The sequence below is a fragment of the Rattus norvegicus genome, chromosome 3 (assembly GCF_036323735.1).
Source record: "Rattus norvegicus strain BN/NHsdMcwi chromosome 3, GRCr8, whole genome shotgun sequence".
Taxonomy (NCBI): domain Eukaryota; kingdom Metazoa; phylum Chordata; class Mammalia; order Rodentia; family Muridae; genus Rattus; species Rattus norvegicus.
The window spans coordinates 167,419,261-167,480,208 of NC_086021.1; the positions used below are offsets into that span (position 1 = coordinate 167,419,261).

At 46.1% G+C, this 60,948-nt stretch overlaps 2 long non-coding RNA genes, 5 other non-coding genes and 2 pseudogenes across 8 annotated transcripts; 3 read left to right on the plus strand and 6 right to left on the minus strand.

Annotated features, from left to right (window-relative positions):
* The window catches only part of Dctn5-ps1 (dynactin subunit 5, pseudogene 1), a 692-nt pseudogene extending 565 nt beyond the window's left edge, over positions 1 to 127 (minus strand).
* Positions 128 to 3,096: 2,969 nt separating this feature from the next.
* Positions 3,097 to 4,095, minus strand: Hnrnpa1-ps15 (heterogeneous nuclear ribonucleoprotein A1, pseudogene 15; annotated as a pseudogene).
* Positions 4,096 to 12,124: 8,029 nt separating this feature from the next.
* Positions 12,125 to 20,170, minus strand: LOC100911534 (uncharacterized). 2 transcript variants are annotated; one of them, XR_005502682.2, is made up of 6 exons: positions 20,020 to 20,170; positions 19,571 to 19,674; positions 19,076 to 19,206; positions 17,784 to 17,923; positions 15,517 to 15,608; positions 12,125 to 14,558 (listed from the first exon to the last, which is right to left on the minus strand). It is a non-coding gene; the product is annotated as an uncharacterized LOC100911534 (long non-coding RNA). The 2 variants fall into 2 exon arrangements; XR_001837336.3 differs by having other exon boundaries at positions 19,535 to 19,674.
* LOC120101987 (small nucleolar RNA SNORA71) lies at positions 14,965 to 15,094 on the minus strand. The gene has a single exon (XR_005503032.1). It is a non-coding gene; the product is annotated as a small nucleolar RNA SNORA71 (small nucleolar RNA).
* On the minus strand, positions 16,847 to 16,972 carry Snora71a (small nucleolar RNA, H/ACA box 71A). The gene has a single exon (XR_005503034.1). It is a non-coding gene; the product is annotated as a small nucleolar RNA SNORA71 (small nucleolar RNA).
* Positions 18,386 to 18,517, minus strand: Snora71c (small nucleolar RNA, H/ACA box 71C). Its single transcript, XR_005503030.1, has one exon. It is a non-coding gene; the product is annotated as a small nucleolar RNA SNORA71 (small nucleolar RNA).
* Positions 20,171 to 32,011: 11,841 nt separating the features above from the next.
* Positions 32,012 to 37,685, plus strand: Snhg11 (small nucleolar RNA host gene 11). Its single transcript, NR_172014.1, has 5 exons — positions 32,012 to 32,257; positions 32,450 to 32,700; positions 33,397 to 33,475; positions 36,785 to 36,859; positions 36,947 to 37,685. It is a non-coding gene; the product is annotated as a small nucleolar RNA host gene 11 (long non-coding RNA).
* Snora71e (small nucleolar RNA, H/ACA box 71E) lies at positions 34,457 to 34,590 on the plus strand. Its single transcript, XR_005503033.1, has one exon. It is a non-coding gene; the product is annotated as a small nucleolar RNA SNORA71 (small nucleolar RNA).
* Positions 35,921 to 36,053, plus strand: Snora60 (small nucleolar RNA, H/ACA box 60). Its single transcript, XR_005503031.1, has one exon. It is a non-coding gene; the product is annotated as a small nucleolar RNA SNORA71 (small nucleolar RNA).
* Positions 37,686 to 60,948: the final 23,263 nt, after the last annotated feature.

The following is a 60,948-nucleotide window of genomic DNA, read 5'->3' on the forward strand; positions in this document are numbered from 1 at the left end:
CACACAGAACAGACTGGGGACTAACTTTGTTTCCAGATGCAGTCTGGATGTACTCGGACTTGTACAGCAGTTCGCCCAACTCCGTGGCTGCCTCCTCTTCTCTGAACCTCAGGATCTTGTCGGTTGCTTCCCATCATTTCTTTATGGGAGAAAAAATTCGAAATATTTCTGTAGCATTGAAACCTTCATTAGTGTGATCTACAGCCTTCTGTTAGACTTCTATAGGGAGTTTAAAAAGTATTAAATAAAAAGCCACTGAGAAGTACTTTTTATTCTTATTTTCTACCTGCCCCTTAAGCAAATCCAAGTGTGTCCGTGATAAAAGGTGATTTCGTGTTCGTAGGAAGCTTTATCTTCAGTGACTGAAGAGCTTCCGGGAACAGCCACTGGGAGCAATCAGCCCCCACTGATAATCGAGTCAAGTGGGAGTTATACTCAACCTCGGGGAACCAAGCCACCCACATGAAGCATCAAAGTCAAGATGGGAAACTGCTTTCTTCTCTCACAAGGAGGAGTCTGAAGAAAGGCAGTCCAAAGAAGAAAGGACCAGGCCAGTGGGACACTAAGTGCCCAGTCTCCTAGCTTGCCTGCCCGCCATCTTGAAAATGGCGGCAGCTTCCGTGACCACGTTCCAAGCAGAAGGAAGAGAAGACGACGAAGTGGAAAGCTAGCCCAAACAATATCCTTTAAGTTTTTTGTTTGTTTTGTTTCCCAGAAGTCCAACCGCGCCCGCCTAGCTAAGGTATGCTTACTCAGCAGCCTGCCTCAGCACAGTCAGATCCCTGTGGTGCACTCCTGCAGGGAACAGCAACCCGCAGGAAAAAGAAACCAGCCTCTTGTTCTAGAAAGCATGTGTGCATGGAGATTTTTTCGGGAAGAATGTGGCTGTTGGAACTACTGCTAGCTCCCAGTGATGCAATAACATTTAGGGGCAAGTTCAAGAGAGATTCTAGCAAGTTCCACCAGCACAGCCCGCAGTGACTCTTCGCCATCCAGTGACCCATAACATGCCACCGTCCCTCCCCCATCCCCAGCAAAGCCTGCTTCTCAGCCTTTGTGAGAAAATACCAGGATCCTGCGATATCTCAGCTGTAACAGAGGGGAGATGGCTCAGTGGCCAAACACGAGAACCTAAGTTCAGATCCCCAGAACCCTCTTTAAGAAACAAGCATGGAGGCGCACGCCTGTGACCCTAGCACACTGACGAGTCAAAGACAGACAGATCCCAGAACAGCAGCCACTCCTCAGGCCATCCTGACGCTCTTCTGAGTGCTTTTCTTCTTTCTAGTCACCGCTCATTATTTCAATCCCCATTATAAGTCAGTCAGTCAGTCATCAGTCTGTCTGTCTGTCTCTCCAGTATCTGAGTTCACTTTGCTTACTACATTAGTCACTCTTCCAATCCCGTTATAAGTAAAAATCACGCTCTCCCTGTCTTTTCTCCTCCCTCCCTTGTGTGTGTGTGTGTGAGAGAGAGAGAGAGAGAGAGAGAGAGAGAGAGAGAGAGAGAGAGAGAGCCACCAGAGCTCTTGAAGCATGAGACAGCAAGGTGGACATTACTGTTCTCATCGGCTCAGGCGACTTTCTGCGGCTGAGATGGCAACTGGCTGTGTGACCCTGGGCAGGTTATGTTCTCTCTGACGCCCTTCTCAGGAACCCTTCTCTGAGTCTCAGCATTAAATGGGCAATGTCTGGGAAACATGCCCAGCAGCTAGCTTGACCTGAGTTCCTAGCAGATGCTAACCGGTGCCCTAGGACTACCCCCTGAGTGGCTTGCTCCATGGAATAGCAGAGAAGGGTCCAACTTTGGAAGCAGATCAGCTCTAGCTTAGGAACCCCAAGTCAGTTCTCAGCCCTGCGAAAATCCTAAGGCACCCACAGAAGTCACTTTGAAGGGACGAAGTAAATTGCCTTTCTAGGGAAGCAACAGGAGGAAATGAGTTGACTGCTTTAGAACCCTGGGCTCCAGGGCAGACTTTCCCTAGGTTGCTTTCCAAACCTGTGGAGATGTGTCAGAAATGTGGGCTGCAGAGTCATCTGCTGGCGGGTGCTTGGAATGTCCCCGCTGAAAGAAAACGGTGGATTTGTGGTCCGTGTTTAGCCTGGAGTTCCCCAGACTGCTTGCAGAGGTTCTGGGGGATGCTTACGGTGCAGGTGTTCCAGGGCTCCTTACCTCTTCCCATCCTGGGACCCTATTTTAAGGTTGTCAACAAAAAACATGCAGAAAAATGTGACCCCTCCCCAGTAGTCAGAAGCTTTATCCCAACACATTTCATAACCTTGAATGAAAAATGTTCAAGTCGCAAGATACATGAGAAAGGCCGAGGACTCAGAGTGACTACGGGGAATGGGACAAATAAAAGCACTGTGTCACCAGGTATTTTCTTTCTTTCTTTTTTTTCAAGAGAATTAAATCATTTATTGAGTACACATGATAATGGATGATACACAAGCTTCATTCCCATCTGTTATTTTATCTGATACCGTTATTCAATTTTGATATTGCATAGGGTGTGCCAACAACCATTTTATAACCAAATTGTGATCTTGCTTGGATGACCCTTCCAATGATGAAACTCATTAAGTTACAACTCATTAAGTTACATAGTAACTGGCAGTTTAGCAACACCAAGGTTTTTGAAGACAATGGCTTCTCCACCCAAGCAACCATAAATAAATTCCGAATGGAATTTGGCACCACCCTGAAGGAATTCTAACTTCACACTGTTGGGGAAGTTTACCAAGATGGCTTCAGAGTAAACTAACTTTACGCAGCACATTAAAAAAAAAAAAGACACATTTATTCAGCGTCATGATCAGAGTTTTACATTTAGCAATCAACAGCATGGGTGACAAAGGTCTACAGTAAAACCCTCCGTTGGAATGCTTTACACTTTCCACAAAACAGAAACTAAAATAACCTGTTGTACAATTAGTCACAGATACAGTCCTGGAGTTTTTGCCCACACACTTGAGTATTGTCTAAAACATGTCTTCTTTGTAGCAGCTAAGCCCTGCCACCACTGTGCTTGGCTGAGTTCACAAATCTGTTGTAACCTGTAGCTTCCCTGTCACTTCTCTGGTTCTCTGTCTCCTGCTAAACTTTGTTTCCTAGCTGTAATTAGAACCTCCTGCCACTGCATTGCTACTGCTGCTGCTGGAACCTCCATAGCCACCTTCGTTTCGTGGTTTAGCAGAGAACTGGCCTCCACCACCATCAGGGCCAGAGCTCCTGCCTCCAAAGTGTCCTCCTTTCATGCGTCCAAAATTTGATGACTGGTTGTTGTAATTGCCAAAATCATTGTAGCTTCTGACACCTCCAAAATTGCTTCCAGCATTGCCAAATCCATTATAGCCCTCCCCACTGCCACCATATCCACCACCACAGCTGCCACCAAAGCCACCACGACCACTGAAGTTCCCTCCTCGACCAAAATTGTCATTGCCACCAAAACCACCTCCACGACCACCACCAAAGTTTCCGGAACCACTTCGACCTCTCTGACTGATGAAGCACTAGCCATCTCTTGTTTCCACAGAGCCTTTCTTACTTCACAGTTGTGGCCATTCACAGTACGGTATTTCTGAATAACAATCTTATCTACAGAGTCAGGGTCATCAAAGGTGACAAAAGCAAAGCCCCTTTTTTTTTCCACTGCCTCTGTCAGTCATAATTTCAATCACTTCAATTTTCCCATACTGCTCAAAATAATCTCGTAGGTGATGTTCTCCAGTGTCTTCTTTAATACCGCCAACAAAGATCTTCTTCACAGTTAAGTGGGCACCTAGTCTCTGAGAATCTTCTCTTGACACAGCTCTCTTAGGTTCCACAACTCTTCCATCCACCTTGTGTGGTCTTGCATTCATGGCAGCATCCACTTCCTCTACAGTGGCTTATGTGACAAACCCAAAGCCTCTGGATCTTTTGGTGTTTGGATCTCTCATTACCACACAGTCGGTGAGTGTTCCCTATTGCTCAAAATGGCTCCTCAGATTCTCGTCAGTTGTTTCGAAGCTCAGCCCTCCAATGCAGAGCTTCTGCAGCTGTTCTGGCTCCTTGGGGGACTCTGACTTAGACATGGCGGCAGGGTGATGAGAGCGTTCAGCGATGCTTTCTCAGTAGCGTCAAAGAGCAGAAAGGAATAAGATAACAAATGTGTCCCACTAGGTATTTTCTTTATATGAAAAGAGACCTTTCATAATAAAACATATTACCTAAACTGACTGTAATATATATATATATGTATATATATAGAGAGAGAGATATTATATCTAGAGAGATAGATAGATAGATAGATAGATAGATAGATAGATAGATAGATAGATAGATAGTAGGATTCTGAACAGGAGAAAAATAAACAGGAGACACCCCCACCACCACAGTCTGTGTAATTTGTAAACATAGGAGGGTGGGAGTAGAATCAGGTCCTGCCCCTCCACACAAGTTGCTACAAATACCCAGGGGCGTCCAAAGGGAGCACCAGGAGGGGAGTCCCCCAAGATGCAAGAATGGGTCTCCAGCCAGGAATGGAAAGTACACCTTCCCCCCACCCACACACACACCCAGTCCCCTCTAAACCAGATATGGAGGTTTCCAAATGGTTCCAAGCAAATAACAATAATTGGTAATGATAGATAAGGCTCCCCCAAAGCCCCCCAGTGCTTCAGGCACCATTAGCTCAGGTAACCTTGGAGGGACCAGATTAAGAGACATGTGAACCAGTTTCTCAAAGCCTATGGTGGCCATAATTATTTTATTATAACTATAAAAATAGCTGATTGTTTTTGGCACTGATTTTTTTTATCTTTTAATTATCTTTTTAAATAGCTTTGTATTTTCAGGAAAAAAAATAGAGTTTAAATAGCTCCTGTATGCCTTTCTCCTAGACGATATCATGAGACAATCTGAACACACAAACATCTGAATAAGGCCTTTTGTGTAGACAATTGGACTAATTTCCTGGTGTCAGTCATCATACGGTGACTAGATAGGAGAATGCCCTTGCTGATCAGAAAGGTGTGCTGAAGTATTAGAGGGTAAAAAGCCAGTGGTCTGTATTTGACTTAGAAATCGTTCAGAGACAAATGCATGTATACTGTATGCATTTCTACATATACTTCTTTTGAGATAGAGACTCATGTAGCCCAGGCTGGCCTCAAATGCCTTATCATCCTGCCTCTGGAATTCCAGGCGGGCACTCCCACACCCAGTTTATGAGATTCTGGGGGTGGGACCAGGGCTTTATGCACATGACACCAGCACACTACCCACTGAGCTACATGTCCATCCTTCCTTAGGCTGTCATGACCCCTGTATAGGAATTTTTTTCTAGTTTTTGTAACTTTTCAAAAAGTCTGAAATTAGACAAGCCGACAAGCTAGCCCCACCCCAAATCAAATAAATGGTGCTTTTAACACCATTCTGGGTCCTGTGGCTCAAGCAATACCAGCTCTCCTTGTGAAGGTGCCAGGCAGGTGCTAATTGCTTTTTTAGGTCTGTGTCTGGAGTCCCTGGCAGCCTGTGGAGGAGGCGCTGTGGTCGCCCTTCATTTGCAGGTGAGAAAACCTTAAGTCCTGTGAGGTAGAGAGTGCCCAAGGTCACCCTCCTAATGAGGGGTGGGATTGGGCCAGGCTGTCCCAAACCAGAGAATAAAACATCCAAGAGGTTGGACCGACGGAAGGACTGGGGTCCTTGCCCATGGCTGTCAGCTGGATCTGCAGTATCTTCCTATGCTCATGGCTCACCATTTGTGACATGCTCTGCTTACTGTCCCCATATGGCTTTCCCTTACTTCCTCTTCTAGGACAGCCTGTCTTTTCTCCAAACCCACCAAGGAGGGACCTTCTCTCTCCTCTACAGTTCCATAGCACAACACCAGCCCCTCTCTTGGGGGTTACCCCACTTTCCGTCTCCTGCTGTAATTCTTTTCCCAAGGGCAGAAGTGTGACTCCGTGGCAGGCTCCAGCTCTGCTTAGATTCCAAACCTGGGTTTTCTGCTACTGGCTGTGTGATCTTGGGTGAGTTACTCCACCTCTCTGAGCACCTCAGAAACAAAGTCACTATTATAACTCAGTTCATTATACAGGACTAGGGAGCAGTCAATACATTGTCTGGCAAGCAACAGTAACTGAAGTCTTAGATTCTGTTCTTGTGTCCCCTCGAATGTCAGTTTTACGTTTTTTCTTGGAGCATGTGTCCAAGTCATATTTCTAGCTTGCTGCAGAATCCAAGCCACAGCTTCCTTTTGGGAAGGAAGGTTCTCGGGAAAAGAGAGTGCTTGGATAACCACTAAACTGGATATAAGACAAAAGGTTTCTGATAATCACTGGGTGTTTGGGTAGTTGATTTCCCTAAAGAGGTTCTAATCCTGTTAAAGTTTATCAGAAAATTGCTTAAGTACTTACCAGGAATACTAAATGGCCTTGTGGTGGTGGTGGTACAGGGCAGTGGTTGTGAGTTGCATTAGAATTTTATCCCTGACCCTAATGGGTATATTCATTCTCTTTCTCTTCCTCTCGCTTCTCTTCTCTTCTCTTCTCTTCTCTTCTCTTCTCTTCTCTTCTCTTCTCTTCTCTTCTCCCCTCCCCTCCCCTCCCCTCCCCCTCCATATCTCTCTCTCTCTCTCTCTCTCTCTCTCTCTCTCTCTCTCTCTCTCTCACAACTGCCACAGTTGGGGCTTGTTGCTTGTTGGCTTTTTATCCCTGACCCTAATGGGTATATTCATTCTCTTTCTTTCCTCCTCCTCCTCCTCTTCCTCCTCCTCCTCCTCCTCTTCCTCCTCCTCCTCCTCCTCCTCCTCCTCCTCCTCCTCCTCCTTCTTCTTCTTCTTCTTCTCTTCTCTCTCTCTCTCTTTAACAACTGCCACAGTTGTGGTTTGTTGCTTGTTAACTTTTTTTTTTTTTTTGGTTCTTTTTTTCGGAGCTGGGGACCGAACCCAGGGCCTTGCGCTTCCTAGGTAAGCGCTCACTTGTTGACTTTTTTAAAAAGATTTACTTATTTTATTTGTATGAGTATACTGTCGCTGTCGTCAGACACACCAGAAGAGAGCATCAGATCTCATTACAGATGGTTGTGAGCCATCATGTGGTTGCTGGGATTTGAACTCAGGACCTCTAGAAGAGCAGTCAGTGTTCTTAACCGCTGAGCCATCTCTCCAGCCCCAGTCTCTCTCTCTCTCTCTTTTTTTATTCATTTATTATATATAAGTACACTGTAGCTATCTTCAGATACACCAGAAGAGTGCATCAGATCTCTTTACAGATGGTTGTGAGCCACCATGTGGTTGCTGGGAATTGAACTCAGGACCTCTAGAAGAGTAGTCGGGTGCTCTTAACTGCTGAGCCACCTCTCCAGCACCAGTTTCTCTCTTCTTAATCACCGCTAGCAAAGCTGACATTCCTTTCTCTACGCTTCATTCTGGCCGGGCTAGAGCTGTGTGGCAGGCCCAGCCTGAAGCAGGTCACATTTATTCCTGTCTCCCACTTCCATTTCGAATGCTCAGTTATAGAGCCAGGCTGTGCAGATCATGCTGGGGGATAGGCCTGTGAGAGAAACACACACCCTCCCCTGTCCCCAGGGACAGAAATACAAGGGTTTCAGAGGGGGACGAGGTCATTCACTCTCCTGTTATGTGGTGGTCAGCTGTGTGCTGTTTGGGTAGATAGAACTTGGTTGAGCTGTCTTTCCGCTACCATAGGATAAGATTCTTGCCAACTTGAGGATAAAACACAGAGGTGGCAGAGGACCAAAGTTGTTACCAAGCACGGACTCTTTTCCTCTGACAACACAGTAAAGGGCTGGATCCAAGTTACTTATAAATGTTTCCTGAGAGATTTGTGGCCATCTTGTCATGGTATGAACAACCAGATGCAGTCGGCAGCTGGACACGTGCTCTTCTGGAAGAAGCAGGCTGCCTGTCCATCAGGAAGGCTACTCCACAGGTAGGAGGAGGGCCGTCTCCAGGTTAGCATGAAGTGAGGTTGGTTCTCAAAGTGTGGTCCCTGAGCAGTGACAAGAACTTACTAGAAATGAGAACTCCTGGGGCTAGACATATGGCTAGGTGGTAAAGAGCACTTACTGCGCTTCCAGAGGACCCAAGTTTGGTTCCCAGCACCCACATCAGGCAGCTCACAACCATCTGTGACTCTATCTCCAGGGATCTGACACTTGTCTTCTGAGTGCAGGTACTTGCACTAATGTGTACGTAGATATACACATACACATAGCCAAACTAAGTCTTCAGAAGGAAGGATTCTTGTCCCCACCCAACACGTACAGATTCAGAACTGACTGGGGCTCAGTGCTCCCGCTTAAACATGCCTTCCAGGGCTTGATGCAAAGTTCACATTCAGGTAGGTTAATCTGTAATACCTGCCCCTTTTCTTCTCTCATTTCCTACCATATTCTTTGCCTCCTGTCTTCTCACACCCTTCCTCCTCCATAAAACATCAATACCTTCTCAGAGACCCCCGAGGTTCAGACTAACTGCCCCAGGTGCGTGTGAGCGAGCGCTTCTGTTGTCAGAGACTTTGTGCCGTTTCCTCTGCCTGGAACATTCTTCCTCCAGAGACATGAGTAAATAGGGCCCTGCCTACTTCAAGCATCTTGAATGGCTTGCTTTCTTGCCTGATGTAAAGGAACTTGCCCCCTCCTGCCCCATCTTTCCTCTGATTCCGTTCCCTTCTTTCTACTTGCAACGGTGTGATACCTTGGCCCATCATCTTCCTCCCAAGACAGAGGCCTTCTGGTCTCTGGTCACTGCCCTGCCTAGAGAGCAGGGAGCCATCTTGATGCCATCCTGTACCAGGACTCCACACACAAAGTAAAGACAGAAGTAAGAACCAGCCACAACAGACCTTTGCTGCCCAGGACCCTAAGGATGCTTGAAACAAAATGTCACTCACTGGAAAAGAACAACAGCTTTGAGAAGAGCCACTATAGCAGCTACCCAAGGAAAAGGTAGCTTCTAGAGGGTGGAGAACTAGGGAACACCCCCCACCCCCACCCCATGGCACACACTGATTCTTTTGATAACTCTTTGTCAAGTGTCAACCATTCACCATGGCCAGTGCCAGATCCTAAGCAGAAGGCAGATCTGATGCTGTTGTCTCTTTTGGCCAGCTCTCCCGTAGACCCTTGGCTCTTTAGCTCCTGGGTCTGCTAACAATCTTGCTGGTCCCCTCTTGCTGTGAACTGAATACCATCACCATCTTCCCAATCTGTATGTTCAATCTTAACCCGAAATGAGAATGTGGGGATAGGAGGATTAGAGGTTAGTTAAGGTTCTGTGAATCAAACTGGTAGAATAGATGTCCATATTGCAAAGGTTCCCAGGAGGCCATTCTCCTCCATCACGTGAAGATACAGTGGGAGGCCTTTTGCACACCCACGAGCCACTGAAGCAGCTGGCACCTTGACCTTGGACATGTCAGCTCCAGAACTGTGAGAAAATTAATTCCATCACCTAAGCCACCAGCATGTAGCATTTTGCTATGGCCATCTCTAGCTAACAGATACTCCTACCTCTGCCCCACCGGTATCCAGTTGTCCTGCCTATTCTACAGGCTGAGGAAGGGGACACTGTAAGAGGTGGCTTCTTACAAAATCTTAAGTGACAAGCAGAGTCTGATTTCCTTCTTCAGAGTTCTAGCTGCATCCCTGCACCTCCCAAGCGAGAAACTGAGCCTTCGTGGCCTTTTGTCTTCTGCTTTCTGCTCTCCAGCTGGGAGACATTCCTTAGCCTCCCAGCACAGAGTTCTGTTCTCCTACTTCCTGTCCTTCGAGACAGGAACAGCAAGCTCTTCTTTTGTGCCCACAGTTATATCCTTCTTCTTCCGGGTCCCAGCTAAGACTTGAACAGTAGACAAAAGCTTCTCCCTGGCGTATCTGAAAAATTGCCTGGGACAGATCATCCAGTCTGTTCCTTAGTATTAGGAACAATAGACAGGCCTGGAGTATCCCACTTTGCTATTTTGTTACATAGCTCTGCCTTTCAAAGTCCAAAACTGACATTTCAGTCTCCTTTGGTGAGAAAGGTACCTAAGGCATATTAGAATAAAGATTACATGGGAAAAGCAAAATATAAAGGCAAATTAAAACTATAATTGTTGGGGGCTGGAGAGATGGCTCAGCGGTTAAGAGCACTGACTGCTCTTCCAGAGGTCCTGAGTTCAAATCCCAGCAACCACATGGTGACTCACAACCATCTGTAATGGAATCTGATGCCCTCTTCTGGTGTGTCTGAAGACAGCTACAGTTTACTCATCTATAATAAATAAATTTAAAAAAAAAGAAAAACTATAATTGTTTATATATGTATATATTGCATTTCATTTTATATACACATAAATATATATATATATATCCATTTCAGCACAAGTAAGTATTGTATTTTACATATTTCTCTGACTCTAGCTTCATTTATCTAACATCACACCTTCATCCTTCCACATTTGCACCAAGAGCTCATCTTCTGCCTCTACCTCTGTAACCCAAGTTGCAGCCACTTGTCATACAGCTGCTGGTCTGTCTCCTAAGCGGCTACTCTGCTTCTGCCACTCTGTTCTTCAAACAGAAATGAAAAAGGATCTCGGAAAACCCATCTGCTGGTGGCGAGACACCTGTGTCCACTGGGCACTGCTGTTCCTGGAACCAGGGTCCGAAGCAATGGCTCTCACCTGTGCCTTCCCTTGCTTGCCTGTGGAGATAAACATGTGACTCAAAAAGGAGGGTAGGGTGGGAATGCTTTCAGTTAGAACAGATTTCAAGTGGTAGCTTTGTTCTAATGTAGAGGGTTGTTCTAAAAATAGAAAAAATAAAAAAATGTGATGTATGCACTTTGCAAAAGGGCTGAATTGCAAGATTTATGGGAGATGGCATTTGACTCGTAAGAGTATGCTCCCTACAATGGTTGTTAAAGTCAGATACTGCTAGGTGCTTTTTTTTTTTAAAAAAAAGATTTATTTTCTATATAAGTACACTTCTATAAAAGATTTATATTCTATATAAGTACACTATAGCTGTCTTCAGACACACCAGAAGAGGGCATCAGACCCTATTACAGATGGTTGTGAGCCACCATGTGGTAGCTGGGAATTGAACTCAGGACCTCTGGAAGAGCAGTCAGTGTTCTTAGCCTCTGAGCAATCTCTCCAGCCCACTAGGTGCTTATCAATCTGTTTCAGACATTAGAACACTGCAAAGGAGACAGTGGGGTCCCAGAGATTGCAAACTAACTTTTAAATTCAGCTTTGGTGATTTTCAATAACAGAAATAAAAAGTTCAAAAGGACTGGGAGAAATTTTTATTATAAACAGTGTAATGAGCCCAATTAATAATTTTAACCCAGGCAGGTAACACCCTACTGCCTTAGAAAAACTCCATCCTGAGGATTCTCAATGGGGCAGTGCCATGCCCACCCTGGAAAAACAAGGTGCCAGAAAAAGACCGCCCTGGGCAGCAGTCTAAGAGGGAGGACTTTGCCTCCCCTGCAGAAGCAAGCTTTCTGAGGGGTTCAGGTTCTACCCTCTGGAGGGAGGAGGGGCATTCATAGCCATATCTCCAGGACTCAAGCCCCAGTCACGAGAATACAGATGAGTACAAAGATGCTTCAAATCATTCTTAGTGTGTCGGTACCTGTGGGGGTGCATTGTGAGGGTGTGTCTCTGTATATTCAATTGTTAATTCTGTACCAGCAGAGAGCCAGATGCATTTGTTCTTCCTCACCTGCCCAAAGCGGATCTAGAATTGTATCTGACTGGCTGCAATAAAAAACTAAATAGCTGGGCAGGAAGTAGAGGGAGGGTCTCTTGGGCAGAGGGAGGGGCTCTGGGAGAAGGAATCAGAGGCAGAAGACTCAGCCTCACAAGCAGTGAGCAGATGGGCCAGAGGTAGATCTGGCTACATGGTGGGACACTGTTGCAGTAAGTATTAAAAAGGACTGAACCTTTTTTATCCCGTGCTAACTAGGGCCACATGGCACTGTGAAGTACATTTATGTCAGTGGCTCCACGCTGCCCCCAAGTACTCTCAGACCCAGGTGGTCTGCAAGCCATCCCTTCCAGCTACCCGGTAAAAACCAAGACTCAACAAACTGCAACCCAATAATCAGATTTATGTGTTAAATTTTCTTTTCTTTTTAAAGGATTGATTTATTATATATAAGTACACTGTAGCTGTCTTCAGACACACCAGAAGAAGGCATCAGATCTCATTACAGATGGTTGTGAGCCACCATGTGGTTGTTGGGATTTGAACTCGCGACCTCTGGAAGAGCAGTCAGTGCTCTTAACCACTGAGCCATCTCTCCAGCCTCCTATATGTTAAATTTTCAATCCTCACTACATTCACACAATAAACTCACAACCAGTTGATAAGGATATAAACTGCCCACCTAGATTTACCTATAGAAATCCATCCCTTAAAATATATATATATACACATATATACATGTATATATAGACATATATATATAGCCTAGGGCCATTCAAGACCACCCGGATCTGGGTCATCCTTCTCAATCTCCATCTTGATTCTCTTCCCTTTGTTCTTCTCCCTTTCCTTCTAAAACTTTGTTCCCGCCTCCCTTCCTTCTCATCCAATGACAGGCCTCGTTTTATGTGTCTACCTTCACCTACATAAGGACATCAGCCTACAGGACATAGTGCCAGAATTAGGTTAGTGTAGTTCGGAGACTCCTCAGCCAAAGGCCTAAGCTTTAAAATATTACTAAGTCTCGTGTCACTTTTACTACTGACAGGTCAGAGACAGTCCCGCTATAGGTACCAATGTTAACTTTCTTCCCAATCAGCAGTGGAGCCAGCTCCATTCCCTTCCTTGATCATTCAAGACTTTTATCAAATAAATTTGTACAGTAACCAATGCTAGTGGGAATGCCCAAAAACTAAATGGAAGTTACTGTCAACCCCAGCCTTGTCTAAGTGTCCACCACAAGGCCCAGTAACATTAGAAGTTAAAATAAAAATTTTACATAAAAATTCAACATTCCTAGACCCTTCTTTAGCTTATTCAGGATGCTTATAAACCATTGCAAAAGCAATGTCACGTGATCAAGACAAATCTTAGCTAATACCTTCTTGGGATGGAAAAGACTACGCCACTCAAATAGAGTAACTCAAATTTTTTCTCTAAAGTAAATTAGCTTTTGTGTTCCTACAACCCCAGAGTATGGGGTTAACTGTCCACACCTATAACCTAACAAGACTTAAACCCTCTTCACGGGGCTGGAGAGATGGCTCAGTGGTTAAGAGCACTGTCTGCTCTTCCAGAGGTCCTGAGTTCAATTCCCAGCAACCACATGGTGGCTCACAACCATCTATAATCGTGTCTGGTGCCCTCTTCTGGCCTGCAGGCGCATACACGCAGGCAGAAAGCTGTATGATGTATATAAATAAAACATTATAAATAAATGTTAAACCCTCTTCACAGGCCTGGAGAGACGGCTTATCACTTAAAGATGAGCTGTTCTTGCAGAGGTCAGTTCAGTACCCAGCATTCATGTCAGGACGCCCAAGCCCATCTCTAACTTCCCGTCCCATGATCGTACGTCTTCTAGTCTGAACTGCAGACCTCCCTACATGGACTCAGTTTAAAAAGCAAAACTTAGAATTCTCAAACAAGAAAAATGTTTAACTTTTAAAATTTTATCATCTACCTGTTTGTGTTCTGGGAATTAAACTCAGCAAGCATGCTTACCCACTAAGCCTTCCACAGTCCTTCATGTCTTAAATAAAAAGTCCTAGTTACAAACCCATCAGTTATCACACCCTTTCTCTTTGCCAGTTTCTCTTTTGCCCTATTGGTATCCAAGCTACTCAAGAGGGTTTCTTCTTCCTCCCACCTGGCATCCCACCCAGTGGGAGCACTTGTGTTCCTTAAGGGCCTGAAGCCAGTCTGCAGAGCATACCCTCATTCCCATGGCAACAACTCCCACCTGTCTACAGCAATCTGTCCTGTCAGCAAGATGCTCTGAATTCTCTCTCAGTCCCTTTGCCCATTCACTTCAGTAGTGAGACTTCACTTCCTAGAACTGACACCCCAGCCTTCCTTACCGACAGACACCTTCCCCAAGTCCTGACCTTGTCTTCAGCAATCTCTCAACTCTCACAACCCTAAATGCCCATAGGCTACCAGCACCAGCCCTCACAGTTCACTTCCAACACCCTGAAGCCCAAGCCTCAGGGGGCATTAAGGACAGGAAAGGCACAAGGAGTGACAGGAACTGGCCTTCCTTTTCCACAGCCAGTCCTGAGTTCATGAATTGACACGGATTTCAAAGCCAGACTGAATTAACCTATGAGGTTCATTGCACAGCCGTTGGGAAAGTAACAGGAAGTTGGCAACAAGTTCTAGCCATTAGTCATTCCAGACACTAGCAGATGGTCACAGGGACAGAAGAGGTGGTGTATGCTGGAGTCTCCCATGCTTGAGGCAATGACTAAGCACAGTAAAAAGCTGTTTCATGATGCTGAAGAGGCAGGGTCTAGTGTCACTTTGTGGTTTTGTTGTCCACTCCTGGCCCTCTGGTGTCCACAATCATCTATAAAATGAGAAAGAGAAAGAACATGAGGCTTTAGATCTCCACCCGTAGCATCACATAGCTTCTGGCACTGTTAGCTAATTGGAAGCTTGTGACAGGTCAGAGCTAGACAGGCTCAAGAGACCAGAGTCCCTGTCAGCCAAGTTATTCTTCTCCTGACTGCATGTGGGAACACGCTAGCCTTCCACCAAACAGGCTTCTGCAGGCCTCTCGTCTGCAGCCATGGAAGGAGAGTATGACTGGGGCTCATGAGATATTTGCAAAACTGATCCAGAATAAAACCCTCAAGGCAGAGGCTGGCTTCTATCTCCCTTACAGAAGCCTCTGAGGACACTGGCCAGCACTCATAGAGGACACTCAGTGAGCCAGGTATCAGCAGCCAAGAGACCAATAGGCTGAGAAGATTTGTTCGAAAGCACCAGGGTTTGGTAAGGACAGGAGACCTTCCAAACACGGGGAAAAGGCTTTCCGTATCCTCTCCCTGCAGTATCAATGACCGGGGCACGGGCAGCCCATAATCACTTTCGAATACAGGGACAGACTGGAAACCACAATGGATAGGTGGACAGCTTAGCAAAGGGCCAAGCTGGGATAAGTGACCAGGAACAGTGACCACATCTACAGCTTCTGACAGAGGCAGCTTCCAATTCTCCAAGCTTCTCCAACACGAGCTGTCATACTACTGCCTGCAGGCATGATCACCCTACACACGCCAAGCGACGGTGTAGTGCTGCTTTAGTGGCCTTTTACTAAGACAATCAATGAAACAGACAAGTTTGGGGGTACTTCTGAGGACTCACTAACCGACACGTCCCTGCCGGCCTGGGTGGGGAAGCAGCCTCTGCTTTTCCTTATGACTGTGGCCTTTGCCGGACCACAGCAGCTCTCTCTCTCTTATGACTGTGGCCTTTGCCGGACCACAGCAGCTCTCTCTCTCGTGAGGCGTCTGGATTCATACCTTCAAGGGCCCTGTTCCAGCCTCTTCTGGAAAGTCAACGACTGTTGAGCACACGACTGTTGAGCACACGTGGCAGAGATCAACTGACAGTCCTGCAGAGACAAGCCACACTCAGGACCCCATAGACAACCAAGACTTCAACAGGAACCAAGACACAAATATCAGTTGGGGGTGGGTGGGACAAAAGGTGGCTGCAACACCTTCTTCCTGGAACCCTCTTTCCTCCTGCTGGGCACTCAAGGCCACACCCTTAGCACACCCCAGCCCCCCACTTCCATTCTCTTCCTTCTGATTGCTCACGTCCTCCACAGGTGAAGGCTATGAGTCTTCATGGGTTTATTTATTTCATTGTAGCTTCTGATAATGGTCGGCTTTTCTGCTTTTGTTAAGTTTTGTGAAGAAGCAGTCTGGATATGAGTGGAGGCTTGAATGAGAATGACCCCGCCCATAGGCTCATATATCTGAATACATGGTCCCTAGTTGATAGAACTGCTTGGGACGATTAGGAAGGGTGGCCTTGTTAGAGGAGGTGTCATGGGGGTGGGGTAGGAGAGCTTTGAGGTTTCAAAAGCTAACTGGGATCAGTTAGCTCTCTGCCTGGTGGTTGTATTAAGATGTGAGCTCTCAGCTACTGCTCCAATATGGCCATGCCTGAAGCCATACTGGCCATGAATAGACTCACCCTCTGAAACTCTTAAGCTCCCAATAAACTCTTCATGGGCACTAGGCACACACATGGTATACACACATGGTACACATACATACATACACACACACGAAATAAAAAATGTCAGACTGCATTTTGGTCTGCAAGCCATGTACTTTTTTTTTTTTTTTTTGGTTCTTTTTTTCGGAGCTGGGGACCGAACCCACAAGCCATGTACTTTAAAGAAAGCTCCAAAGGGCCAGACAATTGGCAGCACAGATGGCCAAGACCAGTGGCTCACAGTGCTGCAAATACATACGTCAGGCCATGAGGGACCACAAGGTTAGGAAGTGAGCTGCGCATTCTGTACCAGGGAGCTCCTTCTCTAAGCACAGGCTTAAGGATTCTGTTACACACACCCTACCTCACCATCACCCCCCAACCCCGCACACAGCTCTACTCGCTCCAGCCCCTCATTTCCTCCTGTCATCTCCCCTCTGTTCCTATGTGAAAACTTAAGGAACCTGTCTAGAGGCCCTTTGGAAATCTGTGCTGACCTATCACCTCACAACATGCAAATACCCCAAGTTTCTGGAAACAGAACACCAAGTTGCAAAGTCCCAGCACCGACTTGAGCTTCCAGAAAGCACTACACTTTTATAAGGCTGCAGAGAAAGGCACGAGTGTAGGAAAGCTCTAGGATTTGGAGGGGTCAGGATAGACCGAACTCAGAACACGTCTTTCGGCATGATTTCCCTGCACTACCAATGACCAGGGCACAGGCAGCCAAGATCACTTTCGGATGCAGGGGCAGAAAAAAACAAAAGGAAACTTATGAAAGACAGGAGACGAGGCCAGGGCCGGATGCAAGCTACGGTGAACATGTGGATTCCGTGCCTAATATCAACTGCACAGAACCACACCAATCTCCAAGAATCAGGGAGAGTCAGTCCTGAAAATCTGTCTTAGCTTTGGTTTTCCAAGCCAGGAAATGGAGGTTCAAGGTAAGACTGCTTAGGGTAGAATCTGGGGACAAGCTAGGTATCAGCTGGTCACTTGATGGGAGCTCAAGGGTGAGCCCCTGCTTTCCAGTGTGTGCACTTCTGTCCCCAGTTGGGGGGGGAGGGTGGGGGGGGATGGGTTCTGCTGTGATGCTGGGGGACGGTACCTCAGGAAGCCAGTGCAGACGCTCCAGACCACCCAACCTTTCTCTTATCGTCCAGCTATGAATATTCCTTCTACTGCTAACAAGTCACTGCTACCCAACACAATGACAAAGATAAAGGCCGGGGGAAAATGGTGGCATATAGAGGTATTTCTAATGCCTACATCCACCCCTTGCCCTTACAATTCGCTAACACTGGAAAAGCCTCACACTTACCCCTAGCAGGTATCTGAAGGTGTCATGTATGACCTAGGTCTCCCAGGGAAGTGGGAGGATCCACACACCACTCCCTACTCATCCTCACCTCCCTCGAAGTGCCACCAGAACAGCAGAGAAAACTACGAAACTCCAGAGACTCAAAGGCTGGGGCTCCGGACTGGACAGAGTCATCCTTACAATCTTTCAAACTCTGATCCCTTGACCAGGTCTCTGAACGGTGGCAAGCACGTGACTTACCTGCTATGGCCTCCTGAGCAGCCAGTCTGTTCTGGAGGAGGAACCAGAGCTCTCTGGAGACGGGTCTGATGATCTGCTGTGCTGGCTGCTCAAAGGCGCGTCAGGACACGGCACTCTGGAGTGTGCCGTCTCTCCTGGCACTGGTATGTAAGAACAGCACAGACACATCAGTTACTCTGTGCTGTCAGGCCCTCATTCTTGCCTGTTGTCACAGGGTGGAGAGAAACACCCTTCCCAAGTGGCTACTCAAGGCAAGGATCGAAAGTAAGCACAAGAGAAGAATTCAAGGAGGGAACACAGCACGTCTGCTCCCTCCTGGGCCTCCCTGTCAGGGTGTTAACTCAGTTTACACGTGGCAATGCTGTACAGTGACTGTCCCTTTGCCGGTCATTTGTTCAATCAAAACCCCGACTCTTGACTAATGGAACACAGCAAACAGCATGCTAGAAGTCAAGCAAGGCAACATTTTCTACAGGTTCTCAAGCGTCCTGAAGAGGTGACAACTGGGTGTAGAGGCCGAGAAAGCTTCTGCAGGAAGCAGCCAACGTCTGAGCTCCATACCACGGCTTCACAGAAGAGCCAGAAGGACAGGCAGCGGGCGATGTGGGAAAGCACCAGGGTTTGGCAAGGATAAGTGTGGGTCCTCCAAACACGGGGAAAGGCTTTCCGCATCCTCTCCCTGCAGTATCAATGACCAGGGCACCGGCAGCCCACAATCACTTTCGAATACAGGGGCAAAGAGCAGAGGGCAAGAGGAGAGGGAAGGCTATGGCCAACGGGCTGGGTAATGGTTAAATTAGAGACAGACAGACAGGCAACAGACAGATAGCCAACAGAGGAAGGGAGCTGCTCCGAACTGAGCAAGAGTTGTTCCTGAAGGGGAGCTCAGAAGACTGGCTGGGAGGAGGTGACAATTCTAGTGAGCGCTAGACCTACAGTAGCCCCAGCACTTGCTGTCACGTCTTAGGTAAACACAACCAGCCTAGCCAGCAGAGCTGAAGGGTGACAGACCTCTTACGTCACAGAGGGAGGAACTGGTAGTCCCATTTTCCAGAAGAGGAAACCAAGAACCAGAAAAGGCCCGGAAGTGAGCAGAGAGCAGTGACTGGAGATCTGGAGGCTGTGTATGACCCCCAAATCCTCCCAGTTCCTTTCCATTCTGCTCTCAACCCCCCAAAGTAAAGCAGAGGGGCACAGAAGGGACGGGCGGGAACATACAACACAAGAGACATAGATCCCAAGTGGGTACAGCAAGAAGCAGGCACACCTCAAAGCCCCCAGCCTTACCTTACCTTCACATATGTAACTGAAGAAACTGCACCCCAGATCCCAGGGCACAATCCTCACTCAGGAGCACCGTAGTCTTGTCAGTCTAGTGGGTTGGAGCCAACTTTATGGCCACTGTAGATCCAAGCTATTATTTCTGCAAAAGATTAGCCCAGGTGAGCTTACCTGGGAAGCACACAGAATACCAGACACAGAAGCTGCCAGGCAGCAAACCACGTGGCATGGACCCCACCCCAACCCCCTTTCCTCTGTAATCTGTAAGGGGCTCCCATTATGCAACATGGACCCAAACTGTACCTAGTCTTGCTCTTGGGTACTTCTGGCTCCTACTGGGCTTCTCGCTGCCCAGTGGCTTCGTCAGCTTTTCTCAAACCACAACTCCACACTACCCCTCTGCTGGTGCCCATGGGAAGACCATTTAGAGGCACCCGGGTTTCCCCTTGCTGCGGAACAGCAGCACTTACCCAGACATCCTCTCCCTGGGGACAGTGGGCACCCACCACGTGGCTGAAGGGAGTAGCTGGGCTCCAGCTGCTGCAGAAGCTGTAATCTGTCGACCCAAGGAGCTTCCATCGGTCTGCAGAAGGGCCGCGCAGTCTCCAGCCTGGCAGGACAAGGGAAGAGGCTGCAATGCAAAGCAGGCAGGGGGACCCCGACGCTGCACCCGGGGACCTGAGAGTGTCCTGAACTTAAACTATGGTCAACAGATTCACCTTGGAAAGATGCTAAAAACAGAACATAGGTCGTAAATAACGACACGGGGTTTTTTTGTAGGCGAAAGACACGGCTTTGGGGCTCTAGATACTCAGGAGGCGAAAAGCACACTACTTGAGGCCCTCCTCTCGACCCAGACCAGCTACCTCTCGACCCAGACCAGCTACCCACCGACGGCCCGCAGCCCTGTTTCCCTGGCGGCGGGAACGGCGCCCTTGCACCCCGCTGCACTCACCTTGGCGCCCTGCACTGGGGGGTCGAGCAGACAGCCCGGAACACGCGGGATGTCAATAGATTTGGGTGGATGGCACTGACCGGAGAGGAAACATCCACGCCACAGGAAACTTCTCACGATGGGCGCCGGCGGAAGTACTAATGATAAAGCGCCCGACAGCCTAGAGCAGCATCTCCGAGCTGCGGGCCCTCCATCGCCCCCTGGAGGAGAGGAGACTAACAACTGTTTGAACGTATTAAGTTTTAACAATGATGGGTTTTAGGAGGAAACTTTACTTCGTTTGCTGTATTTTTTCCCCCTTCTGTTTGTTCTGAAGCATATCTAACTTATTAGCTACTGATTCCATAGCACCTGGCTCAGATGGAACGATTCCCTTAACCAGAAAAGTCCTGATCCAGTTAACAGAGATGACAGACGGATGTCTAAGAAGGAGCTCAAATGTGTCTGTCTTCACACTCGAAAACTCTGCCTGAATCCTGGATCCTGTGACTCTTGGCCCTATGTACCGCAACGAGGCCCTTTGGTCTGAATTAGGAACCCCACTGAAAGAGTCCAGAGGCTGACTAGGTCAGGCGAAAACGGAACTCCAGATTTGTCCCGAGCAACCTTGAAGGAAATGGGAGTCCTAGATGGTTAGTGGATCCCATATTCCAGATGCCCATAGGGTTCAGAGATTACACATTGTGTGTCTCTGTGATAGGAGAAACTGTGGGATGTTGTTCCTGGGGTACACCGACCCTCTACCCCCAAGTGCATGCACCACCACTGCCGAAGAGTGTTAAGATTTATTTATTTAATTCTGAGGCTTGCCAGAAGAGGGCATCAGATCCCATGTAATTGCTGGGAGTTGAACTCAGGACCTCTGTAAGAGCTGACAGTGCTCTTAATCCCTAAGAGTGACTAAAAGATAAAAGGTAGTCTGGGTTGGAGAGATGGCTCAGTGATCAAAAGTAACTGCAGAGGACCTGAGTTCAATTCCCAGTACTCATACAGAGCGCCTAGTGTAACTCCAGTTCTAGAGGATATGATGCCCTCTTCTGTGCACTGTGACCATTGTGTATATGTGGTACACACAGTATTTCAGGCAAAACACTCATAGGCATAGCATTAAAAAAAATGTAGAAAATGTAAAAAAATGTGCAAAAGGTAGAATTAATTCTAATGATGTATTTTTATGAATTCAATACTGTAACAAAATATTATGTAGCATCGTCATGGTTAATACTGAGAGGATCCAGAATCACCTAGAAGATGATAGGCTAGGAACAGCTGTAAGGGACACCTAGATTAAGTTAGCCGCTGGGCAGGTCTGTGAAAGGAATGATCTAGATTACATTAAATGAGATGAGAAAGCCCACCTTAACAGAGTGTGCTCAGCACCATTCTGTGGTCTGGGGTCTTGAGCTGAACAAACGGGAGAGTTAGCTGAGCAGTAGCAACCATTATTCTATGTGTCCCAGCTCTGACTGCAGTGCGACCACCTACCTCAACCAGAACGTCCCTCCCATGATGAACTGTACCCTCAAACTGTGAGCTAGAATAGCCTCCTTCCTGTTAAGCGGGCTTTTGTCAGCGTATTTTACAGAGCAGTGAGAAAAGCAACCAATGTATGATACTGTATTTTTTTTTTCTTCCTGGATACTGGAGGTTAAATCAGTACTAAATGCTTCACTCCTGCTAGGTGATTGCTTTGTCGCTAAGCCCAAAGCCTAGCCCTCTTTTAAAATTTAAATTTGAGGAGTTGGAGAGAGAGTTCAGCAGTTAAGAGTTCTGATTCCGGGGCTGGGGATTTAGCTCAGTGGTAGAGCCCTTACCTAGGAAGCGCAAGGCCCTGGGTTCGGTCCCCAGCTCTGAAAAAAAGAACCAAAAAAAAAAAAAAAAAGAGTTCTGATTCCTCTTCCAGAGGAGTCAACTTCTAGTACCCACATGGTAACTCACAACTGTCTCTAATTCCGGTTCCCAGGGACTGGACACTCTCACACAGACATACAGGCAGGCAAAAAGCTAATGCACATAAAATATAAATAAATAAATAGAATTTAATTTTTATTTAATTAAATTAAGCAGGCTGGCCTGGAAGATACCATGCGGGGGTTGGGGAGGGGGAACTTCAGTGAGCAGGTCAGCCTCCTGGAGGTGATCCACCATTTTGCAGAGCTGAATGGATGTACCTCAGAGAGGCACAGCCCCCTGGCTGTTTGTTCCTGGGTTGCTTCTTGCTGCTTCTGTTTGTCACTGCCATATTCTTCCTGTATCTGGCATGTTGTGGAGAGTCGTGAATAGACGCTCCCTGCCTATAATCTGGTGTGACGACTTCATGGGAGTAGGAGGCCAGATATTTTAAGTTCAGGCTCCATTTTAGAGAACCTGACCTGAGTTTGAACTCAGGTAAATCTAAGAGGCTGGTACCTAGCATTAGTTTTCAAGTTGCCTCCCCCCACAACAAAACCCAAGCATACCCCCAGTCTGTAGGTTAATCCCCAACAAGGTCAGCATCTCCAGGTTACACCCTCACCAAGACCAGAGTCTCCATGTAATTTCCCCAACACACCTGCACCCCCAGGTTACAAGTCCACCCCCTGGTTAACAATCACTAATGCAGAGGGGAGCAGAAATTAAGTTTACGATATGACTTCCAGCACCAGCCAATCATGTTAAAGGCTATAGTAGCTCTCCAATCAGATGCTTGCACACTCAACCCCTACTTGCTGCTTACTATAAAGCCTTGCCCCGATAGACATTCGGGGCTACCACCACCACCAAAACTGTCCTGTGTGACAGTGGTGCACTGGAGGGGTGGCCCAAGCTAGCTGGGATAGAATAAAGACCCTGCTGTGGGTTGCATCAGATTGGCTCCTGTCTGGTTTTTTTTTTTTTTTTTTTTTTTTTTTTTTTTTTTTTTTTGAGGGTCACTAACATTTCCCTTGCACTGCAGGAGACAGCCCACTCTATTAGTCAATTTTTCTGTAGATCAATAGGAAGATGAACTTTCATAGAATACTGCTATTTAGATGAAAGAATGATTTTTCAGAGTACCTGGCTTGGTTTAAATAGTTTTAGGAAGTCAAGGTAGTTGATAGGAAGATTCAGGAGATGGTTTAGGCTGTTTTGCCAGCAAGATTAAGACTAAAGATAGAAGGGTAGAAATGTGCCCCTCTTTGTAGAGTAGTGGGGCTGTACAGGTTAGGAAAGATACGGTGAGCTTTCATGCAGTGCTGGCACCTCGTTGTACTTTCGGAAAGGAAGTTTGGCACAGGTTAGAGATCAAAGAAACATTCACTCTAGGTTGTGTCTAAGTTCCTTCATCTTGAGACCTAAAGGATATGGCCACAGGTTTTGGTATGCACCATCAAAAGGCAGGGTTATAAACGAAGAGTAAATGAATAGAAAGTCAGCAATTAGCCAGTTTAGCTAAATAAGGTTTCAAAGACATAAAACAAGATAATTGGTTTGTTTCTTGGTAAATACAAACTGGCCTCTGCTAGTGAAAATCTAGCTACTACAGATTTGGCTTTGATGGAACTTTTGTTAATAAATGACCAAAGAATTATTGCCTTGAGGTTAGGATGAGTTTATGGAAAGATAGATCAGAAATGCTCAGTTAGGCGTGGGTTTCAAAAGAAGAATATATAACCAGTAACTCTCATCCGTGTAAAGATTTTTTTTTTTTTTTTTGGTTTTTTTTCCGCCCCCCCCCCCCCCCCCCCGGTGTAAAGATTTTAATCTGTTTTGAAGAATATGTTTTTGTGGTGGTTGTTTTTTGGAGACCACGATGTAACTTGTGGGTATGAGATAATCTCTTCTTTTTCTTGTGGGTATGAGATAATCTCTTCTTTTTTTTTTTGGTTCTTTTTTTTTCCGGAGCTGGGGACCGAACCCAGGGCCTTGGGCTTCCTAGGCGAGGGCTCTACCACTGAGCTAAATCCCCAACCCCGCCCTCTTCCTCTTAATCTAAGACTTGTATGAAGGCTGCAGGGGCTTCCAACCCCTCCGGAACTCACAGTGCTAATGCTTGCTCTCTTTCAGACATTGCTGCTGGAGCAGATTAGTGATTCAATCTCCACCTTTGGAAAGAACTTAGAGATACAGATTGTTAGCTGTGATCGTCACTCTTAGAAAACTCTTAGAAAATTTTGGAAAAATTAATCGTCGGTGCGGAAAAATCTTAAGGAACAGTTTGAAGTTCAGAAAATTTGAGCTGTGGACTTTTGAGGTCAGGGAACAAGAACAATGGCAGCCCAAACTAGCACTGGCTGACTTGACTCTTACTGAGGCTGGGCTGGCGCTGATTTTTTTGTTTGTTTGTTTGTTTGTTTGTTTGTTTGTTTTGTAATTTTCCCCTCAGCTTCCTGCTATAATTTAATAAAACTTGCTGATGAGTAGATGTGCATTCTGAGGGTTTAAAGTAGAAATGGCTGTTTTCACATAAAAGTTTGGATCTGTGATTCATTTAAGATTTTTGTGAGATTACTTTTTAAGATAAATAACAAAATAATCGTTCCTTTCTTTGGAATTGCACATTGCTGCCAGCTGGTGAGAAAAACTGGTTGAGAAAACGACCTTGCTTGCTCACCCTTTGTTTATCTATAACAAGTTACAAATGTCTGTGGGTTCCTGGCATAGTTGTTTTTTATCTGTACCAGGTGAAATGTGTTTTCATGTAAAGGTATTGGGGAAGCATACTTTAAAAAAAAAATCCTTCATTGTAATTAAGGCAGATAATTACATTGTAATTTTCTTCTATACTGCTTAAAAAAGTAAAAGATATAAAAGCTGTGGGAGAAAAATAATTGATGGAAATTTCTCATTAGAGCCTACTGAGGTTTGCTTCATCCATCCACCAATGTGTGTGTATATGTGTGTGTGTGTGTGTGTATCTGTGTGTGTGTGTATCTGTGTGTGTGTGTCTGTGTGTGTATATCTGTGTGTGTGAGTGTGTGTGTATCTATGTGTGTGTATGTGTGTGTATCTGTGTGTGTGTATGAGAGTGTGTGTGTGTGTGTGTGTGTGTGTGTGTTTCCTTTCCTCCTTTTCTTTTTTTTAATTGGCCTTTGGTGGCCCCCAAAAAGTTTTTTTCACCAGGCAATTGTGGGCCCTCAAAAGGAATTAACATCCATCCTCCAGGAACATTCTTTTTTTTTTTTTTTTAAATTTGGGACAGTTTTAAACTCGTCTTTTGTTTTTCATCGAGTCTTTTTAAACGATCCCCATTTCTTTTTTTTTTTTTTTCGGAGTTGGGGACCGAACCCAGGGCCTTGCACTTGCTAGGCAAGCACTCTACCACTGAGCTAAATCCCCAACCCTCCAGGAACATTCTTGATGGCCCCAGTTAATTTCGGACTCTACACCCCACTTTAATTTACCCTGAATGTCAAAGCTGATCTTTACCAAGCTGACCTTTGACATTGGCCTTCAATACATTCTCTAGCTCGGGGAAGTTCTATTGCAGTACAAATAAAAAAGCGCACGTTCTCACTCTGCTCAAATCCACGGGAGCCGCACTCCGGCTGTTTCTCTGCCAGCCGCTTTCACATACTGTCCTCTTAGCAGGTTGTTACCACTCCTGACACACACAACATGTTCCACAGGCCGTTCTAGCATGGCACTATGCCATGCTTTTAGCACGGCTTCCAGAACTGAGACAGGTTGTCTCTCTGCCCGCCGGAAACTTTGCTCACATCCCCTATAGCCTGTAAAATCAAAGCTCTAGAAACTTGTAATTTAACAGTAAGATTTATATGTTAAATTCTCAATCTGCAATACATCCACATAATAAATTCACTGCCAATCAATACAGACATACACTGCCCACCTAGACGTGATAAAATTGACCTAGTGCACCTGGATCTGGATCATTCTGCTCCATCGTCTTCATCTTGATTCTGACCCACTGTCCACGAGCCATTTCAGCATGGCACCCTGTCAGGCTGCCCTGCCCTCAGCCACAGCTCTCTTGGCTGGTTTCTACCACACCAGGCATACACATCCCAATTCCGTGGCGGGTCCAGTACATCCAGCCACCATACACTCTCTTGAACTCAATTAAATCGCCACATGAAAGAACGTATCACATAATATCCTTTGATCCAATTGATAAGATATAATTTTCCCATCTAGACAACACAAAATCCTGTACACATCCATTCCTTAAGAATAGTCACGGGGCTGGGGATTTAGCTCAGTGGTAGAGCACTTACCTAGGAAGTGCAAGGCCCTGGGTTCAGTCCCCAGCTCCGAAAAAAAAAAAAAAAAAAAAAAAAAAGAATAGTCATAACAGCCTGTAATGTGTGCAGAGAGGAATCTTAACATCTGCTGCCATGCTCTCCCTGCTTCCTCCTCCTCCCCCTTCTCCCCCCTCTCCTTCCCCTCCCCATCCTCCCCGTCCCCCTCCTCTTCCTCCTCCTCCTCCTCCTCCTCCTCCTCCTCTTCCTCCTCCTCGCTCTGGCTTCCTCCGCCTTTCTAAAACTTTTCTCCCACCCATCCTTCCTTCTCGTCCATTGACAGCCCTCATTCTATTCTGTATCCACTTGCCTTCACCTGCATGATGACATCAACCTACAGAGTTCAACCGGCCCAGCTTTTTTTTTTTTCCTTAAAAATACTTTAAAAGGAAAGTTTGTATTTTTTATTTACATTTTATGTTGTTTTTTTACATAGTGTTAGTGGTCAGCCATTTTTAATGATGATGGGTGACCCAAGCAGCCTTCAGAGTGTTTTCTGTCCTACTTCAGACTTTATTTGTGGTGTGACCATGTTCATTATAATCTCAAAGGAGAAAAAAACTTGTAAAAAACAACAACAACAAACCAATCTTATTCTGAGCACTCCAGTAACTCTTTTTGTGTATGTACCTAGTTGTACTATAAGTAGTTGGTTTGTATGGGATGGTTAAAAAGACCAAAGATAAAAAGATTTTCCTTTTATTTTTTTTGTCTATGAAGTTGCTGTGTTTGTTTGTTTGTTTGTTTGATGTATGTGTGAAACAATGTCCAACAATAAACCGGAATTTTATTTTGCTGAGTTGTTCTAAAAGAGAGAGAGAGAGAGAGAGAGAGAGAGAGAGAGAGAAACACGCCTCAGCCACACTCAGCTTTCTCGTTAAGTTTGTTTTTTTTTTTTTTGTTTTGTTTTTTAAGAACGACTCAAAAGGGTTATAGGCTATGCCCCAGACTTTCTAGGCATATCCAAGGAAGAGACATGCGCGCTTAGCATGTGTAAGGAGAAAAACAAACGTTTCTATGTCAGGATTTTTTCTTCCAACATAGCTAGAGCTGAACGAACTAAAGCTCCGCCCACTGAGAGTTTGTGACTTCACAGTAGCTGAGGATGCCTGAGGCCTGGGGCTCCTCCTTGAAGGAGGAGTCAAGGCTGAGTCAAGACGCAGCGTTCCAAGAAGGGCCAAGGATAGAAGAAGTCAGCAGCTGGGTCACTGAGGCCTGTGACTGCTCCAGCCTCCGTCCCTGAGCACAAATGGCTCTCCTGCTGAGTGCTATGATGTACCTGACCATCCTCCTCCTCTGCTTCTTTCTGCTCATCTGTTACTGCGCCTGAGGTCAGGGACTGAAACCTAATGGGAGCCGTGGCACAGCATCCACGGCCACTCAGCGGTTTCTAAACTGCCCCGGAAACTACTAGCACATAACGTTGTGCAGACTGGGCACTGGGCACATTGGCGTCACAGTGCACAGCTGAGAAGCACAGGTGTTGGGAGTGCTTGACGGGGCTGAAGCCACAAACACGTATGACTACAAGGAGACACTTTTCCAGGAAGCACCCCCTGGAGCAGCAGAGAGACCCGATGCTACATCATCCAATGCTTAAAGGGCAGGTCCTTCTCATAAAGCCTCCTGGGTATATCTTCTAATAGTGTATTTAAAGGGTTAACCTTCACTCCATCCCGACTTCATAAAGCAATGCAGATTATTAAGCCTGAGAGAGTGAGACTGCAGGGCTGTTGGAGATGAAGAACTCACAGGCAGGCAGTAGGCAGCCCTTCCCTTTGTGGATTCCGAGCTCAGTCAGTGTTCCGTTACATCCTGAGCCAAAGAGTATCCACTGCTGCTTTTCTTGCTGCAATGAGATGTCCGGTATAAGCCTCTTGGGGAGGGGAAGGTTTTTTCTAGCTCACAGTTTGAGGTTACAGTTCATCACAGCGTGGTGGCAGGAATATGAGGCAGCTGAGTGTGTTGCATCTAAAATCAGAAGCGGAGAAAGATGATGGTACGCTGGTGTTTCCTGTCTCTTTCTTATTCAGCCTCAGACCTGTGGGATGACGCTATCCGCATGGAGTAGAACTTTCCACCTCAGTTCACCCGATCTAGAAACTTGTCCCCTAAGTACTCTAGATCCTGTCAACTTGACGATCAAACTTAGACTTCATACCATGGAGCCTCACTTCCACCCTTTTCATAGCCGCAGGAGAAGTCACCCCCTCTGAGACCCATCACCTAACTTGTCTTGATGGTTGAAAACGACCATATCACTGATGAGGCCCGGGGCTTGCCTGCATCTAGAATGCTCAACTATATCCAAGAGCCTTTCTGGCCAACTGTGGTGGTTTGAATAGATTTGGCCCTCCTAGACTCATGCGTTTGAAAATACTTGTCTCGGGCTGGAGAGATGGCTCAGCAGTTAAGAGCACCCGACTGCTCTTCCAGAGGTCATGAGTTCAATTCCCAGCAACCACATGGTGGCTCACAACCATCTGTAAAGAGATCTGATGCCCTCTTCTGGTGTATCTGAAGACAGCTACAGTGTACTTATATATAATAAATAAAATAAATCTTTAAAAAAAAAAAGAAAATACTTGTCTCACGGGGAGTGACACTATTAAAAGTTGTGTGGTTGTTAGAGGAAATGTGTCACTGTGGGGGTGGGCTTTGAGGACGCCTAGTACTTAAGCTCTGCCCAAGGCAAGAGAGCCTCCTCCTGTGGAGGAGCCTGTAGAGGACAGTCTCCTCCTGGCTGCCTTTGATTCAAGTTGTAGAACTCTTAGCTCCTTCAGCTCCAAGTCTGCCAGCACAATGCCTTGATTCCCGCTGTGATGATAATGGACTGAACCTCTGATGCTGTAAGCTCCAATTAAATGTTTGCCTGTATAAGAGTTGCTTTGGTCATGGTATCTCTTCACAGCAATAAAACCCTGAGTGTGATACTAGTCATGGTGTGTGTGTGTGTGTATATACGTGCTGGTGCCAGGAGAAGCCAGCAGTGTGTTGGGCTCTTTGTAGCTGGAGTTGCAGATGAGTTCTGAGCTGGATGGCATGTAAACAATAGAAATCTTTCTCAGAGTTCTGAAGCCTAGATGTTATGTTTTGAAATAGAAATGACCCCAAAGGCTGTGTGCTTATGGCTTGGTAGCTAGAGAAGACTTGCCCTCGACTTGCCCTCAGAGGGGTTATTGGAAACCCCTACTGTAACTCTAATTTTTTCAAAGTCTACTTTTAATGATGTTTTTTTTTAAATGCTTTAACCTCTCTTGTAGCTCCCCTCCACACACATACACACCAGAGGTGGTGGAAAAGAAAGAAAACTGAGGAAGTGAACCTGTTTAGAAAGTTTCTTTGTATCAACTCCCGTCTGGGTTGTCTGGAAATCAGCAGTTCAGTTCACAGGCTAGCCGTGGCAGCTTGATCTACTTGGAAACACCTCATGGACAAACCCGCAGTCTAGTTCTGTAGAGTCAGGATAGCAAAAACAAATCAGCAACTGTGGTACTACCTAGAAGAGGCAGTCAGGCCCCACCCTCGGCACAAGTCAGCAGGGGAGACCAGGGTCAACAGGAATGTTGGGAAATTTCTCAGCTGTGCCTCTCCCAATGAAGGGAAGATCAGCAAAGACAGAGACCAACAAGCGCTGCACAGCTAGCTCTCTAAGCAAGCCTAATTCACCCTCCATTATTACCTAGTCCAGTCTATTTATATCCCTCCAAATATCACACACCCTCCACGGGTCTTGCCTCAGCACCTGTGTCTATCTCAGCTGACATCATACTGCCAAGCAGCCGGAGTTCACAGAAGCAGCAGAAAACCATCGGCACATCACCAGAAGTGTTTTTGTTGCATTTCTCTCTATGGAGTCCCAATAAATGCAGCTCAACTATGCAACGTAAGGTGGACCAACATATGCCTGTTGTTAGCAAAGAATTCTTCATAACGTGTCCTTTCACATGCCTGCTTTAGAAGAATATCATTTCACTTGTCTGCTTCAGTGAAACGTTCCTTCATGAGTCTGCCTTAACCTCTCACTTATGTCCACTTCAGCTAAATGTTCCTTCACGTGTTTGCCCCAGCAAAACACCATCCAACTGACTTTCCAAAGAACCCTGAAGCTTATACTTCACAGACCTTTCTTTTTTGCTCTCTGGCCACTAATGAGCAGTTTTGTTCCACCACACACTCCTTGTCATGAGCCCTTGACATCTCACTACAGGGCCCAGAAACCACAAAGTCAAATGATCCAAAGCTAATACAAAGCTCAACTCTTTTTTTTAAGTTGCTTTCCTCAGTATTTTAGCCCAGTAACACACTGCAAGTCCAAGGTCAATGCACCCGCCAATTCAGTATCTGAGACCCTCTCACCCCACTCCTATATCACAGGCTGATGGATGCCTCCCTGTTGTTCCCAAGTGGCAGAAGAAAGAAGCAAGATCCAGGGGGCGCTCATAACCCGATCACACCCCCACCAAAGATCCTGCTACTACCATGGTGGGAGGTAGGGGTTCAAAATGGACTCAGGGGAGGGAGTCACCATTCCGTCTGTAATACTGGAACAATAATTAAATAGGTCAAAATGCCTGAAATATTTCGTGTGCTCAAAAACCCTGGCTGTTAGGTGGATTCCTTCGTCGCATTGAGAACAGGTATTAGAATCATATATCACTGGGGAAACATGGCTGGACTGGGCTAGACGATGCAACCAGTAAAGGCACTTGCCCTCAGGAATGACATCCTGCCAGGCAGTGGTGGCACATGGCTTTAATCCCGCATAGTAGGCAAATCTCCGAGTTTGAGGGCCAGCCTGGTCTACAGAGTGAGTTCTAGGACAGTCAAGACTACACAGAAGACCCTGTCTCAAGAAAGAGAAATCACACTAAAACAAGAAGCATTGCTGACCCGTTTTGCACGAGCCTTGTGTCTCTATTTCACTCCTTACATATACTCCTGGATATAATATACTGCACATTTCATAATCTATTCCTTATTTTCCATCAAGCATGATTGTCTTTTCTTCAGAGAAGGCCCTGCTGTCCATTCTGGATAAATACATAGGTCACCACTGTCACAATCTGCCTAGTGTTTCATGTGTAGTGCTTATGGTTTTTTTTTTAATTTATTTTATGTGCATTAGTTTTTTTGTCTGCATATACATCTATATAAGGGTGTCTGACTTGAAATTACAGTTATGAGCTGCCATGTGGGAATTGAACCCAGGTCCTTTGGAAGAGTAGTCAGTGCTCTTAATCACTGAGCCATCTCTCCAGCCCCACGCTTATGATTTTTAATGGTCAAGTTTTCTAGCCTATTTATCATGCTCATTAAAATGTAACCGAATTAGGGATCATGCCTGTCTTGTTGCTTTTAATTTTAGTGCGTAGTCTGGCCCTTGATATGACGTAGTTCCTTGGAGGATATTATGGGTGGATGCAAGGCTAGATGAGCAGATTAATGAAAAGGTGATTGGATGGATAGATGAGTGGATGGATGGACAGGCAGACAGATGCATGCAGACGAATATTTAGATACATAAGAAGGTAGATGGGTCAGTATTGATGGATGACTAATGGGATGAGAGGTAGCTGACGTTCCGCACATATTTTCTGGCAAAATGGATGCATGGACTGATGGGAAAGAATGGAAGCTAGGACTAAGGGAGGAGAGCCTCGCTGGCGCGGTAAGCATTTCAGTTCTACTCCTGCAGGGGACGCTGCAGAGCCACGCCCACTGTCTGCGCAAAGGTGAAGCTGGAGACTGCAGCGCGCGCGCAGCCGCAGCTGGGCGGACACTGCGGTGTTCGAGAAGGGTCTTGCGCAGTCCTGCACTGCGGCACTCACGCACTCCACTTTCCACCTCAGCCTGCTAGGCGAGTCACCTCGGCTCTGCGCTCTCGGCCGCCTCCAAGGCCTCCAAGTCACCTTTAATCATGAAAACCCAGGAGCCGGGAAGCTAGGACGCGGGCTTGATCCTCCCACACCTGCGAGCTATGGATCTTCTGGAGTACACGAAAGGAGATATCGCTGGTAGGCTGCGACATCTGATGGGTTCGAGCTGAGCTTAACCCCAGCTTCGGAGGAGGGAGCCAGTAGGAGAGAGACCCGGGACGCAGTGCTGGTGTGCCCGAGCGGAGGTGGAGGGTTGAGGGTTGGGGGCTAAGCCCAGGCGTCTTGGGTTCGTTCAGGTAGCATGCGAAGCCACTTGTCCTTTCTTACTAGGGTCCTCAGACTGTTGACGCGTCCTTCCAAGGAACTGATAAGCCCAGGCCCCTAGGACGGGATGCTAGGACTCCAGTGTGGGGCCTTGCTGTGAACCCCTTCCCAAGTGTTTGCTTCCCTGATGGGCCTTTGCCAAAAGGCCCTCTTGACACCGAAAAGGATGACGACTCAGGTTCTGCGGCAGCCAATGCCCCTCCCCCAACTCTCTGCACTCACTGGTGGGGGCCACGGTCAAGGAAGCAAGTATCCCGGTAAGTGTTGCGGGTGCACCTTGAGGCCTGAGGGCCACCTAATTTTAGCCTTCCTGTGGGCACCAGCAGAGGGGTGGCATGGAGTTCAACCAGGTTCTGAGGGGAGCCTAGCAACGACCCTGTGTGGGAAGTCCACTTGGGAGTCTGGACTCAGGCCATAAAAAATCCTCAGGTCCTATGTGTGCTAGTTCTTTCGTTCCCAGGTAGGGAAGTCGCAAAGGCAGATCTGGCTGCTGGTCATATTTTGAACCCTAGTGGTGGCATGGTGTGAATGAAACCCATTTCTCATTTTGAACCTAAGTTGGTCTTCTTGTGGGTGGCAGGTAGAGTCTTACCTGAAAGGATGATTTATTTATTTAATAGAGCTTGAGGTCTTTGAAGCCGGCGTTAGACAGTCAGCCAGCCAGTATTTTTCCATTTGAGGTCCTTTGCCAGGAGACGGAATAAAAGGACCTTCTGGAGCAGCTGCCATTTATCAGAGTTTGCAGGAATGATCTGGAAAGTGTTCGCTGACATAGGTGATTTGTTGCTAGCCTCTCCCTTTGTTCACGAGAAAATGCATCGTCACGAGTAATCCAGCCTCCCGTGTATCCGTTGTATTTGACTGCTGCACCAGGGACTCTGTGTGTGCTGCCCAGGACGGATTTGACCAGGTGACATTTAGATGCTTATTTAAATGCTTCTTGTTTATTGCAGAATTGACAGCTTGGTGCAGAGGGGACATGCGAGGTGTCTCTATCCTGAGAGGAAGCAGCTGGACCCTGGCGCTCCCAAGGTAGGGTCTGAACTTAAGATGGCTGCCGTCAAGGGTTGCTCACAGGTTCCCAGGGAAGTGAGGTAAATGGACAGAAGAGGAAGGCGGCTGCATCCCTGTCCCCAGTTTCATTGTCCCCTGGGCCACTGGTGTACATCTAATTTCTGTTGTGCCTGCTTCAGTTCTGAGTCCTCTGCAATGCTTCTCGATTTGCTGGGTTAGCAGCAGAAGGTCTGAATCAGACACAGGCGATTGCTGTACCATATCCACCAGTACTCAGGTCCATACTGGTTGGGGTTCCTCTTGCTGCAGTAAAACACCATGACCAAAGCAGCTTGGGGAGGAAAAGGTTTATTTGGCTTACACTTCCACATCACTGTTCATCATCAAAGGAAGCCAGGACAAAAACCCAAACATGGCCAGGAACCCGGAGGCAGGAGCTGACGCAGAGCCCATGGAGGGGTGCTGCTCACTGCCTTGTTCCCCCTGGCTTGCTCAGCTTGCTTTCTTATAGAACCCAAGACCACCAGCCCAGGGATGGCCCCACCCACAATGGGCTGAGCCCTCCCGCAACAATCACTAACTTAAAAAAAAAAAAATGCCCTACAGGCTTGCCTACAGACCAATCTTACAGAGGCATTTTCTCAATTGAGGTTCACACCTTTCAGATAACACCAGTCCGTGTCAGGTTGACATCAAACTATCCAGGACAAGGTCTCATTCTCCGGAAAGCAGAACAACTAGACTATTTTCCTTTGGGCCAGGAACCTCCTTGTTTCACAAGCGAAGACCGCCTGCTGTGTGCATTCCTTTGGACTCCACCCCCCACCCCCCCACACTCCCCACCCCTCCCAACCCTCCTAAACCCCCCTCCCCCCCCCCCCGTTGATGTGTGGAAGGAATCTTTACAATTAGATGTATTTCCTAAGTCCTGGTACCAACAGAGGTGACTGCTGGACGCTTCTGCAGTTGACAGCAGGCCCTCCCCACCACCTTCTCTGGCCCTGCATTCGTAAGTGATCAGGGGATACCCATACCCTGGTCATTGGTAGTGCAGGCAGAGGAAATGCGGGAAGAACTGTCCAGTGTTTGGAAGGTCCACACCCATGTCTTCCAATGCTGGGAGCTTTCCCACACTGTGCCCTCTCAACTCTGCAGACATTTGGGCCTGTAGGGGATTGGAAATGCTCACATATACATCATCACTGTCATCCGGGCTTTTGCTTCGTGCCCTGGGTGTTAAGTTCTCCTGGATGGCCGCAACGTCATTGCCAGTCCATGGGGACGTATTCCCACAGACCCGTTTCATCCTGTTGGGCATTACATTGGTGGTGTGATTGATGGTGACTGCTTTGCCATAGACTGCACACAATGTCCTTTTTAGGAGTTAAAGCCGACAATGGCTTCGTTCTGGAAGTAAGAGCCAACAGTTTTGGTATGCTCACTGACTGGTAACTCCCGCGCCAACCCTTTGTCCCATAACCACCATACCCTGCTGTGAGCAGTGGTAAGATGGGTACTCATCAAGTTTCATGAGCTTTGCAGGTGACCCCACTGAATACAGAGGCATCCTGGGAGTTGCCATGTCAGGAACATTCTAGACCCACCTGTACTCGAGGTCAGACCTCTTGTCCAGTCCCTTCTCTGGAGTACTGATCCCTTGCATCCAATACAGCACCATGCATGTTGCCACAGGCTTTCAGCGATGATACAAGGGCCGACTAGACACGGGACTCCTGCTCTGTCACTCTCTTATGTCAAAGACAGACTCAGAACTTCACTTTCAGCATTTGAAAAATAAAAGGATAGCCGGATGAGGTGGGGCACACCTTTCATGCCAGCACTTGGGAGACGGAGATCTCTGTGAGTTTGAGGCCAGCCTGGTCTACAGAGCAAGTTCCAGGACAGCCAGGGTTAACACACAGAGAAATCCTGTCTCAAAAAATGAAAAAAAAAAAAAAACCAAAAAATGGGTGTGGGGGTGGGGGTGGGGAGAAGAACTGAACAGAAAGGAGGGGGCTGGAGAGATGGCTCAGCAGTTAAGAGCACTGTCTGCTCTTCTAAAGGTCCTGAGTTCAGTTCCCAGCAACCACATTGTGGCATCTGACCATCTGTAGTGGGATCTGACACCCTCTTCTGGTGGGTCTGAGGACAGTGAGTGCTCACATATATCAAATAAATCTTTAAAAAGAAAGAAGAAAGGAAAAATAAGACAACGACCGAGGCAGAGACAACTTCTGTTCCACTTGAGCGCATATGTCTGTCCCAACCCCTTATGCCTCCCAGTAGCTCTGCCCAGGGAATCTTCCTTGGTTATCTGTGGCCGAGAGGCTTTCTGGGGCCTGTGTAGGGAACAAGGACCATGGCAGAGGAGTTCATCTTGGCTGGGCTCTTTCCCTGGACACAACAGGACAGGCCTCCGGGATCTGCCTCTCTTCCTGGCCTCACGTCTGTACCTGTGCATGCACCTGCATTTGGAAGCCGACCACGGGCTGCCTGTGCTCTGGTCATCCATAATGCAGGGAGAGGAGTTGCTGAAAGCCATTTCCCGTGTTTGAAGGGTCCACTCCTCCCTCTCAAATGCTGGTGCTTTCACACACTCCTGCCAGCGTTTCGGCCTCCCCACGGGACACTCTTGAGTGTTTCGTGTTATTGTACTTTGTTTTGTTTGTTTAGTTTGAGACTATGTGGGTCTGGCTGGCCTGCCTCTGTCTCCCAAGTGCTAAGATTAAAAAAAGACATGAGCTGGGCCTGGGAGAGATGGCTCAACAGTTAAAAGCACTGGCTGTCCTTCCAGAGGTCCCGAGTTCAATTCCCAGCAATCACACGGTGACTCATGACTATCTGTAAGGAGATCTGATGCCCTCTTCTGGCGTTCGGGTGTACATGCAGCAGAGCACGCATATATTAAGTAAATAAGTAAATACATTTATATTTTGGCTTGGGCTTTCTCGGCTTGGCTCCCTGCTATCAGAGATCAAGGTTTTGACACTTTAGGATCTAGGAAGGCCAAGGTGAATTACACATAATGAGTCACCACTACAAGGTTTTCATAGAGAAGCTATCTCTATGGGCCTTTGCAGAAATGAGGTTCAATGGACTAAGGAGGCTTGTAGGAGAAGGCATGGGAGGGACTCGGTTGAAGTGCAGGCCACTAATGACAGTCTATAGGCAAGACTGCAGATGGAGGGACCTTGGTGGGGGGAGCCCTGAGAGTAAGCCTCTGAGCTGTGTCTCTGCCATTTATATGACTGCTCAGCCGACCGGAAGGGAGCTGTTTTAGACTAACAGGACTGCGTTCACGTTGACTTTCTCTCCCACATTAATTAGGAGCGTACTCCCCAGTGTGGAAAAACAAGAGAACGTGACTGTCTCATGGTGAGCGCCTGCTGGGGCCTTATCCAGGTGAGTTACTGCTGGACCACAGGGTCAGAGCATACAATCTGAAATGGAACTTACAAGCTGCCGGCCTTGCCTGATTTTCTGCCCTAGGCTATGGCGGTCTCCGTGGGCGTCCAGGGAGAGCAAGGATGCTGACATGGAACGTGCCTCCAGAGCTCGTTGCCATCGGCTCGCCAGCCAGGAACACCTTTTTACTTTGGTAGGTATGCAGAGGGAAGGGCCTTGACTCTGGAGACTTGGGGACCAAAGTTAGAGCGGAGGTAGTTCTGTCACTCCCCTTAGACAGAGCCACAGAATGCCAGGTGGCACTAAGGTCCTTGCTCTCACAAGTAAGCACTGTCCGGGGAACCAGCAATATTAAACACGCAGGGTTGTCTCTTCAAAGGGAGAGATAGATATCCTGTTTTTCCTCCCAGAAGGCTGGGAGCGGAGGTGTTTAATATCCTGGCGAACTTTGTGCTATCTGTATGACCAAGGCCATGCTAGATCCTCCCCTAAGATTATATATGAATCTTAAGATGTCATATATAATCAATATACCTAGTCGGCTAGGTAGTGGTGGTGCATGCCTTTACTCCCAGTATTCTGGTAGCAAAGGCAGGCGGGTCTCTGCATTCCTCCCCTAAACCCTTAAGATGTCATATGTAATCAGTCATCTGGGTGGTGGTGGTGCATGCCTTTACTTCCAGGACTTGGGTGGCAAAGACGGGTGGATCTCTGAGTTCGAGGCTCGCCTGGTCTACAGAGTGAGTCCAGGTTAGCCAGGACTACCCAGAGAAACCTTCTATCTGGGAAAAAAAAAAAAACAATAAATAACTTTTTTAAAAAAGTTGTCACGTGTAGTTAATCATCTTTATGGAAAATGTCACATGTACTTTACAGATGTAGTCATGGCTTAAATGTTAAACTACCTGGTGTCAGACTCTTGAAGTTTGAACCAGCACCTAGCCGGGCGATGGTGGCGCTCGCCTTTAATCCCAGCACTTGGGAGGCAGAGACAGGTGAATCTTTGAGTTAGAGGCCAGCCTGGTCTACAGAGTGAGCCCAGGACAGCCAAGATTACACAGAGAAACCCTGTCTCAAACATAGAATTAAACGAAGTAAAATAAAGTAATAAAAACGTTTGAATCAACGCTGGCTGCTGAGTCATGTTGAGCCAGAGTGCCTTTTATACCTTACTTGGGCTCTCACCCTGGCTGGTGGAGGTGCCTGCAGGAACCCCCACAATGGCGACCAACAGGAGGGGCTCAAGTCTTGGAGAAGGTAAGAGAATTATTCTTTAAATAGACTCAGGAGCGGTGTGTCCCCTCACCTAGGAGGTCACAAGTAAGTGGGGAGACAAAATAAGCCTGGGTTCTTCCCAGTCCAGAGACAAAGCATTTTCTACAATTACTGAGCTGTTGGTTAAGATCTAAAGGAGGGAAATAGTTAAAGCAGCAGTCAGTCAAATTCAGTCCTTGGTTTCCTGAACCAGAAACTATTGGTGTTGAAATTTGGAAATGCAGCCAGGTGGTGGTGGTGATGGTCTATAGGGAAAGTGCCAGGCTACTCAGAGAAACACTTACTTGAAAACAAAACAAAACGAAAAGAAAAAAGAAAAAAAAAAAAAAGAAAGAAAGAAACTTGGAAATGCATAGGAGCCAGTGTCAATCGGGCCTGTGAAAGCTGAGATAAAATTCGTGCCAATTATTTTGCAAGCTGGAGTCTGTATTGTCGGCGTATCATCGCTCGCACCCTTGGGGTATCATCGCTCGCACCCGCGGGGTACCATCGCTCGCCTCTCGGGCGGATCATTGAAATGAGGCTTTTTTTTTCTCTGCAGGCCGCCTGGACTCCGAGGGAATTCTGCCGGGGCTCCTGGAGGATGCCCAGCCAGGATTGTTCAGGGCTGTCATTGTCTCAGTCTCTTTGCCTCATTGTCTTAGTCACGTTGCTTCATTGTTATTGTCTCCGTCTGTCCAATCGCGTACTCACAGCCTTAGCAAAATAAGCAATTTTATCTTGTCTTTTACATACAAAAAAAAAAAATGGAGATTTTCTTACTTCAAGCCTTTCAGGCATCGAGAGACCTAACCCCACCCAGATTCCTTTGTATTTATGGTTACTAAAACGTCATGTCTTAAATCTGTATCTTTGGACAACAGAAAAAATAGTTTTAAATAGCAATGTGATCAAACTTAACATGGATTTTTAAAAAAAAAAAAGTAGGGACAAATTGGAACCGAGAAAAAAATATTTCTCCTGGATAATATGGTGGCCAAGGACTGAAAAGCTGAAGTATAGTCAATAGGAGTTAGATTATTTGAAAGTTTTCACATAAAATTATTTTGGGTACAGTCTGAGAATATGTGGAATGTAGTAAGAACTAGAACTTTCCAGAAAGTTCTTCTTCCGTGGAAATGTTATACTTTGATGCTGTTCACATGTTTGTTTTGCTTGCAGTATCAGCCGGACATGTTCCTTCATGCTCTTGTGGGACAACCTAGTTGTTTCCCACTTCAGGATGTTCTGTGATGGTTCCTCAGGTACTTTTGAATCTCTTGTTAGGAGAGTCTTCTTTTTTTTTTTTTTTTTGGTTCTTTTTTTTGGAGCTGGGGACCGAACCCAGGGCCTTGCGCTTCCTAGGCAAGCGCTCTACCACTGAGCTAAATCCCCAACCCCAGGAGAGTCTTCTTGAACTCAGAATTCAAATTGCCCTAAATTTTAAAGATCCCAAATCGTACATAAATAGCCTTAGGTTTAAATCTTTAAAAGTTAATGTGAATTAGGTAGGTCTTGCTTGTGGTTTAGTTTTGTTCTTGCCCTTGGTCTGATTGTAAAAGAACAGACTCTTGACAAGGGAAGAAGTTAGCGGAGCCTCAAGAGCCCTGCTCTCTGTTCAAGATTTATGCTACACAGTATTCCAAGCTTCTAGTGCATATTAGTAGTGAGTGATTCTCACATCAGTGTGACATCTAAAACTAGAGCTTTTTAAGATTTATTTATTTTATTTATGTGAGTACACTGTAGCTGTCCAGACACACCAGAAGAGGGCATCAGATCCCATTACAGGTGGTTGTGAGCCACTATGTTGTTTGCTGGGATTTGAACTCAGGACCTCTGGAAGAGCAGTCAGTGCTCTTAATCGCTGAGCCATCTCTCCAGCCCCCTATACATTTCTTTCTAGGACTCCCACTACAACTAAAAACTGATAATGGACCTGCTTATACTTGCAATTGTTTTAACTTTTTTTTTTGAAGTTTATGGAATATTAATCATGTTACTGAGTTCCCTTACAATTGACAGTGTCAAACTATTGTAAAACAACACAATCAAAGACTTAAATTACAAATTTGAATTCCCACATCCTATGCCTATACATTTAGCTATGCTAACTTTAAATTTTTTTCACTTTAAAAGATAGTGGCTTTTTCTGCTCCCAAAAACATTTTATCCAAAGAAGACACTACCTAAAGTGTGTGTGTGTGCGTGCGTGCGTGCGTGCGTGCGTGCGTGCGTGTGTGTGTGTGTGTGTGTGTGTTTAAAAAACCTTTAAAACTAATCAATGGAAAGTGCCCGATGTCCTACCATCGAGGCGAGGTTATGCTTATGTCTTACAGAAAAGTAAATGAAGTCCCAGATGGCTACTGCTCTGTGACACTTTGGACAAGGACAGCATCCCAGAGACCACCAGATCAGCAAGGGGGTCTAAGCTAGATTACAAGCCCATCAAGAGGGGACGTCCCAAGAGGAGGAGGAAGCCAGTATCTCGGGGAGACTTTAACTGGTCAAGCCAAGACCTTGGGGAAACAACAAGGACATAATTCTGCTGACCCCCAAATGATGGTGTTACGTTTACTGACTGTATTACATGTTGATTCTCAGCCTGTCAGTGCAGAATCCAAATGCCTTATGTCAGGGGGGATAAAGGGCGCACCTGTAATAGGACAAAGTATGAAGTTGTCTTGCTGTGCTAATAATCATTTTGATCCTCTGGGACCGACCAGTTGTCTGGACAAAAGATAGTATACAAATATTTAGACACAAGAATGGGTGGCATTATGGGTAGACTAACTGAGCAGTTCAAATGTAATAATACAGGTTTTAGGGGTTGGGGATTTAGCTCAGTGGTAGAGCGCTTGCCTAGGAAGCGCAAGGCCCTGGGTTCGGTCCCCAGCTCCGAAAAAAAGAACCAAAAAAAAAAAATAATACAGGTTTTAGCTGAAGGCAGTACTCTAGAAAGCTTTGATGGTGAAAGGAATATGTGATATATTGCTTACTAAACTTGAACTGACACCAGGTACTGAGTAGTGTGGAATCGGACTGCCTTCTTGTCTCCTGTGAATCATTAGTCTGTTGGCCTTGGTGGAGGAAATATGCCCCTGAAGGAGGGCTTTGAGAGTTAAAAGCCTCGCCTGGCTTCCCGATTAGTTCCTGCTCTATACTTGATCTTCAAGGTGTGATTTCTCAGTTTCATATCCCTGCCACCATGCCTGCTGTGTGCTCTCATCCTTCCTGCCGTAATGGACTCATCTCTGTTCTGGAACCACGAGCCAAAATAAACACTTGTCTTCCTTAAGTTGCCTTTGGTCACGTGTTCTATCACCACCGAAAAGTACCTAAGACAGGCGGTGAAAGACTGTCAGAGAGCAGAGTGCAGGTTTCCGAAGTCAGCACTCAGTGAGGGACAGCTCTTCCCAGCTAAGCCCTTAATTCATTCGCTGAATGATTCCCCATCCCTGGCCCAGCCTCTCCCATCTCCCTGTTGCCCTTAGCTTCTCACACCCTGTCTGACTCTTGGCCATCAGAGGATGTGGGTGAGGCTCCCATTTCTCTTGCGCCAAACCAGCCCCTCCACCTTCCCCTTGTGCAGTAAACTTCCACGGGCACCCCGGCCCCAGCTACTGAATGTGCTCTTTCCCTGTGTCACCTCCTCCAGGAAGAGCATTCTCTCTGCCCCTCCCTTACCAGTTAATGCAGGCAGTTCTAGGGCTTGGCCAAGCAAACAGATCTCTCTTTCCTAGGACTGACCTTGCAGAGCACAGGAGCAGAAGATTGACCAAAGAACTTCCATGATGTGCTGGAGAAGGACAAGGAGAAAGTTATGGAGCACGGAGACAGGCTAGGAAATCCGGAGGAGTGGCATTTTGCACTGAGTAGACGGAAAGTCACCTAGGTGATGGGACATGCATAAGCGGGGCAAGAGCCTCTGGTATCACTGCAGCCCATTTAGGTTCCATCACGGGGTACCAGACCCAGTGATCTGGGAAGGCCATAGTGTCTGAGGCCTTAGGACCTGTTCCTGGTTGTAAATGTCTGCCAACCATTAAGGTAATGATGGCAGCTGGGTCTGGCCAGGGTTTGAAGCTAGCACCAGGTTGGGCATAGCTGTGGCCAAGCTCTGCACCTGCCCACCCCACTTCTCCTTTATCCTGACCGTAGCTCAGTAGACTAAGAAGGCACAGTCACCCAAGGGCAGACATTGATAGGTCAAAGCCATGACCTTGGTTAAAGACCAATGGTAGTGTTGAGCAGGACTGGAGATTCCTTTTGGGGGAGCTCCACTGTGTCAAGAGTTTGAGTGATGGGTCACAGGAAGAGAAACATGAAGAGGGAGAGAGAAACCAGGTCTCAACAGCTGGGCCTAGGCATGCAGAGCACTGAAAGCTTGTTCTGGACAAGAAGAGAGTATCTCAGAGTCTTACAGACAGAAGATGATTGTCCAGTTTCTAAACCACATTTATGGAGTAATGCATTTTAGTTAGCTCATCATATAAAGCTGTAGTTGAAAGATGGGGTTGAAAGATGGCTCAGTGGTTAAGAGCCACGAGTGTGTGGCTATTGCAAAGGACCTGGTTTGGATTCTAGGACACGCATGGCAACTCACAACTGTCTGTAACTCTAGTTCTAGGGGACCCAATGGCATCTTCTGACCTTTAAGGACACCAGGCATAAATGTGGCACGCACATACATACAGGCAAAATACACACAATCACTAAGTGAATGAATGAATGGATGAATGAATGAATCTTTACAAAAAATTATCGGGGCTGGGGATTTAGCTCAGTGGTAGAGCGCTTACCTAGGAAGCGCAAGGCCCTGGGTTCGGTCCCCAGCTTCGAAAAAAAGAACAAAAGGGGTTGGGGATTTAGCTCAGTGGTAGAGCGCTTGCCTAGGAAGCGCAAGGCCCTGGGTTCCGTCCCCAGCTCCGAAAAAAAGAACCAAAAAAAAAAAAAAAAAAAAAAAGAAAAAAAGAAAAAAAGAACAAAAAAAAATTATCATTTTAACCCACAAGGCCTTGGTGTGGGCAACACCCACAAGGCCCAGGGATGCAGTCTTCTCTGATTTATTATACAGTATGGTCAGGTGATCCAGATTCCTGTCTCTTTAATTCATTTGGCTACAGTGACTCTGTTTATTATTTTCTTTTCTTTTCTTTTTTTACGGAGCTGGGGACCGAACCCAGGGCCTTGCGCTTGCTAGGCAAGCGCTCTACCACTGAGCTAAATCCCCAACCCCGAGTCTCTGTTTATTAATCCCAGACTTACCAGCTGAGTGCCTACCATCTGGAGGGTGTCCATTAGCATACGAGGATGAGGAATAAGACCCTTTGGTGGCCTTTGGCAGTGTGTGACAGGAATAGTTCATGTGGTCTCCTCTCCTCTGTGTTGTCACCTACCACATCTCCAGGATTCTTGGCCAGCTTTCCTCTAGAAGCCACCTAGTGAGAGCATACAGGCCTGTCAAGTTCTAATTTAGTCACTTAACTGCTGTGGGGCCCGGGGTATCTTCTTTTGCCTCTCTGAACCTCCGTTTTCGGCTATGTAAGTTGACCACGAATTAGCACTTGCCTTAAATAGTAAGGACGAAATGGGATGACGTGTGTTAAATATTCACCACCTCGTGCTGGGTACTCAATAAATGTCAGCTATTTTTTTGTCCAATGAGCATGTATAGATGAGTGACAGCTAAGATGAATACCAAGTACAAAATGCCACCACAATAAGCCTCCTCCGTTAAGGTGACATCACATCCCGTCTGGTCTACTAATCTGCAGGCATCGCAGTGGGGCTGTTGCAAGTCATTGCGGATGATAGATTGAACTTGCATTAAATGCCAGGCATAGTGTTAGCCGATACATGTAATCACCTCCCCACAACCCAGTGATGTAGATTTAATTGACACCTTTTTACAACCCAGGAAGCCAAGTCGTAGAGAAACAGAGAGACCCACTTCATGCCCAGTGAGTGGCTCAGACAGCACTTGCTTTTTCAGTGTGTGTAGTCTGGAGAGGCCTGGTCATAAGAGACAGGGCACACCTGCCCAGTGGGTACTGGGTTTCTATGGGAAATTGAAGTTTGAGACACTTCACTGGCTTTTCCAGCTGCTCAGATAACTGCCAATGGTGTTGCCAAGGCTCTCCAATGTATTCCCCATCTGAACTAACAACTAGGGTGGCTGAACTTGTGGGCCAGACATGACCAGGGACGATAGCCTTATTATTGTTTTTTTAAAGATTTATTTTATGTATGAGTGCACTGTAGTTGTCTTCAGACACACCAGAAGGGGACACCAGATCCCATTACAGATGCTTGTGAGCCACCATGTGGTTGCTGGGATTTGAACTCAGGGCTTCTGGAAGAGCAGTCAGTGCTTTTAACCGCTGAACCATCTCTCTAGCCCGACAATAGCCTTATTTCAGCTGGTGCCTGGGCATCAGGTGTCCTGGAGTTATCCCAGGGGTCTAAAGATTGAAGAAACTCCAAAAGGATGTCACTAAGGTATCTCAAAAAGAACCATAATCCTACAGGAAGTCGTGGCCTGGTACCAGAGACCCTCGTGAGGAGCTCTTTGGAGATTTTATGGTAGAATTCAGCCAGGAGAATGGAGTGGGAGCCTTAATGAATGGTCTTTTGCCCAATCCTCTCCCGACCAAGAGACCTTAGCTTCAGTGGATGTGGTAGCATATGCTTTTAGTCCCAACACTCAGAACTCGGCTCTCAGAGGCAAGTGGATCTCTGTGAATTACAGATTAGCTAAGGCTATGTAGAGACCATCCTCCCCGAAAGCAAGACACCAGTTTCTAGATTGAGAATAGAGTTAAGTTGGTGGATAAGAAAGCCTCTAACCAGGCATGGTGGCACATGCCTTTAACCTCAGCATTCTAGAAACAGAGGGAACTCTGTGAGTTCAAGGTCAGCCAGGTCTGCATTGTGAGATCCTGTCTAAAAGCAAAGAAGCAAAAGCAAATCCAAAACCTCTATTTATATTATACCTATACCTATGTCTATATCTATGTCTATGTCTATGTTGGTCTGTCTGTCTATCTATCTATCTATCTATCTATCTATCTATCTATCTATCTATCTATCTATCTATCTATCTATCTACTTATCTATCTATCTACTGATCTGAAGTTCCACTGGTTCACCGTGTTCTGGGCCTGACATGGAGCTCCAAACAGAGCAGGCAGGAATTCTTAATGAGCTGTGCTGTTGGGCTGGGTTATTGCTCAGTGGAGGAGCACTTGTCTAACCTGTGCAAGGCCCTGGGTTCAAGTCCCAGGGTAACATATAAACACAAGTTGACAAATTAATCAAACCGTGCCCCTGAAAGAAACACCATGAGCCTTGCACTCCATTTAGAACTGTACCAGGAGTCACATTAAAGAACTGGGGAGCGGGGGGGGGGGGCAGTGCTGGAGAGATGGCTCAGTGGTTAAGTGTGCTGACTGCTCTTCCAGAGGTCCTGAGTTCAAATCCCAGCAACCACCTGGTGGCTCACAACCATTTATAATAAGATCTGATGCCGTCTTCTGTTGTGTCTGAAGACAGCCATAGTGTACTTAATATAATAAATAAGTAAATCTTTTAAAAAAGAATTGGGGGAGAAACAAAAGAAAAAGCTTTTTAAAAATGTATTTTAGGTGACCATATGGAATGGTCATTTTATCACATAATCAACATTAAGAATTTTTGAGGTGAGTCAGGTATGGTAGTGTCCACCTGAAATTCCAGCACTTGGGAAGCTGAGGCAGGAAGCTTACCATAGGAGAGACCAGCTTGGACTACAGTGGCCAAAATACTATTTTTCAGTGAGTGACTATTTTCAGATGGTCTTACTCTGCGGCTAGGACTGGACCTACGATTGAAGTCCTTTTGCCTTAGCCTCCCGAGTGCTGGAATTACACGAATGCCCCCTCATTCCTGACTCAATGAGATTTCCCCAAAACCTCCTTGAAATTTAGTATGGATTTTATAGCACATCTCAATTTCATCTTTTTTTACATTTTAAAGATATTTTTTAAATGTATATGAGTGTGTACTTCTGTGTATTTATGTGCCCTAGGTGCCTGAGGATGCCAGGTGAGCAGGGCATTGGATCACCAGAAATGAAATTACAGGTGATTATGGGTCACCTAATGTGGCTTTTGGGAACTGAACCTGGTCTTTGTCGTTGTTATTGTTGTTGTTGGTTTTGTTTGTTTGTTTTTATAATAGTAAGTACATTTAAGTGTAGAATCAGTTCTCTAGTCCCCTTAATTTAAACTAGGTATGTTTAAAATACCACTGACCACGGGTGGCTACTTATCAGATATGATAGATATAGGGGATAAGAAGTTCAAAAACTGGGCTGGAGAGATGGCTCAGTGGTTAAAAGCACTGACTGCTCTTCCAGAGGTCCTGAGTTCAAATCCCAGCAACCACATGGTGGCTCACAACCATCTATGATGGGATCTGATGCCCTCTTCTGGTGTGTCTGAAGATAGCTACAATGTATTCATATACATAATAAATAAATCTTTAAAAAAAAGTTCAAAAACTGTGGAAAAAAAGAGTTTGGGGATGTTAGCTTTGCAGAGGGCTGTTGCAATTTGTAGGTGCTTACAGAAGCTGCTGTGCCCAGGTTCCTCATTCTCTTGTATCCCTTCCCTTCACTTCTGTCTTGGCATAGAGGAATCAGGTACATATCAGGTTTTCTGATGGAATCATGCATCTTATTTTAGGACCTTCTGTAGACAGCCCTCCTCCCCCATCCAGCACATACTGCATACTGGGTTAAACCTGAGTTTGTTCCCTTGGACAGTCACTAGTCCCTTACTGAGCATCTCCAAGTGCCACCTACAATAAGCTAAGCACAGGACGTATGTATCAGTGTTAGCATATTCCTAGTCACTCCTCAATATGCATTGGTTGGTTCTAGGACCTCAGATGATACATACCAAGGACCACAACACTTCCCTCCACCTGTAAAGTGACGTGGTATTATATATAACTGTGTTGTTGTAGTAGTTTGAATAGAAATGACAGAGGTTCATATGTTTGAATGCTTGGTCATCAGGGAGTGGCACTGTTTGAGAGGAATTAGGAGGTGTGGCCTTGTCAAAGGAAGCATGCAACTTGGGGTGTGTTGTTGTAAAAATATAAAAAATAAAAAAAGTATCATTGTCTTTTATCCCGCTAGGTCCGCACCGAGGTGCCCAAGGTATCTGCTAGATATCTTGGCAGAAACATATCCCAACTCTGCGGCGGCCCAGTGTCTCTTGGTGCCACACACTTTCCTACACTGAAACCGTCACATAAAAGAACACACAACACAATAACCTTTGACCCAACTGATAAGATATAATTGCCCACTTAAACATACAAAGCTCAGTACCATCCATCCCTTGAGAACATTAATAACAACCTGTAAATACACAGAGCAGAATCTTAACATCACCTGCCATGGCTTCTCCGTCTCTCCTTTTTTTTCTCTAGTCTCCTCCTCTTCCTTCAAACTTCTCTCCCGCCCATTCTTTCTTCTCCTCCAATGATAGGCCTCCTTCTATCCTGTACCTGCCCTTCACCTGTACTTTACAAATTCAATGGGGAGGTGGTTCTGGTGAAGTCACCTGAGTTCTGAGTATGTGACTAGGCAGCTGTCCTTGGGGCAGTGGAATTAGCATCAAAATACAGATAACTTCTGGGCAAACCACACTAGGGGTGGGCTTTGTGTTTCAAAAGCTCAAGCCAGGTCCAGTGACTTTCTCTCTTCTTGCTGCCTACTGATCTGGATGTAGAACTCTGAGCTGCTTCTCCAGCACCATGTCTGTCTGTGTGCCACCACGCTGTCACCATGATGAAGATGAACTAAACCTCTGAAACTGTAATTAAGCCCCAGGTATATGTTTTTAAAAAATTGTTTTAAATAGGAGCTGTCTTGGTTATGATGTCTCTTCCCAGTAAGATAGTAAGACTAAGACAATCACATACATACATATCCTGTACATATCTCTCAACTACTCATACCATGTAATATAATGTAAATAGTATGTATTGCATGGAATAATGACAAGGAAAAAGTTCTTTGTCTTCATACTAGGTATGTCTTAGTACTTCTTCTGTTGCCGTGGTAAAATACCTTGACAAGGGCCAATGAGATATCTTGCGGGGGACAGGTTGAGGTACTTGGTGCTAAGCACTTGAATTTAATTCCTGGAACCCACATGGTAAAAGAAGAGAACTGGCTGCTAAGAGTTGCTTTCTGACCTCCACTTGCACCGTGTGTGTGTGTGTGTGTGTGTGTGTGTGTGTGTGTGTGTGTGTTGAGAATAAGTAAACATAAAAATCTACTTAGAGGGATGGTTTATCTTGGCTCATGGTTCAAGAGTACAACAGTTCATCATGGTGGGCAAGTCAAGACAGTTGGTCACACTGTCCACAGTCAGTGTGGTGGTCTGAATGAAATGACTCCAATAGGTTCAGATGTTTGAACACTTACTTGATCCATGGGGTAGACTTGCTTGGGAAGGGTTAGGAGGCATGGTGTGGCCTAGTTGGAGAAGGTGTGTTGCTGGGGACAGGTGTTTTAGTCACTCACTGTTCTATTGCTGTGAAGGGACACCATGACAAAGGGAACTATTATAAGAGAAAGCATTTAATTGGGGCTGGCTTACAGTTTCAGAGAGGTAGTCCATTGTCATCATGGCAGGAAGCATGGCAGCATCCAGGCAGACTTTCAAGCAGCGGCCGAGAATATATTTTGTGATCTGTAGGCAGAGAATGAGAGAGAGAGAGAGAGAGAGAGAGAGAGAGAGAGATTGACTCTGGCCTTGGCATGGGGTTTGGAAACCTCAAAGCCCACCTCCAGTGGCACACTTCCTCTAACGGCCACACCTCTTAATCTTTCTACTCCTTTCAAATAGTGCCACTCCTCTCCCTGGTAACTAAGCATTCAAATATCTGAGCCAATGGGGCCCATTCTTATTTACACCAGCACAGTAGGCTTTGAGGATGCAAAGAGCACATAGCATTCTCAGTGTGTCTTCTGCCTCTTGCTTGGGGACCAAGATGTGAACTCTTGGCTCTTCCTGCCTCCATGCCTTGGTTCTGCCGTCATGGACTCTGACTCTGTGAAACCAAAAGCCCAACTAAATGCATTCTTTTGTGAGTTGCCTTGTCCCTGCTGTTTTATCACAGTGATAGAAAAGCAACAAAGACAGTCAGGAAGAAGGGAGCAATGAATGCAGGAACTTAACAAATTTCTTCCTTTTTTTCCAGTCCAGATCCCAGGCTGTGCACATTAGAGTGGGTCTTCCAACCTCGATTAGCTCAACCAACAGAATCCCTCACAAGCACAGCCCGAAGCTCAACTGAGCAAGAGGATCTCTCACAGGTGTACTTGGAGGCTTGTTGTGTAGATGATCCCAGATTCTGTCAAGTTGACACCCAACTTTAAGCATCTGGTGCAACATCGTAGACCAAACCACGTAGACCGTGAATAAGACTCAAAATGAAAAATGCTCAAGTGGGAGCCGGAGAAAGGCCGATAGTGTTGGGATGTCAGAAGGCTACAGCCTGGGGTACCCACATACCATGTCACTCACACACACTTGGCACAGTGCTCAATAAGTAGAAAATTCAGATTCTGATTTTCGGAACTCTCTAGAACTCTTCCTCAATTACTTTGCATCTTGTCACCAGGTTCTTGGTCTGGGTTCTTGATTCCCAGTCTTTGCGATCATCACAGGAAGAATTCTAACAAGGCACCCACACCACAGTGTAGAAGGTAGAATTTATTGAGGAGTAGTGTGGACCAATCTCATGGGTTGAGAGTGGACGATGACCAAATGGACTACTGTTGCGATCTGCATTTTCAGTCAGCTTTATACTGTTTCTAACCTCTGTAGAACAGTCAGATGATTGACAGACTCCCCAGGAAGGGTAATTTTTGGTATGTCTTTGCTTTAGAGCCGTCTCCTAAGGTCTAGTGTTCAGGAGGCAGGTTTAGCTAGTTGCCAATAACAACCTTCCAGGCAGTTCAGAGTGTCGTGGTGCCCACCCGCCTCGGGGCCAGGGATAGGGCCTAGATCCCATTCTTTTGAACAGTCAATAGAATCGTGCAACTTAGCCTCTGGCTTTACAGACTGATGATTATGAGGGGCATGGGTCTAGCTTCATTGCCCTTCAAGCTGGCTAATATCTAACTAGTTTCCTAACAGCCTCACACTGGTTGAATCAACAAATAGAGAAGAATGACCGTGGCCTGCCAATTGTTGTCTTGTCAAGGTAAGGAAGTTACCTGCTGGGGCTGGTTCCTGATGCCTCAACAGTTAAAGGCCTGAGTCACAGAGCCCCCAGCACCTGAGCCCTACCTCTAGAATCCTCACATGGTATTTGGAGAGAACCAACTCCTAAAGAGTATTTTCTGACTGATGCAATCATCGTCATACTAAATAAACGTAAGAACTTAAGGAATTAGCTACCCACAAAGAAACAATTAAAAGCCTTAGGAAACACGGTGGAAGAGAAAGGGAAGTCTTGAGACTACTTAAGGATCACACACCTCCGGCCTAAGGGAAGGAGGCTTAACTGGACCAGAGGGTTTGTTTTGTTACAGCAGCATCAAGGACAAAGGACACAAGCCTGTGGGATACGAGCCGGAAGTGTAGTGAGAGCGCTGGATTCAGAGCTGAGAAAGCCTGTCCAACCCAGCAGGGTGGCCTGGGTGACAGACTTCAACCTCTCTGCTTCTCATTTATCACCTGTGGTAATGCTTGCACAGACTCAGGTGACCCAAAGTTCTCTGGCAAAGCCATACCTATGTTGAGGGTTCTGGAGACTGAGTGACTAACCAGAACTACTGTGACTGTAGAAAGTCTGAATGTTGCAGATCATGGGCCAACATTATTTCGGATGTTTAAGTTCCCTATATACAGCATTACATCACCTGCCTCTGTGTCTGAACCAGTGTCCCTTTGACTCTCAGGTAAGACCTTTGGAATGCATAACTTAGCAGACTGCTAACTTCCACCGATCTCAACGTCAGGGTGTGGCCAGGACACTTCGAAAACCTGAGATAGAAACGTCCCTGTCTTGCTGTCACTTGTCTACCTGATGTCTTCACCAGTGGATCTGGTTTACACACTAATTCACTTTTCCCCCACCTTCTGTAACTATTTTTTTTTTAAATTGAGACTACATGGTGGTGATACACGCTTGTAATCCCAGTGCTCAGGAGGCAGAGGCAGGTGGATCTGAATTCAAGGCCAGCCTGGTCTACAGAGTGAATTCCAGAACAGCAAGGACATAGAGAGAAATCCTGCTTCAAACAAACAAACAACCAACCAACCAACCAACCAACCAACCAACCAACCAAACAAACAAACAAACCCAACTAACCAACCAACCAAACAAACAAACAATGCTCTGAAAGTGGGAGCAGATAATTTGGGACAATGCAAGTCATGGTCACTCTGATTTGGCTCAGAATAAATTCTCTTTTATTCTCTTTGGGTGAAAGCTGTGCTTTACGCCATTCCTGGCACGAGGAAGCCTTTAGTCTGTGGATAGCCCAGTCCACTGGTGAACTATGGGGCTGTGTTGTTATCTGTTGAGGCTTTCATTCCATGTTAACACGATGGCTGTGTTTTATGTTTGTTTCTATCTTGAGGACTTGGGAATTAAGGCCCTGAGCTTGAGAGGTTGGGAGTGTCCTCTCCTGGTTTTCCAGCTTTATTTTATTCTGTGCTGGCGATCCATCCCAGGCCTTGTGTAAATCAGGCAAGCAGGATACTCCTGAGCTCCAGCCTCAGCCCCTTCGTACTTTTTGAGACAAGGGCTCATTATGTTGTTCAGGCTAGACTTGAACTCACTCTGCATCTCAGTCAGGCCTTGAACTTGAGATCCTTCTGCTTTAGGCTCTCAAGTGCTGGGGTTAATGCCTATGCTCTGAGACCTGACCCCCCTTAATAAATGACTTATCCTGACACTTTTCATTATGTATCCCTGGATGCCTTGAAACTTGTTATGTAGACCAAGCTGGCCTTGAACTCACCAAGAGCTGTCTGCCCTCTGCCTCCATGATACTAGAATTATAGACATGCCCAACCTCGCCCAGGACCACACACACACACACACACACACACACACACACACACACACACACAAAATATTTTAAATTGTTAATAAATATTTGAATTATGCAACCAGCAAATGTGTTTGAACGTCCTCATTCTATTTATTTGTTTGTGTGCATGTGTGTTCCATGGTGCATACATGGAAATCAGAGGACAACTTCCAGGTGTTGACTCTTCCTTTCATCCATGTGGGTCCTCAGAATCAAATTCAGGAGTCAAACTTGGCAGCGAGTGCCAAGGCTCACTAACCGCAGGCTAGCTTGTGTTACTTAGTGAGACTTGGTCTATAAAAATAGAATAAGGGTCCTGGGTGAGGTTGGGCCTGTCTGTAATCCTAGCACTATGGAGGCAGAGGGCAGACAGCTCTTGGTGAGTTCAAGGCCAGCTTAGTTTACATAACAAGTTTCAAGGTTGCCAGGGATATATAATGAAAAGTCTCAGAATAAGTCCTTCCTTGTGCACGAAACCATCTTACCTGCCTCATAAACTTAGTTAAACAAACAAACAAACAAACAAACAAATGACAACAACGAAATCCTTGTGAGAGCTGGAGAGATGGGCCAGAGGTTCAGAGCAACTGCTTACTCTTCTAGAGGACTGGACTTCGATTCCAAGGTGTCCTACGGAGGCTCCTAACATCTGTAACCCCACTGCAAGGGGATCGGTACCCTCTTCTGGCCTCAGAAGGCACCAGGCATGAATGTGGTACCCAAACATACATAGAAACAAAACACCCATGTACGTAAGGTAAAACCAGGCCTTGCATTTTTAAAATAATTTTAGATTTATAGAAAAATTGTAAAGTTAGTACAGAGAATTTCCATATAGCCTCCACCAAGCTTCCCTTAATGTCAGTGTCTTACGGATCCAGGAAACATTTCTCAGAATGAAAGATTCATATCAGCACATTCCCATCACCTGAACTACACGCAGGCCGTGGACTACTGGTTTCCCCAATGATATTGCTTTCTTTGCCAGGATTCCAAAACCAGAATGGCGTTTAATCGTGGTATCTCCATTGTCTCCTGCAGTTGGATAGAGTCTGGCTTTTCCTAACCGTGACAACTACTTTTATTCTGTTTTATTTTCCATCTTGTTGAGACCAAGTCTCACTAAGTAACACAAGCTAGCCTACGGTTAGTGAGCCTCTGACCTCGGCCTCTCGAGTGCTGGGATTACAGGTGGATGCTACCATGCCTAGCTGACCTTGGCGTTAGAGGGGCATCGAGGTGCCCTGGAGGGTGCTGCTCAGCTTGGCTTCTGCTCTTTTCTCACAATCAGACTGGAGGTTGCAGGTTTTGGGGAGATTACCTCAATGCTGAAGGTCCCATCCAAAGTTTGCTGTTATCAACGGCTCTCATGAGCTCTCAGGTATTGTAGCAACTGCCCAACTACGCAGGGCAGCCTCTCCTTCCTTAACAGCAGAAGATGATGGAGATGGGCCCTGGGGTAAGTCCACCTTTCTCATATATACAAGGAACCAGAGTAAATATGAAAGCAGGAAGGTCCAGTAGGATTCTCCTCTCTGAGGTTGACTTGCAAATCCAGCCCCAACCTTTGCTCTCCTCATCATCGGCAAACAGGAACATTCCAGTAACTTCTTGCCTTTCCCCTTCACCCAGGAGTCCTGGTTCAGACCTTGGGTCTTTTGTTTTACTTGGTCACTATGGTCAGTCAGTAAGGTGCTTCATAAGTGGCTGCCACGTGACAGTTTGTGGACACTTTGCTTATCCGGGTGACTTCCTCTCACGAGACACTCTACCCACCTAGAAATTTCAGAAAACAGACCAACAGTTCCAGGTTTCAAGGTGAACTTGCTTTGACAGCCTTTGCCTGCAGCCCTCAGACAGGTCTTCAGTGATTCCCCAGTACTCACGAACCACTGAGCACATCTTTAGGCATTAAAAATAGAGCTTCAAGAGATGGAGAGGTGGCTCGACCTGTAAAGTACATGCTGAACAGACATGAGGACCTGGACTTGGATTCACGGCATCCACATATGAAACAGGCAGGTGTAGCAGGGTGCATATGTAACCCCAGAGCGAGGGGTCTGAGGGTGGGGACTGGTGGAGCTCATTGGCTAGTCATCGAATCAATGAACTTCTGGTTCAGTAAGAAACCTTGTCTCAAAGATTAAGGTGGACAGTGATGGAGGGAGACATCAGATGTTGACCTCTGGCCTCCACATGCATGTGTATGTACAACTTAAACAGACACACATCACACACACATACAGACTCACACATACGCACACAGAAATACACAGACACACATATAGACACACACAGAGATGCACACACACAGACACACACAGACACACACATATATAGACACATACAGACATACACACACATAGAAACACACAAAGGCATACACAGACACAAATATATTCAGACAGACACAGACACACAGACAAACACACACACACACACACACACACACACACACACACACACACACACACACACACACACACACACATTTGCAGGCCCCATTTCCTCCAAGCAGGAGGTGTTGTAAATTGGGCATTTTGGGTGTCTTGGCATTCTGAGTTACAAATGAGGACTTAGGTGGGCAGTTAAGCCATGGATGCAGGTGAGTTTTGAGAGGATTATGGGTAGAAGAGGAGTCACCAGCCAAGGCAGATCTTCATGGGCAAGGCTGTTGGCCACTGTTGTTTGTGGGGCTTCTGTCTTTTCCTGCTCCAGTCTCCAAAGGATTCGATCTGTGGTTGCTGTTCTACAACATTCCTGCTTCCTCTATTCTCTCTCTTCTTATGGAGGCCCCACCGGTGGCCTCGGACCGGCAGTGATCTCGCATCTCTTTAATGCCATCTGCATCATTGCTTTCATGTTCTGTCACTTATGGGTGGATGGCTTGTCCTTAAAGAGTGTGAAACTGGGGACATATGCCCTTAAAAAAATCAGCATTCAGGAACTGCAGGCAGGAACATCAGAAAGTCACATGGCAACATAGCAAGTTCAAGGTCTGTGTGGGATACATGAGACTCTGTCTCAAACAAACAAACAAACAAACAAACAAACAAAAATGTTACTGTGTGGGCTGGTTAGTTATAACTCTCAGCTTGACACATCTAGAATCCCCTGAGAAGAGAGCCTCTCAGTAAGGAGTTATCTTGATCAGGTTAGTCTGTGGGCTCGTCTGTGATGGACTCCCTTGATTGTTGATTGGAATGAGAAGTTCCACTACGAACTTTGGTGGCATTATTTCATGAGCTGGGTTGGAACTGTGTGAGAATTCAGAGAGCACTAAGCAAACAGGCAGCAAGGGTGTGGTCTTTTCTCTCTGTTCTTGGCTGTGGATGTGAGGTGACAGCTGCCCTAATGCCTGCCTACCTTGACTTCTCTGAAATGATGACCTGTGATCTGGAATTGCGAGCTAAAAGAAACCCTCCCTCCCCTAAGTTGCTCTTGGTTGGGGTATTTTTTCACAGCAGAAAAGGAACCAGAATTCTATGCTTCCCCAATGAAGGTGGCAGATAGACCGTTTTATCTGGAGTCTGTGAGAAAATGTCAATTGCCTGAAGCTTCTCCCCTGGTTGGGTTCTCTCTTGCCAAGGGGGCAAGAGTTGATCTTGTAAGAGAGTAGGGTTGCTTTTTATAATAACATATGCCTATGTTGACTTTAAGTTACTCTAGGGCCAGAAGCTTCTGGATCTATTGACACTTGTTGCTAATGGGGAGGGGGCAGGGCATGATTAGGATTTATTGCTAGGGCTCCTTTCTCAGGCCAGGCAGTGAGAAGCCCTTCACTGGCTTGGCTGGTTAACTCTCTATGAACTAGAGAGGAAGGAAAGGAAAAGAATTAAGATGCTTTATACAGGCAAATGTGCACAGACACATATACATCCATACAAACATTTACATTTTCATTCATGTTCTCATTTACACACTAACAATTCACATTTTTGTTGGGCCCAACCACTTGTCTCATATACTCCACAAGTATTCATGCATACTTACATACATACACACATACCTACACACATATGTACAAACAGACATGTACATTCGGATGGATGGATGGATGGATGGATGGATGGATGGATGGATGGGGCAGAGCTTCCCAAGCCAAATTATCCAATCAACAACTTTATTTCATTTCTCTGGACTTTTTATACCTTCTTAGACAAAAAAGTTCTTTAGAAAATTACCTCAGTGGTGGCTGGGGATTTAGCTCAGTGGTAGAGCGCTTGCCTAGGAAGCGCAAGGCCCTGGGTTCGGTCCCCAGCTCCGAAAAAAAGAACCAAAAAAAAAAAAAAAAAAAGAAAAAGAAAAAAAAAAGAAAATTACCTCAGTGATAAAATGTTACATAGAATGGGAATTACAGAAGGATGATGATATTAAGTTCAAAGCAGTGTTTCACTCTATATGCTCATTATAAGTTCAAAGCAACAGTTTCACATGGCCTTGCCTTATCATAGTGCACACCTGTGACTTATCTTGGACTTAAATGTTTTTTCCTTGAACACAAATTTGTCCCAAACCCTATTCTCTTTTAAGTGTAATTATGAAAGCTCATTGTATTTCTTATTATGCAGATTTTACTTACTATTATGAGGAGTGGACACATTCTGTTATTGATTCTAACTTTATTACACCTTCCTAGCAAAGCAACTAAGACCATCTCTTAAAACTTTCTTCCTGGGGCTGGGGATTTAGCTCAGTGGTAGAGCGCTTACCTAGGAAGCGCAAGGCCCTGGGTTCGGTCCCCAGCTCCGAAAAAAAAAAAAAAAAAAGAACCAAAACTTTCTTCCTAAAATTATTTGAATCAAATCAGGAATTCTATAGAATCATTAATTCATCTAAACAGCATTATTTCATGAAAGTTCATCTTTACGTTGATCTGCAGGAAATCTAATCAATAGGGTGGGCTAATGCCCAGGGCTATTATATTGATTTAATAATGACAGGAAAGGCATATCAGCTGCAAGAAGCAATCCTGAGAAGTCTCTTTGGAGCCTTGCCATTGAACTCACCCATCACAGACCATGCAAAAACAGTGGGCCACCTCCAGGAAGTCCACCTGCTAGTCTTAGCCTATCCAAGATGGCTCCTGACAGTCAATCATTCATAGTCCAGTCATTCTACATTAATCACTTAGATTTCTCTTCACAGTCACAGAACAAGGGGCTCAGCAGTAAGGCACTTACCTAGCAGCAGGTACAAGGCCCTGGATTCAATCCCTAGCCCTGCAAATAATAAAAATTAGAGAAAAAAAACCAAACGAACAATGTGGACATAGAAGAACACATTTCCCAACCACGTGAACTCTTTAGTCTGAGATTGCTGCCATCCTTCAGTTGATGGATTCCCGTGTTGGCTTTCTCCCATTTGCTGCCACCAGCAGGCAGCATAACAGGAGGGCTGTGAGCAGAGCACCTGTCTCCTTTCCAGGTATCAAGGTCAATGAGCGAACGACGCCATTGCGCCACTTGGAGTACAGCAAGAGAGGTACATCTTGGTCTTGTGAAGTCTTGAAGAAGCCTCCAGGACATTGTGTTGGTTTAAATGAGAATCGATTGCTGCGGGTTCAGGCTTGAATACTTGTTCCTCAGTTGGTGAAACCTTTTGAGAAGAACAGAGAGGGGTGGTGGCCTTGTTGGAGAAGGTGTGTCATTGGGATTGGGCTTTGCGATTTCAAAAGCCCATGTCAGGCCCAGTCTTTCTTTCTTCTCTGTCTGCAGCCTGTGGCTCAGGATGTAAAGCTCTCAGCTACTGCTCCTGGGCTATGCCTGTCTGCTTCCCACCATGATGTTCATGGACTAACCCTTGATAACTGTAAGCAAAGTCCCAACTAAATGCATTCTTTCATAAGAGTCGCCTTGGTCATGCTGTAGAACAGTGGCTAAGATAAGCATTATAGGCTGATTGTGTATGTCCTCTGATGTGTACGGTGACAGCCTGTGACCCATTGTGGTTGGATTAGGAAGCAGAGCCTTGGAATGTGTTTGTCTCCCCTTCCCTGCATCTGTGATAAGACGTTCTGACAGAGCACCTTGAGGGAGAAAAGGTCCATTTTGACTCACAGTTCAGGTTACTGTCCATCATGGAGGGGAAGCCACAGTGGCAGGAGCTAGAGAGCTGGTCACCTTGCATCTGTAGTCAAGAACAGAAAGGGACAAATGCTGCTACTCTGCTTGCTTCTCCATTCCCCACAGTCTGAGATCCCTGCCCAGGGGATGGTCCTGCCCACAATTAAGATGATTCTTCCCACACCAATTGACTTATGAGGCCCATCTCCCAGGTGATTCCAGCTCTTGTCAAGCTGACAACACTAACTATCCCAGAAGGTAATTAAGTTTCAACGAAACCCTGAAGGTGGAGCTCTAATGATAGGTTTAGTGTCTTCATGAGAAGGGAGAGACACCAGAGTTTCCTCTCTCTACCAAGTGCAGACACAGTAAGAAGACAAACCAGGAACAATGCCTTCATCAGAACTGGGTTAGATAATACCTTGAACTTGGACTCTTGGCTTCCAGAACTTTGCGAAATAAGGTTGTGTTTTGTCACAGCACCCTTAGATGGACATAAGAGTTGCTGTTCTGGGAGGACAGTCTGATATAAGAGTCAGGGTCTGCCTGCCCGCACATAGGCCAAAAGGCCACATAGGCCAAAGGTGCCTGGGGTACACCATCTGTGCTGCAAAGGGTCAGGTGATGAATTCTGAACACAAAATAACAGCCAAGGCTGGGACCATCCTCTCCCATAAAACTGAAGTCCAGGTTGGGTTTTTGTTTTTGTTTTTGTTTTTGTTTTTGTTTTTTTTTTTTTGGTTCTTTTTTTCGGAGCTGGGGACCGAACCCAGGGCCTTGCGCTTCCTAGGTAAGCGCTCTACCACTGAGCTAAATCCCCAGCCCCTTGTTTTTGTTTTTAACCAAGACTCGATTTTTATTACTTAAAAAAGTCGCATATTTATTTTCCTTTCTGAATCTGTGCTTGTGCCTTCAACACTCTCATAATTTTCTTTGCCTCAATGAGGAAAGCCCTCTCGATCCTGTCACAGTCTCAACTTGGCTCACACAGAACCACTGTAGGCCCAGCTGACGTGCTTCCTTGTCTTAGAAAATCATAAGGACTTTAGGCCCCACCGCACGAACCCCTTGTAGTCTGCCTAGGCACATACTGAATGTGGATTTAGGTGCTTTCCCCAACCTTCTTGGTATAAAGGTGGACAGTCCTGTTGTCAGAGGGTTCGAGAGGCTGTCTTGTAAGAGAGCCTACGACAGAATTCAAACACTGGACCTTTCCGAATGCCTCTAAGCACTGTGCCTGGAAGAGCAAAAGGAAAGGGCCTCAAGTCCAGGTTTTGAAGAGGGTTACTTGTATCCTAGAGTCTTGAACTTGTCCTGAACCAAACATGAGAGTCTGCCAGTCAACTCATCAACACCAATTTACTCTGTACAAAAGTACTCTGAAGAGGAAAACATGGCAATTGGGACCTCCAGGTCTGGAGCCCAGTTGTTTTGCTAACTGGCACTCATGGCCCTGGCCAGTCTAACCATGGGACTGAGAAAATTTTAAGGTATAAAATCCTGGCTAACAAAACCCATGCACAGCTTGGAGAAAACTTCAGGCATCCTTTATAGATGCTTTAACCGGCTCCAGAGGTCACTTGACTTTCTCCATAGCATCACTTCTGCCTCCTGGATTGGAATGGTCATTGCGTCAACCATATCCAAAGAGGGTTGAAACCCTGACCCGCCTCTCAGTGGGAGGAGCATCAGTTATGCTGTAATAACAGCTGTAGGATGGGTCCTGTGATTGATGTCCACCTTTGGAAAACAGTCTGTCACGAGAGACAAAATGGTAGCGCTTTTCATGTCAGCCAAGATATGGGACCAGTCTCTAATGATGTACAAGTGAGTCAAGAACATGTGCTGTGCCTACACAGTGGAATAGCGAAGGGCTGGAAAGAGAATAACATCCCAGAATGCAGATGGAGCTGGATGCCATTATTGAAAAAGAAGAAGAAGAAGAAGAAGAAGAAGAAGAAGAAGAAGAAGAGGAGGAGGAGGAGGAGGAGGAGGAGGAGGAGGAGGAGGAGGAGGAAGAAAAAGAAGACTTACATCCTTGCATTCATATAGTAGTTAGAAAGTTAGCTTGAAAGTTAGCCATGCATATGGTTAGTAGAGGAAGGCATGGGAGGGTCAGGTGGAGAAAGGGCAACTAGTGGTACTGAGATGGGGCAGGATAGAAGGAGGAGTAACTTCTTACATTCTTCCTTGCATAGTGGGATAACCATGGCTGACAGTAATTCATGAAATATTTCAATGTACCCATTGAAGAGCAACTGAGCCCTCCCAATACACACAACATCTGATGCAACAGATACGCTAGTTACCCTGTGTGATGGTCAGTTTTGATTGTCCACTTGTCACCATGACAGATGGTCTAGATCAGATTGGCCTGTGGGGTTGTTTTGATTAATAGATGCGGGAGGATCCAGCCCACTGTAGGTGGCGCCATTCTCTAGGTTTGGGCCTTGGGACTGAATAAGTGTGAATGAACTTGACAGTGTAAATATGCGTGCCGTTTCTCTCTGTTGTTGACGGCTAATGTGGCTAGCTGCATCGAGTTCCTGCTGTCTCAACTTCCACACAAATGATGGACTGTAACTTGGAATTATGAGGTAAAAGAAACCCTTGCTCCTCTAAACTGCTGGTGAGCATTTTTTACCACAGAAACAAGA